At 39.1% G+C, this 72,089-nt stretch overlaps 1 protein-coding gene across 1 annotated transcript; it reads left to right on the top strand.

Annotated features, from left to right (window-relative positions):
• The first annotated feature begins 11,397 nt into the window (after positions 1-11,397).
• Positions 11,398-69,840, top strand: LOC136866922 (zinc finger protein 568-like). The gene is made up of 5 exons (XM_067144015.2): positions 11,398-11,493; positions 17,027-17,155; positions 20,603-20,698; positions 61,854-61,936; positions 68,580-69,840. Exons 1-5 carry the CDS (start codon positions 11,482-11,484, stop codon positions 69,484-69,486), a joined length of 1,227 nt encoding a protein of 408 aa, XP_067000116.2. The 5' UTR covers positions 11,398-11,481; the 3' UTR covers positions 69,487-69,840.
• Positions 69,841-72,089: the final 2,249 nt, after the last annotated feature.

The raw sequence follows: 72,089 nt of genomic DNA, 5'->3' as shown, positions 1-72,089 counted from the left end.
ACTTTAAATTCAAACGAACTAAAAGACATTCAGCAAGGGATTAAATATTATATTTAATTTATCAAACTTTCCATGGCAAGTGTGTGTTAATTTTTGTGGTTTAAAGTTAGAAAGACTATAGGCCAGCACCATCAATGATGAACTGATTATATCCAAGGTGCTATTTTAGTGTTTGCATTGAAATTAGAAAGACTGTAGGTTGTTCATGTTCTATGGAAGAGTAATAATTATTTTTTATATATTCAAGCAAACAGACGTCAAGAAGATCATAACATAAATCTTTTATTTTGGCAAATATTAACTACAAATTTGATTTTCAATTAAGATTGCAGGGTGATATACCTGCGGATATTGTTAATAAATTTTACAAAAAAAGAATTACCATCTATTATACGCCCTGCGATACTATCCGTCTCTGTACCTGCTCCAAAATTCACCGAACACTACCTGAGTCCCTTCCCATGCTCAAACCCCACAATCATTTCCCGGTACAGAGAGGACAGACATTTTAGATGGCGGCCAACGTACAAGGGTCGATTGGTGCCACGATAAACTCAGAACAACCTATTTGAGCACCATAGTCATGATAAATATTACACCGTACGATACGAGGTACAATAAATTTCAATTCGAGTACAGTGTTCCACTGGAGCTACTACGAACGCGAAGTGCTTGTTGTATCTTACATTTGACTTCATCAAATATTCTGGCAGCATGGATAATTTATTTGCAGCAATCGAAGCTCTTAGGCTTAGCATTAACGCTCAGAATGCAAAAATTGACCGTATTAACACGCAAATGATAGAATCCAATAACCAACTGCAGTCACAATTAGAGGCGCAGATAGTAGACTCTAATTTCAGTTTAACCCCTCAGCGCCGACCTCTATACGTGGTATAGACCCCCTTTTCTTCCGTAGCCGCCGACCTCTATACGTGGTATAGACCCATACATGGTTTCGCATTTACGGCTATAGCGCGAAGAGTTTTGGTGTTATGGATATGCAAATTGTTTTGTTTCCAAGAAGACATTTTCGGGTTTATCAGTGTTCTAAATAAGTATTGAAAATCGTTAAAGTGTAGCTGCTTTTGCAAGGATAAGTATATGTCAATTATGTCTGAGCACCAATCCCTGCTTTTTTAATAGTCCGTTTGCTTCATTCTTTCCCACAGAATAAAATAAAGAAATGATGATCTGAGAAGTTTGTCTTTTCGTGTGATGTTCTTTGTTCTAATTTTGTATTAAGAGTGCGGTTTATTTATTATATTTGTCTTTATTTCTCAGCTTGTAGTCTTTTCGTAACTCTCTACGAGTACTCTGTATAGGCATCAGTTAGTGCTGCTTTCTGTCATACGACACGAGAAGCAGTTGTGCATGGTATATATCTCGTTTGAAAGACGATGTATCGACCTTTTAATCTGAAATATGTATCGAGTTGTTTTGATTCGTCATAAATGTTATTCCCCTCATTCAGTTTCGTCCTGCCGCTTTCGGTCCCACTGCAGCTTCATCAGCTTGTGTGACGCACCGCGCTCAATGGCTAGCTCCTGCTGAGTGTAGCGTGCTTGAAATATTGTATAATTCAAATGAAAGTTTAGTCGGAAGTAGTAGTGGCAGTATTAGCAGTAGTGATAATGAAATAGATGATGTAGCAGTGGTAAATGATGAGAGTGACGATGAGGAGGAATCAGTACTTGGAAATTTCGTGTAGGAGGCTATAGATACGCATACAGGTCAAAGGGAAGCTTTCAACAGTGAATTATGATTCCTAGATTTTCCAATAATATTTAGACAAGTCACAGGGACAAACATTGAGCAGTTATCTTATCAATTTCAGCTGATGGAAGGTTTGTTTACGTAGTACAAAATACGCTTCTCGGGCGGGAAACGAAATATTCAAGGCCGGCGCGCATCAGATAATACAGTTCCAAGGTTGCAGGAAATACGTTTTATCAGGAAATTAGCACCCAAGAGTGAGAAATCCAAACCTCAGAGACGTTGTATCGCGTGTTCAAAACACGGTGAAAAGAAGACATCGTTGTACTGCTGCCAGGAGTGTGCCTTGGGTGTCTGTCTCGAAGAGTGCTTCGAACTCTATCACACGGAACTAAATTACTAAGGAAATGTGAAACAATTATGTAATTATCTTCATGTAGATAGTTCTACCATAAGGAATTCCAAATTTCGTGAATATCGGGCCACTCTTATACTAGTAGTAACGCTTTAAGTGAATCAATGTATTTCAGTCGCGTGTAGTTGAAATCTCATCCGGCCGAGGGATAGGAAGCTCTTTAAACGGCTGCGACGCTGAGGGGTTAACACTCAAGTAAAGTCACTTAATACCCAACTAGCTGACTCAAATACTCAAATGCAGGCACAAAATACTTAGTTGCAGGCGCAGTTAACTGAGTCAAACAGCAAGGTAGAAGATTTAACTTCTAAGAACGACAGGACCGTGGAAACTAACTTTGCCCAGGCCGATAAGGTAATCAATAAAAGGCTCAATGAATTCAGTGCCCTTATAGAGCAACGAATCCGTGAAGCTGGGACTCGCCTCGAAAAGAAACTAACGGACTCCAGCGCTCAAGTTGAAGCCATATTAAGAACATGCGGGACTAGTTCGCTGAAAACTTAGAGTCTGTCAAGGAACAGTTCAAGACAGAGGTTATCGAGTCTTTAGATAAAGATCTTAGAAATGTTCTTCCTCCTGTAAGGACGTGCAAGTTATAAAAGCTGATTTGAAAAACGAAATAAAAGACTTAGACGCCTCAATTAATTCCAAAAATTGAGAATTTATCTGAAGAGACCAGGAGGAAGATCTCCAATAAGCATTCCAGAATAACCACAGATAGCGCAGTGGAAAGCATGCTAGAAAATATTAGAAAATTAAAAGAGAAAGGGAGGAGAAATAAGGGACATGACGAGAAACCAAGATAAAATTTGGAAATAAATATAATAGAAGAGTTAAATCAAGCTCTTACAATATTACATGAATAGAAGTCTGTACAAATACGGAATTTTCCCAACTCCTTTTTTTCAATCCGCACGTTCAAATTCCTTTGGTAGACCCCCTCTATTTCCCTATGAACCACGTATTCAGTCATCAGCATATTTATGCCACTGCTCCCCAACTAGATGCAATTGAGGCCTTGAAACCTGAATGCACTGCTCCCAGTTAGAATATGCAAAGAAAATAGCTCCAAATGCAACATAGAAGCATTTACAATAAGGACATTATCAGTTTGTCATACCTCATCTTGAACCAAGTAGTTCTGCCCGAAAATGGAGAGTCCAGGCCACATGTCGCTAAGGACGGAGATGACGTTAAAGGTTCTTCCCTCCACACAGGCCAAAGTTCATCTCCACACATTCAGAGGAAGGCCGTGCATTTATAGTGTGGAATAATGAGAAATATGTCTGGAAGATTCCAGAGGTTAGTGGAGCATGCGTGACAAAGCAGGCGATGTCACATGACGTCAGGCGGCGAAAAGGAAGTTAGTTTATCGTAGATCGTAAAGGTGGATAGAGCAGAGTTCGTGCAAGGTATGATGTGTGCAAATTCACATAAGTATGTAAGTTCCAGTTGAAGAGAAAATGCGGTTTATATCATGATGAGGGCAAGTCCATATTAATAGTAGAAAAAGGTTATGTGCGTGGCGACGTTCATAACAGTAGTTGCCGGTGAAGTGAGGAGTCCGTTACACCAGGAAGGCATAGGACCTGGCACATATAAATTATAAATTTTATTTTCTAGCATACAATTACGTCCGATGCATGAACAGCTGTGTGCGAGAATGTTCTCGTACCTAGTGCGCTACACGAGGGAGAACGCAAGTCAAGCAAGGTCAAGTGACGTCACCGCCGCCTGTAGCTTCCTTCCCCTACAGACGTTTCTCGGTTCTTTTTATGAACTTTTAATGCCTGGACCGATTAACACGACACCAACGCTGAATTGTAGCTAATGTTCTGGAAGTAAAATCCTGAAAATTTGAAGTCAATCCGTCCAGTAGTTTCCGAAATATGATAATTTAAAATTTGGGAGGAATACTCGCCCCTTCATCACCAGATTTTGAGCGCTGCTCGCCAGACCAGTATAAATAGGCCACTGTTTACTGTCTCAAACCAAGTTCATTTTAATAGCCATTTCATCAAAAATTAAAATTCCTAAAATTGGTTCTGAACTATGGTATCCCTAAATTTTTGGATTTTTTTTTCAAAACTCTCTTCTGTAAATCCTGGACTGCCATCAACAGATGTTGCCCAATGTAGAAGAGTTCAATGATGCGGTAGTTTAAATAACTTCCTGAGGTAACAGTTTGCCTGAGCTGAGTAAAAGTTCACAGTCAAAACAAACTTCCTCACAGACTAAGGATGCTGACGCACAGTTGGATTGGCCTGAAGTCTGATCAGGTCATGGATCACCTCTTGGAAGCAGCTACCCAAAACATTCAGACCTGAAGGATCAAGCCTTTTGTTAAGACGTTTGATGTTTTCTTGCTGATTTAAAACTTCTTTCGTGTGCCTCTTTGCTTCCTGTGCCATGACTGTATATTTCTCTTTCAGCTGTTTTAATTTGCTGTCAGTCTGCACCAATTGCTGCTTTAAATTATTATGTCTGGCACAGAAGCAGTAGTTGTGGTCATCGCTCTGGTAATCTGAAAGATAAAAGTATTTTTAGAACAATGTCATCCATCACACTAAAATTTTATATTGCATAATAAATAGGAGTAGCAAGTGATGAAGAATGTGAATAATGTGTAACTATTTAACAGTCCGTACTTTATATATCGATGGATGAAGCTGTTCGCATGAACTGGCTTCAGTGGTGGGGTCATATGAGGCGAATGGAGTAGGATAGGTTACCTAGGAGAATAATGGACTCTGTTATGGAAGGTAACAGAAGTAGAGGGAAACCAAGACGACGATGGTTAGACTCAGTTTCTAACGATTTAAAGATAAGAGGTATAGAACTAAATGAGCCACAGCACTAGTTGCAAATAGAGGATTGTGGTGACGTTTAGTAAATTCACATAGGCTTGCAGACTGAACACTGAAAGGCATAACAGTCTTCAATGATAATATATGTATGTATGTACCCCATGTATGTATGTATGTATGTATGTATGTATGTATGTATGTATGTATGCATGCATGTATGTATGTATGTATGTATGTATGTATGTATGTATGTATGTACTTTATGTACTTATATCATTTAGCAGGAGGTTCCTCATCGATCACCTCAGGAGACTTTTCGTGGTCACGTTTCCTTGCAGGAGGACACTCCGTTTTTTGTCTGTAAATGAGGAGGAGAATTAAATAGGGTTGGGAGGGCATTTGCAAGTAATCGCTGTTGGTCATTTGTTCGTACATGTACTTATCTTGAAAATGTACAGAGCATAAGCGACTGTATTGAGTGGGATACCATACCACACTGTTGAGATAATTACATGTTTTTTAAAGGAAACGTGAAACATAATCCGACAAATAATTACTGTGGCTATCAATACTTTTGTGTGTAATAATTAAATTGGGTTTATTTACAAAACAGAAATCACAAAAGTGATCTCGGCTATCATTCAGTAATACTTACTTAAAATGCGATGTAGCCTTAGTTTTATTACTCCGATTAGTACAACCGTACCCTGAGCATACAACTAGCATTCTTGAAAGTGATAATCTTTCTTTTCACTCTTAAAAACTTATGAAAACCTACTAAATTAAATTGCCATGCACTTTCTCCCTGTGACCTCAACATATGTTCTCGCCAAAATCTTTTCTTTTGACACCCGTTAACAGGGCTGCCCTTCATCAACTTACTTCAGCAGGGAGGCAATGATGTCAGACATATAGCCCTTCTATGTTATTCTAGCTTCATTCATTCGCCTACACAGTATTGCACCGATAAATATCTCTGCTACCCTAAACGTTTCTATTACGCAGCAATCAGATCCCACAAATACGTTCAAAATAACCTCCTTCCCCTTATCCCGCTTCTGCATATCAATTTTCTTCAAAATCTGCCTTGATACTCCACACTGGATCCCTTTCCCCCACGTGCCTACCAGAGCCTCAAGCCCACCCTCGTCTCCTTCCTCCTATCCACTACCCTTAATTCCTCTTTCCTCTTTCTCTTATTACTTTATTCAAGAACTGAAAAATTTCAAAGAAAAGCAGCTCGATTTGTGCTGTGCGATTTCCGACAAAAGAGTAGCGTTACAAAAATGTTGCAAAGTTTGGGCTGGGAGGACTTGGGAGAAAGGAGACGAGCTGCTCTACTAAGTGGTATGTTCCGAGCTGTCAATAGAGAGATGGCGTGGGAGGACATCAGTAGACGAATAAGTTTGGACGGTGTCTTTAAAAGTAGGAAAGATCACAATATGAAGATAAAGTTGGAATTCTAGAGGACAAATTGGGGCAAATATTAGTTTATAGGAAGGGGAGTTAAGGATTGGAATAACTTACCAAGGGAGATGTTCAATAAATTTCCAGTTTCTTTGCAATCACTTAAGAAAAGGTTATTAAAAACCACAGTAGGGAATCTGCCACCTGGGTGAATGCCCTAAATGCAGATCAGTAGTGACTGATTGATTGATTGACCGCTTTTCAACGTAACACTTCCCAGATTTCATGGGGCATGCATTATTTTGGATTTGTTAACCCCTGTCACTCTATTGGCCAACAACCCAGGCACTGAGAAGATATTTAGGGTTCACCTTTCTGAGGTGAAACCAGTATAAATTCCTTGTTTTATAACATAGGCCACTAAACCTTGGCAGTAAGCAAAGGTTATATTCTTTACAGTAACGGTCCTGAACTTTAAAACTAAGTAGATAAAGAGCTTTTGAAGTATGGAGGCCCTCTGTCCCGACCATAAGGGAAGCATATTGTGTAAGTACTTAAATTTGTACAACTTTCTGCTCTAATGAGGTTACCTTTTGTCCATGGCCTGTTGGACATTACCTAGGCCCCATCCCCAAAACACATACTCGTCCTCAATGCCGCCCGTCTCATCTCAAACTACAGAATAAAACAAATAACTCTGTATCTCTCTGTCGCCAATAAATGAGTGTTTTAGTGCCGTCTCAGCCATCGGCGGTGGCTCTTAACCCTTTATAGGGCAAAAGACCGGGGGTATTAAAAAAATAAATTTTATGGTTAATTTGTACTTGAAATATATGTATGACAAGGGATGTACAACTAGTTTATAGATTTACACCTTATTTCATAAAATATGGGGTGGGAAATTATTATCCCACTGATCGTTCCAGATAGGTAATGTTTGTGGGTGGGCAGTGGGATAATAATTTCCCACTTACAAATATTTATGATAATGCGCTCATTACGTATTAATTACTTTATTGACATGAACATAATACAATAACACAGCATACTGCGTGGCCTATGGAATAAATTGATTATGAAATCTCTCAAATTTAATTTAGTTAGGATGTAGAAAACTTTGAAAGCACTGTCTGTGATTTTTAAAATGTTCAAAGCATGATTTACATAACGCAGCATTACATTTCATGTTACTGCGTTTCTCCTTCTGCTCAGTACTACATTGTGCACAGCGACGATGTGTTTTTATCAGCTCAGGCTGCCGATATCTGATAATCTCACCGTATTTTCGATCGTTGCTTGCCCAACAGATCTGTTTGTCCATCTTCCACGCCCGTTCGCTGGGGAATAACCAGGGCGTTTCTTGCTCGAAAATGACCGTATCAGTTCATTTACTAGTTGTGACCTAAGCTTCAGGTGTGACGTACCTTTTGTTTTATCTCTTTCATTTCCACTTTGTACACTATGTATGAACTGACAATCAAACCGTCCAGGAAGTAATAAAAAATTTCAAGTCGCCATCTTCTAGACTTCTTGACCTGCCAAAAAAGAAATAACATGAACCTATAAGATACTATGTATAGGATTTCCAAACATAATAGGTTGTGTGGGTTGACCATTGTTTTTGCTTACCATAGTACTGGACATGGTCTTCACCATCAGAGTCCCCACCTTCCTCCGAGTCCAGAGCTTGTTCTTCGGATATTTCATCCAGCCAGACTTCAATCTTTGCTTCCATATTCAGAGCAGTAGTAATCAACCTACATAATTCCAGCATAATACTGTATTAATTATTATTATTATTATTATTATTATTATTATTATTATTATTATTATTATTATTATTATTATTATTATTATTATTATTATTATTATTATTATTATTATTATTACCAAGCTACTATTAGATGAAACAAGCTTTACCAATGTTCATGATTTGAAGCCACTTATTAGGAAGACTATATAGCACAAATACAGTCAAAACCAAAATTAGGCCTAGATCTTACATAAAACCCAAGTACTGACTAGGTGCAAGTGACTATAACATCTTTGTCTATCGTCATAAGAGGAAACTTAAAACAGTTTTAGAATACAGAATTGTAGTAAGTTTGAAAAAATATATAAATAATTTTGAAATAGCATCTTACTAAGTTGCAGAGAAACTATGAAATTACCATTGATTCTGTTATTAGTATTCTGAATGACACAACGGATGGATCATTATCATATCTGTGCCACAAACAGATTTTCTCCTTGAATAAATCATGATAAACTGCATTTCCGAAGTATATACTAACCTTTGGTAATCTTCTGTCTTCAGTATTCCACACCTTCTTCCTACAAACACCGTTTCACTGCAGCTCGACACAATGAGATTGCCACTGCACGCGCGCTAGGAACCACTGGGATATATACTTCCCACCTAGTGATCTAGGTGGTAGTAGCAATCAGGTTATTAAGTTTGAAATGAAACTGTGCAGCCCTCTTACACTAGCAAGTTGAACTGCATGTTCTGAAACAGCCGGGAAGATAATCTCCCTAAAACCATTACGTATATACGAGGTGCGAAGATAATATCCCAAAGACCTATAAAGAGTTAACATCTACCGAGCAATGCCGGCGTGAGGTAAGGGCCCACTCTTCTCTGGTCCAGTCTCCTTCTGACCGGCGCGCCGGAGCTCAATCCTTTCCGGCAAGGGCTGAGGTGCGGGAGCAGCATCACTATATCTGGTCTATGGCGACCATCACCATGGCTATCCCTCTCAAAGTAGTGGGAGAGGTGTATCTGAGTGAACTTGGGGGTCCGGGAGACCCCTCCTGGGTATCGGCAGCGGCGGCCGCTCTTGCCGTCAAACTTGAACTAGGCATCACGGACTTAGACAACTTCTGGAAGACTTCAAGACTGATTTTCAAAATAATTTCTCTAATATGTACTTTCAGCAAGAAATTTTCTATCTGTGAATTTCCAAAATAAAAATTTGGTTAAGCAAATTTCTACAGTGACATCCCAGGGAAGGACATTTTTTAGGGGGAGGGGGAAGGTCAGTACCTGGAGGTACACCTCAACCCCGTGCATTTAAAGGAAGCGCCTTGAAGAGCGCTATCTAACCCACAAAGTTTGCTACAACTATTTCAAGAAGTTTGAACTTTTCCCCATAGATGTCTCTATTAAAAACTGATGCCATGCACTCTGGTGTAAAGTTGAACGACTAAAAATTTAAAGACATTTTGTATTTACGGTTTCCTAAACTGAATTGATTATTCTTTGTTTTTGATCCTTCAAAGTTTGCAACACTTCTAACTCATCCCGCCAGCTTTGGAGTGTGGCCAGTCAGAAATCTTGTGCATATACTTTTCAGCCAATTATATTTTTCTGGTACCTATTTTATCTATCAGTAAAGAGAGAGGCTTGTCTGGTTTTAGCCCAGAACCCTCCAGAAACTTCCTCTCGGGTATAAAACTGACGCATTTTCGAGCTAACTTGTCTTACTGAACACCAAGCTTTCTGAGTGTGTGTTTACTGAGGAGGCGGGTGCCTCACTCGTCCGCAAGCAGTACATCAGCTTAAGGTATGTCCACCATTGTTCTATAATCTAGTTAGAGTCCTTGCAAGCTAAGTCGAGGGGAAAGTTTCCAATGTTTAATAATGTAACTGTAAAATTCCGAAGATGTAAATATTTCTTCTTATGTAAAAATTCAAAAAGTCTATAGCATTTAACTAAAAGCCGACGATAGAGAGTGCGTTACCCTCTCGAATTCCCCTCAGTTTAATCTTGAGGTGACTACGATTTTTTAACTGTTTTCGCTATTGTAATTTGTAACTTAACTTGTCCATCTAGCCACCTCAGTAGTTTGGTATTAGCCTCTGTATCGTCGGGCCACAAGCCCAAGTAGGGTTTTAAACTTTGATTTCAAGGAGCGGAGTTTCCGCCTCCATACATTTTTGATTTATGTGCCAGTAACAGAACCGGTTGTTTTTCACAAAGGCCCGGTAGAATGGGTACTCGATACTCCTGTATTATTTATTCCTTATAAACTTAAAAGACAAATAAAACGGTCTTGTAAATTGTAGGTTGTGCCTAGAAGGCCTGAAGGTGTAAGTCTTATTGAGCAAAGATGCTCTGGTCACAAATATAAAAGTTAAAGATTATAAAAGTTTGGAACGCAGTTGCCTCGGAAAAATTCTAGAGTAAAGACGCTCTACCTATTAATATAGTAGATGTGTATGTAAAAAAGGAATGGTGTCTCTGGAGGGCTGTATCTTGTAACATTGAGAGCTAAAGGTGCTCTTGAAAATGATGTATTTTGAATATCCAGTAACAGAAATTAGGAGGTTTGTCTCCTTAATTATTGGGTGAATGAAACCCTAGCGCTCGAGTAACATTGTTAAGTTTAGAGCTTTAAGCTCTGCTTGTTAAGAGACTATTTGCTGATGTTTTTTGTCTTTCTACCTTGTATCTAAGCTAAGAAGCTAGTTTTGTATCTGATATCTTGTCCTGTCGGCAAACGAGTTGTTTTGTTAAAATCTGAGAATAAATGAAAAGAAATATAGCCTTAATGTTTAAAGTTATAATTTAATATTTTGACTGTTGTAGATAGACTAATTCATGCCCACACCTTAATTTTACCTCTCTGTTCCACGCAAAAACGGCAATACTACTACTACTACTACTACTACTACTACTAATACTTAATTTCTGTTACGGTACACGAATAATTGGATCGTAGATTTCAGTCAGTTGATCACTCCTGCTATGGCTGTCCACATACGCTACGCCGTATGGATCCGCTGTCGTATTGTTTCTCCCCCTGGAGCAACAACAGATATGTCGTATTTGTGCAATCCCGTCTGTTTATACCCAGAGAGTTCCCTTCTCTATCTTATACCGTATCTACTTTGGGCCAGACATTGCGGGACATTACACCAAATAGCCTACAGTAGAGACAATACGTGACACTCAGCGAGATATCGAGGGACAGCTATTAGAGCTCTCTCTAGCGGGTAGACCTGAGAACTACTGATTCTGTGATAAGAGCATGTGTATTTGTGTGTGAAGTTTTTGCTGTCATTTATGCGTTTTCAGTGAGTTGACATAATTAAATAGTAGCGTGTGTCATTCCTTGATATCTCCTCTCAACATGAGGGGAAAGGTATGTGCTGTGTTTGATTGTAGTAGCTATGAAGTAGAGAAGAATGCGCGGTCTTTCTTTCGCTACCCTCGTGACACGAAAATACGTGTAATATTGTGTTTGCATATATATTCTTCCAGTGACAAAGATATTTTTATAGTACTTCATAATTTTCTGATATGCTCGACCCATATTTAACTGGCTTAAAATGTAATACGCATATTTTATTGTATAGTGCAGCAGTTAACCTTCAATACCGATGTGTTGTTGTAGGTGTGATCTGTGGGTTTTGAAATATCACGGAAGTGATTTGGATGAGGTGTACAAGAAATAAGGGACGTTACGCTTATATAAGAATTATACTATCCGTTCAGATCATTTCCAGGCCAGCGACTTTCCTACATTCAGCCTGTCCTACTGAATGATAGAAATCAAATTTGTTCTTCAAGCGTTTGTCTTAAGTGATTAAACTACATTAGAATATCCGGCTTTGTTTCGAAGTGTCAGGTATGTCGTTATGTAAGTTGCGTGTTAGCCAGAGCTTACTCCGTAAATAGTGTTACAGATTTTCTTCAGTAAGGAATTATGATTTCTATCATTTTACAGTGTGTCATAGCCTCTAACATATTGTCGGTAATATTCAAGTATCAATAATTTACTTTTGCCGAACTTATAAATCTCAATTGAGAGCCATAATAAGTTAATACTCTTTCTCAATTTCAGCATTCTTTTTTATAGGCCTATTCAGTACTTTTAATTTTCTTAAATTTTAGTTATAGATGGTAGTTTCAGAAGGAAGTTACGAGATATAGTCCATCATTTTAATTATTGTGTTGATATGTTATTTACAATTGTGTGCGAATTAAAAGTGACGCTGTGAAAGTTGAGTTTTTCCTTACGCTGTAGGCTGCAGGAGATGGTATTAGGATTCGAAATCGTGAGAGTTGTTCCGTTTAGGATATCTGAATACAGTATGTAGAATTTTTCGTATATAAGTGTTCTTATGGATATTCTTCTGTATCACATTATTACACCACAACAGCTATATCCTTTACGGTATTTAGTCCTCATGTTTTACTTAAGAGTAGGCCGCCTGTCTTTCGTAACATATATCCTGATAATTATTAGTGTGTGAAAGATCTTCTTCAAGGGCGAGTAGCGGTGAGTTTGCATGGGTTCGAATTCCACGATCGGCAGCCCTGCAAATCGTTACCGTGGTTTCCCCATTTTCTCATTAATCCTAGCCCTTTCCCTTTGATTTGTTAGCGCTATATTAAACTATTAGCAAGAAAGGAAGAAAAATCTTCAGGAATAAATTGTTGCTCTTGAAATTGCAAAAGGTAGTTAGGTACTTGAAAATAAAACCAGAAATATATTAATAGAATAAGCAGTGATCGCCGGAACGAGTAAACGTGACACACTTTGGTAGTGTCCCCTACATTGAAATATACAAAATACAATTGACCATAGTTTCCTGAATAGATATGTTTTTACGTAGAAATCTCTTACCTTGCAATGAGTAAGAATCGACGCAATTGGCCACAGGAACAAAGCTCGTATTACATGTGTGAGAAACTGTAGTAGTCATTGTTAGTGCAATATGTTTAGTTTTACAGTAGAATATAACAAAGTGACTAACAAACGCTGCTATTGGCTGGAATGAATTCAGTGAGGCACCACTCACAGTATTCAGCACAGACAAGTACCACACAGCCTGGGGAACAATAAAAACTGCTAAACATTTAAACCAACTGTTTGACATGGTACTCCCTTCAAGGGGCGCTCTGGTAAGCACCCTTCGGTTGTGTCATTAGTCATGACATGCACAGACAAATGAAGGAAGGACACTGAAGTAAAGGTTGGTGGCATTGTTTGACGAAATCAGCTCATGGCAGTGTTGTTTACATTTTTGTCCTCAGTTCAACAGATTCTCCTTCTTTCCAGTCTTCTGGTTTGAGTTGTGAATCAAGGACCTTCTCAGTTTTCTATCTCTCCACCACTCACTTCCTTCCTCCAATATTTTTTATTTTACTCCTATCTTCTCTGTACTCTCCTTTACCATATCCATCCACCTCTTTTTTGGCATTCCCTATGTCTTTCTCCTATCAGTTTCTCTGCAAATACTCTCTTTGGAACTCTCTCCTCTTGCCTTCTCATCATGTAGCCTATCCATATCCTTTCAGCTTACTGGTCTCTATCTTGTCTTGTAGTTTAGGGAATCCAATTCTTTTCCTGATTTCTATGTTCTGATTTTATCCCTTTGTGTCTTTCCTATTATTCCTCTAAGGAATTTCTCCTTGGCCTCTTGGATTCTGTTTGCATCATGTTTTTTTGTTGTCCATGTGCCCGCTGCATATGTCAAAATTGGCGTGTAATACATAGGGTGCAAAATTTTCTTGTATTGCTGTGGGATGTCCCAGTTCCAGGCTATACTTCTCACACATTGGTAAAATCCATTAGCTTGCTCAATTCTCTTTCCACTTCCTTAATTTAATTTCCCATATTCTGCAATTATTATCCCCGAATGATGAAGCTTTCCACAATTTCAAATTTTCTTCCATTTACTTCAATATTCCCACCTCCTTTCTCTATTACCTCTCATCACCACTACTATCATACATTTCTACACACTTATTCTCATACCATATTCCTCTATCTGCTGATTCCCTGCAGTATCTTGTTCTTGTACTTCTATTTTATCTTCTTCCTATATTACTATATCATCTGCAACGAGTAAGACCTTTGCCTCCTTGGTTCTCATTTTGTGTTGTATGCTCTTGTTGTCTTCATTCACGATTGTAATGAAGAGTGGAGGGAATAATATACCTACATCCTTGTTCATGTCCTGTTTCTGCATTGAACCAGTTTCTTATTTCTATCATATTCTTGATGCTACCTACTCACTTTTCGTTTATGGCTTTTATAATTGGTTCTTCTCCTCTCCCTGCCTTCTTGTTTATCAATGCGTCCATGACCACCTTTTCTCCATCATGTTCTTTAGATTCAATGGATTGAAAAACTTAAAAATTATATTTATATTGATTGTGGAGTACGGCACTACATGGAAGTAAAACATTGATAATAACCGGTGCCGAGAGAAACAGAGTTGGAACCTTTGAAATGCCATGTTATCGGAAGTTGTTGAAGATCAGATGAATAGAACATGTCTAAAAAAATGAGATACCGTAGTGAATCAGGTTGATGGGAGGAGAACAGTTTATGAGAATACGATCCTAAGAAGGAAGAGTTTTATAGAACAAATCTCAAGGCACTGTGAACTTGTTCAGTTAGTTTTGAAGTGATGGGTAGAGGACAAAAATGGTAGGAAGATTCCAAGATATGGGCCCGTGTGATCAGAGTGATATGCAAATGGAATAGCCACTGAATTTCAAGATTTTTTTCATTTCGATCACGATCAATGTACGGTGGATTTTAAAACGTGAAAGTCATCTTGCTCTGGGTTCATTTCCATATAAAACTGTGTCTTATATACAGCAGAACCTAATAATTCGAAATTTGTTAATTCAAAATCCCGCCTAATTCGAAAAAGCTCTCGTTCCCGGAAACATTGGTACGGTTTCGCTTGTATTTAAATTGTTTAATTCGAAATACGCATACCTCTAACTCGTAATTCGAAGAACAGTGTCGCTCCCATTACCAAAATTCTGACTTTTAATTAAGAAAGCCTTTACATTTAAAAACGTAATATTTTACAGAGTAATTTACGTTCAAAATATACCCGTTTCATGACACAACGTGACTTCCGGAACGTGCAGGGGTACCTTTCCGCACTTTCACTCACTTCGATGTGTCTACAGTTTGTTTCATGTTTGCGAAGATCGAGTGAAATCGTAATTCTTTTGTATTCAGTGCTTTAAAGATTGCCGCAGTATCACGTAGCAGGCAGTGTGCGGAGAAGCAGGATCCGCGAACACTGGCGATGCCCACAAGTTGGCGGAAAATCGTGGCTCATATAATCAATTCGTACGCACCGAACAGTTTGTCAATGCCGATGAAAGTGGACTTTTTATGCAGAGCCCAAGCCGAATTATCGTTTTAAAGGAGAGAAGTGCCAGCCAGGAAATTGTAAAAGGGTGGGGGTCATTGTACTGTGTTGCAGTGAACACGGAAGTGAGGAACTTGCTCCCCTCTTCATGGGAAATTTCGGTAAGGCAACATGTTTTAAGGGCGTCAGGCACTTTCTGTGTAAGTTGAAAGCATCTAAAAAAAATGGAAACTGTACAGTAATCCAAACATATAATAATTTGTGCAGGGGAGTCAGGATAATTTGTCCTCGTTTCCGAAAACTGCTTTTTCTGTCATTCCATGGGGTTTTGCTTGCCAGTGATTGGTCGAAGTGATTTCAATAATGTGAATGCACCTTGTTGGATACATTTCGGAAATAGTTTTTTGCTTGGTATTTGAAACGTTTACACACTCGTTTAAACTACATGCATAAATGGGTCTTGGAATACTTTGAGACGCGGCACGGGTTGGCATTTCTGAATTACAGGAGAAGGGCTATGGTGGGAAACTGTACAAGGATAGTCACTGTACTGTGTTGTAATGCAGACGGAAGCAAGGGACTTTCTCCCCTCGTTATATCAATGTTCGATAAGTCACGATGTTTTAAAGTCATCGTTTACTTTCCGTTCAAGTACAGGGTACCTAAAATACATCAGTAAAGTAATCCAGTGAATAAAGGACTTCACAGGGTGGCCAACATAGATTTCTCCTCGTGTTTGAATTTTACTTTTTTTCTTTCATTGCGTGAGGTTATGTTTGTCAGTGAGTTATTAAAGTGCATTATTTGAATACTGTAAATGCACTTTGGTTACATTTTGGAACTGTGAATCAAGGTTAATTTCATGCAGTAACGTGTCTTAGAATATTTTTTGACGCGGCAAGGTTTTACATTTCTGAATTACGAGTTGATGCTTCATTCAAAATCACGTAGTTCGAAGACGGTTTTTTACGTCCTAAAGACTTCAAATTGACGAGGTTTTACTGTAGGTACCGGTATGAATATGATATAAAGTGTCATGTAAAACTGGGGGTTAGGCATCCGGGAGATAGTAGGTTCGAATCCCACTACCGGCAGCCCTGAAGATGGTTTTCCGTGGTTTCCCATTTTCACACCAGGCAAATGCTGGGGCTGTACCTTAATTAAGGCCACGGCCGCTTCCTTCCAACTTCTAGGCCTTTCCTATCCCATCGTCGCCAAAAGTCCTACCTGTGTCGGTGCGACGTAAAGCCCCTAGCAAAAAAAATGTCTATGATCTCAGTATCGACAGATACGTTAAGTGCTCACTGTATTAGAAGTCATGTAAAACTGGAGGTCTTTAGCTATGATCATGGTATCAATCATTGAAAACTTGACGTCTCATAGGTATGACCATGATGTCAGCAGTCATCTAAAATTTTGGGTCCTTTCTGTATTATCATAATATTGACAGTCATGTAAAATTACAAGATCGTTGCTTAGTCTGTTGACAAATAATCTAAGTACCAATGACAGCAATAAGGCAATATACTTTTCTGTCCTGTGTTTCAGGTCATTGGAAGTAATCAACAACCCTGGTACCTTCTAACTACTATACTTCAGTTGCAGTGTGAAATGGACCTGGAAGTAAAGATCAAAGAGGAACCAGCCTGGCTTGAAGAAACAACAAGTGCATCAATTGTAAGTCTCATTCCAGATGACTTTATAGAGATCAGAATTTAACCCGTAGTAGGTAGCTGAATAAGTTTGGCAGGGCAATATTTACTATGTGCTTACCCAATATTATTTTCAGCAGTCACAGTTTGCTGCATGGGTATCTGTTTTGTTTCTTTCTCTGGGAATATGCTACAGTGTGCTAAATAAAGCTGCCAACTCTTAGGAACTAAGACAATGGTATTGATGTACATCTATGGGTCGAGCTAGTGACAAGAACATTGTTCATCGGACAAGGAAAGGGGTTCTGGTGGCATAAGCCCCCAGATTAGGGCCGCTGAGTGGACAATTGGCCTGGAGCATTTACTAGGGAGACAGCAGTACATTCTATGTTTTATAGTGGCAAAAAGCTGAATTAATGTTGTGGTCTTGATAGTGAAGGATCCTCGACTTCGTCCTGCTTGTGACGAAGTTGTGATAGGCAATGTGTCAAGATCGAGGCTTCAGGGCATTTCATGTGTTAAGTACCCCCTGACTGACTGTCTGTTGTTAGTTGATACCTCTATTGGTTATTGAAATGGATTTCTGGAGGGTGTGTGGTTATGAATTTATTCTGCATGGTTTGGTAATGGAGTCTTTGTGGGATTGACAACATTTTCTATTGTATGTCAGTGCTAGTATTTGCAGAAGTAATGGAAAATGGTGGGTACTAGATTGAATTAGGTTATGGCCAGTAGGTCTGTGGCTCTCATAGTGAACATATTTTTCCTCAAAAAGAAATTTCAGGTAAGATTTGCATTATTCAAACTTCTTTACTATGTTACTAATGTTGGGTGACCACATAATAGGCGGTTTACTGTGAGTATAGCTCATCTAAATCAAAGACCCTGATGAAGGCGGAGATGCAGTGGAATATTTTGGAGAAGAACAAGATATTTTAATTTTTCCTGTCTCTTGCTACTCTAATCGCAGTCCATTGCAATCCTCTGAGTATGTGGCTTTCAGTTCAGTAGCTGATAGCTCTGAGGGTAAACTGATGACATGCTAATTTCATGTGGGCGAGTGTGTTTTGGGTTCGGTCTAGAGTTATTTGAAGAAGCTGAATTATCCCAGCACATGTTTGAAGTTATACCAGCATGAAAGTTCATTCCTGCACATCATTATGGCACCTCAGAACCTTCAAAAAATTTGAAAGTTGGAAGAGAGATGTTCAATGAATAACTCTGACTTGACAATAATAATCTATTGTAAACACTGTGATTTGCTAATTTATAGATGAGATATTGCCCATGAATTGCTTAAAGCTAAAATTCTGCAATTGATGCACAGTATTCTCAGAATAAATATGTGTTTGTGGAGTTCTAAGTTATAGTCACTTCAGAAGAGAATGGTGTCTGAACATATCCAAGATGTGATCATACTGCTGTTCAAGATCTCTACCTTTGATATTTCTTTTTGTGTTCTGTGTCAAATTTGAACCTGACATATGAGTGCACTTCTGATCAAGAACTCTAGGTTTGATATTTCTTATAATGCTTCTGTATCAAACTTGTACTGATATCAAAATTATGTAAATGAAACATGTACCAATATCGGAAAATATTAGTGAGTGTGTTAAGGTTGGGGTTGGATTAGTCTGTACTTGTTATGGTCAGTGTCAAAATTACTTTGGTTACTCTGATTATAAAAGAGGATGGTTGGCCCATTGTACTTTTTAAAAACTGTAATAACTGGGCGAGTTGGTCATGCGGTTAGGGGCGCGCAGCTGTGAGCTCACATCCGGGAGATAGTGGGTTTGAATCCCACTGTCGGCAGCTCTGAAGGTAGTTTTCTGTGGTTTCCCATTTTCACACCAGGCAAATGCTGGGGCTGTACCTTAATTAAGGCGACAGCTGTTTCATTCCCATTCCATGATTGCCATAAGACCTAGCTGTGGCAGTGCGACGAAAAGCAAATAGCAGAAAAAGAAAACAAATCCTCCAACACTAACACACCCCCTTTAGCCCCACATGTTAAAAATTAGTACTCCTATCATAATCAGTATAGAAGAAGATAAATCACAAATCTTTCATCAGTGTCTTTGAGACTGGATACACGAGTCTGCTAAACATAATGTCAACACAGGTGTGAATACTCTGGGTTGTCCTGTCATCCACAATCTGCTAAAGATATGTGTGCTAAGGAAAGAGCAGATTTGCCTATGGCTTACGAGGGATGAACTAGCTCAAATCTGAAATTTCTCTCAAAATAAGTGTTTTTCTCAGACTTTTATTTCATTTAGAAAGGCAGAATAGAGATTAGCTCTTTTTATTCCTCAAACACAGGTCAGTGTCTATGTTGCATAGAGAACCATATCTAAGGGCTCTAGAATACACGATTTCTGAGAAAAGTTTCTTTAATATGCCCTTAGATGGCTCTGAAACTTCGAGGACTTAAGGCACATTAGAAATGACCTTTCATTCCTCTTTGTCGTTATTTCCCATTCTGTTTTGTGCATCTTTTTTCATCCTTTCTTTAGTTTGGCTACTGTTCTCTTTCTTCTATATTGAATGGGTTCAGTATATTCTAGAATTCTATACTTTACTTCACTTTTATTATTAAATGAACTTATATTAGAATGTATGCTATTGATCACAGTCTCTTCCCTACCTCTTTAGTGCCGATGAGGTTTTATGAATCGAAGTGAGAAATTTACTGTAGATATACACTCCAACACTGCTGATTCTCCACTAATGGTGATTGTATCCCCACTATTCTTGACAGAACACTATATAACATCTTTGTAGTGGTAAAACTTTTAATTTGTTCTTGCATTTGGTTTGGACTACATCACATATTTTCCTCTTATCTGACTGTGATAATCCTGCTTGTTTAATGTTCATTTTTTATTTTTGCACTTGGAAGCATTGAAATATGCTGTTTGAAACAGAACTGTCTCAGTGTATTATATAGCCCCTGTGAGCTTGGCAAAACCAGAGTAGAGAATGTGATTCATATATTTCAAGGTATTTAATCAGTCTAAACAAACTCTATGCTGAGAATAATAAAAGATCTGGAACAGTTTTAACACTTGGATGTGGTTCAAACAACCTCTAAAATTTGACTGATATGATTTGATATAGAAAACAGTTCATACTATTTAGCATTTATGTCTATGGCTGCTTTCCTCCAAATTCTGTGTGAGATGGCCCCAATTCCATCCCTGATAAGATATCATCTGATATGGCTAGAAAATGTTTCTCATTTTATGTTTGTTTCTCAGTCTCATCCTTTCCCTGACATAAGGAGTGAGCAAGGATAGCAACACCATTCTCAGTACAGCCTTTCGTTTTAACAATCCTCACTTGGTAGAAATCTTTCTAAACATTAGTGAAATTTTGTAAGTAACTGTATTACTGGCAGGTATTACTCTGTTGGTGACTATATTTGTAGATGTGTGTTATGTGCATACCTAATTTATGTTATATTCCACAGGAAAATATTGAACATGTGTCGGAAGTGACAGCTCTGAAAGAAGAAGCCAAATCAGAGTTAACAGAGCCAAGGCCAATGCAGGAAAACTCTCGTGAGGTAATGTACATAATTCTTTAAGCCATCATCGCATCATTAAAATAGTTAGAAACAAGGCTCAACAGCTATCAGTGGTTGACCCTTCATTTCAATGCACATCATTGATAGTCCTACTGAAAATATATTTTTTTATCAGATTGACTGTTTACTTACCTAATTTTCACTTTTCCTTCAAGTTGTTCCACAATCTTGCATTATGTATTGTGTAGCAGTTGTGAATGCTACAAATACTTCTACGGTATATCTTTTAGGAGCTGGTATCATTCCTACTAATAGTTTTGATTTCGTAAATTTTTACTGTTACTGGAGTTTTTACTAGTTGCTTCCAAATGAAACACCTTTGTAATCTTATTTATTATATTAATTATTTGCAAACATACCCGTGCTTCGCTGTGCTTTCTGTATTGTACACAGATATTGAATTAAATTACTGTACATGCAGTGAATAAGATTTTTAAAATTGCATGTCTCTTAGCATTATCCAGAAACAGCAGGGTGAGGTTCGCATACTTTGTTTCAAATGTTAAGTGCGAGTAGTGGAGTTGCGATAATAACGGCAGGCTCACTTGCCTACTGCCATTCACAGTCGAGTAGGTAAATTCTCAGTATAATGGGAGGCCTCATTACCTACTTCCCAGTCACAATCGATTTGGGGAATTTTCGTTACAATGGCAGTTGCCCTTTCCTACTTCCACGCAGATTACAGCTGAGGAGTTTTTATTATAATAGCAGGTGCCTTTCCTACATCCAATTAGTATTGAGTTGTGCTGTTATCATTATAATGACAGGCCCCTTTTCTTAATGACATTCACACCTAAATGGTGAGTTTCCATTGTAATTGCAAGGCCACTATGCCTAATACCAATCAAATTTTAGATGGATAAATTTGTTTATAATGGCAGGCACACTTGCCTACTCCCAAACACAGTTGTTTGAACAAAACTGCATGCTCCCTTGACTTCTGCCAGTCAAATCGAGAAGGGGATTATTCATTAATATGGTAGTTCCCACTTACTGATGCCAGTGACACAGCAGTTAGAGAAGGATCCCATTCCTACTGCCAATGAAAGTCAATGTGGAGAGTAATGATTATAATAGCAGAACCCCTGGCCCTGCTGCTGAGAGTCACAATCAGTTTGTAAAATATTAATCATAATGACAGACACACTCTTTCTACATCGCTACATATAGTCTTAGATGAACATACAGTAGTACCCCTATATAGCATTTCTTCCAGGGACCGGAATTTTCTAACCTGAAATAGGGGTTAACTTTAAATCGAGGTTTTAGTAGAAAGCAAACTTTTTCCAGAAATCCTTGCCTGTATTGACAAATTGCATCAACACTCATTATTTACACAATGACAACAATAAAACAAGGACATACCTACCCTACACACTATACTTTCTTTTATGATGGTGGCTACTGTGTGTGAGTCTGTGATATCCGTAGTGGATAACGGTGTAAGAGGCAATGAAAAATGTGGCAAATGCAGAAGTGTAGTAAAAAATGGGATTCTGTGTCAAAAGTGTGATGAATGGTACCATTTTCATATTGTAAATAGGACTGGTATCGAGGAAAGTGTCTGGCTATGTCCCGAGTGTAAACAAACCGATAGTGAGGCAGAAGAACAGGAAAGAGAGACTTACGAAATTATACTTAAGATTTCAGGCGTGCTACAAGAAGACTTATGTGCTCTGAAATTTGAAAATGAAAGCTTAAAGGACAGAATAAAGAAACTGGAAGATAAAGAAGAAATTGGAGAACAACGCCGTGGACGGAAGTGATGCGTAGCTATTTTATGCCTAATGTTATACATATGGGAGAAACTATGTAAATTACACCCTAAAACTGGGAAAAAACATTTTGCAGTGCCAAGATAGGTTTTATTCATTGGAACAAGTCCCAGAAGAAGACACATCAAGTTTTCCAAATAATTTTAAATCCAGTGGAACTGAGCTCGATAGCTGCAGTCACTTAATTGCAGCCAATGTCCAGTATTCAGGAGATAGTGGGTTCAAACCGCACTGTCGGCGGCCCTGAAGACGGTTCTCCATGGTTTCTCATTTTCACACCAGGCTGTACCTTAATTAAGGCCACAGATGCTTCCTTCCCACTCCTAGCTCCTTCCTGCCCCATCATCACCGTAAGACCTGCCTGTGTCAGTGCGACGTAAAGCAACTTGCAAAAAAAATCCAATGGAGGTAACCCACAGAAGAAGAAAACAAACAGAACGTCAAGATTGCCAAAAATGCATCTGTACGCAGACAGTCAAGTGCGGGGTATGGCAGAAGGCATCAAGGATGAGCTGCAGAATCCAGTAACTGAGGTTTTAGGACTAGTAAAACCAGGTACCAAAACAGGAGACGTCCTTTCAAGTTGTGATCCAGTGATAGAGAAGGACAATTATGTGGTGATTGTGAGTGGTAAATGACATTGCTGCAAATGAAGGTGAGGAACTAATTATGACCCTCAGTGGTAAGATTTCCAAACTACCTGACTCAAAAGTAATTGTAGTTAATCTTCCACTCAGGTATGAACTTTTAGAGGACTCAAGTGTGAACAAAGCTGTACCTGATGTAAATATAAAAATCAAGAGATAATGTAAAAGTTTTAGAAATGTCTATGTAGTAGATACATTCGGTCTTGGCAGGCAAATGTTCACTAGGCATGGGTTACATCTGAATGGTAATGGAAAGGCAACTCTCTGTAGACAAGTTGCTACATTTATCAACAGATATCTGGAAACTACACTCATGCTCATAAATTAAGGATAATTGCATACTGTGGTGCCACGCAACGTGGCACTACACAAAACTGGCGCTAATAGCATAGGCACATAGTGAACACAAAAGAAACATATCTGTAAGTCCATGGTATCTGCGATAAGTTGAGAAAACCATCCCAAAACACATGTGCTACAAAACGTAACTGTTTCCTGCACATGTACCCCGACATCAATATGGGATATTATCACCATGCACACGTTCAGAGGCCGCACAATGGGTTGGCATATTCTGTATCAGGTGGTCGAGCAACTGCTGGGGTATAGCCTCCCATTCTTGCACTAGTGCCTGTCTGAGCTCCTGAAGTGTCCTAGGGGTTTGAAGACATGCAGCGATACATCGATCAAGAGCATCCGAGACGTGCTCAATGGGGTTTTAGGTCTGGAGAACAGGCAGGCCACTCCATTTGCTGGATATCTTCTGTTTCACGGTACTTCTCCACGATGGCAGCTCTGTGGGGCCGTGCATTATCATCCATCAGGAGGAAGGTGGGACCCACTGCACCCCTGAAAAGGCGGACATACTGGTGCAAAATGATGTCCCGATACACCTGACCTGTTACAGTTCCTCTGTCAAGACATGCAGGGGTGTATGTGCACCAATCAAAATCCCACCCCACCCCACACCACTGAAACATGCTAATTTAGCATGGTTTCTAATGTGATTATACCGATGTCTCCAAGAGTAGATATCTGGCTTTTCCTATAGTTATTGTATTTCAACCTTCTGTCGACAGAGGGCAGCTCCCTCTGTCGCGAGCGTGAAGGATCTTTTCTCGGCGAGACCTTTTTAATATCTTCTCCTTGAAGTAATGTTGGGCTGTTTATGCTGGGGAAAGAAGAGATGTGTCACACACACACAGGAGCGGCGTTTTTGCTTTTCTTATGGTGGTTTTATAAGTTTAAATCTATGGAAAACTGCTGCATCATTTGCATGCTTCGATGAATGATATTGACGGTAATGTAACGTTTTAAATTTATTTGATGTATTATCTTTCTTTTTATTATGGCCAACCGAAGTCCATCTCGGTACTCGAAGCGAGAATGGCATATGTATGAGTTGTGTAAGTGATTGTGGTGCGTCAAAATCTGGTCTCTGATTACTGTATTCTAAATGAATTTCTCGATGAAACATTTTGCCATTATTTGGAGGTATGGTCTGTGTGTCGGCCAGGTCTATTCTAGCCGTACACAGTATGTAGGTGATGGATCTACGCGTGACAGTGGGGTCACAAACGTCCTACTGTCATTTGCCCTAGGTGGGATATATATCTACTACTGACGTGAGACTACCAGGGGTAGTGTTTGATCCTTTTCCAAAATCTGTACAGATATTCAAGAAGAGAATAAACAACAACAGAGATAATAAATTAAATGTTAGAAGGCATTCGACCAGTGCAGGATATTGTAAATAATAAATGTGTGTAATTAAATTAATTCCATCCCCTGGTCTAAGGAGTTTGGACAGCCCAAGTAGGGGTGAAGTACAGTGGGGACTTCGAGGGCCCTGGGACCGCTACGGTAGCTGTGAAGGCCCTTCAGGAACTCTGAAAAGTGGTGGCCAAAGGGGCTCTGGTTAAGACGCAGCAGGTCGTTATGCTACTTAGGTTCCAAAATGGGTAAAATATAAATAGGTAAGTAAATTCAGTGTTAATTTTAATCTTATACCAGTTGTATAGTATTATTAGAAGTAATTTCACATACCGTACTGTATATGAGTTGACTATGTTTGTAAGATATTATAAGTAGAATTTTGTAAACAATATAAATTTATTAAGGATTATGTATGTGTTTAATAGAAAAACATATTAGCGTAAATTGTATAATATTGTATTCTAGGAAAATTTTCTTCGTCTCCTGTTAATTTAAAATTTAGTGCTTGACAATAATGTATTTTAGTGTACCATTTGCCACCGAGGTAGACACCTCATTTGCAAATAAAGAGATTTTGATTTTTTTTATTTGATTTGATGAAATGTTGAACTGCACTCCACGAGTTGCCTTGATTTTATTTACTCGCACCAATCTGCCGGAATTATTTGCCTTAGGGGGCAAAGGGATCGCGTGATTGAATGAATGTGTAGATGAATGAGCTGAGTGCCAAGATGACGTATCGGTCTGCTGAATTTATGCCTATTTGTTCCCTATCGTGCCTCTTTTCTCCTGGGTGCAAAGTCCTTATTTTGTATGGTGTGCATCCTTGTTGTTTACGACCTGGAGCTCGCCATGTTGGTTTATTTATTTCATGGCCGTGTGCAGGTCCATGTTTTTCTGTTATTGTTTTGCTTTGCGTTCATTGCTCCATGGAGCATTGTCTTTGCCCCTCGTGGATTATTTCCTTGGTCCGGCAGTTTTCTGATTTAATCACTTTATTATTTTATCTGCTCCTTGGTGTGTGGGAATCGATATGAGAGGGGTATTGTTAAAAAAAAAGTGTGGATATTGAAAATGACTCCCACGCTTGGAATTGCGTTTCTATTCCTCGCTGAAGGAAAGATTGAATAAAGATTGAGTTAATGATATTCAGCTCGCAGTTTTTAGTAGCGAGGTCAGTGGTGGAATAAATGCTATCATCTCAAGAGTAACTGTGCTCTATGCATGTAAGAAAAGATGAGGTCACGAGACCTTGGTACGATTATCTTTTGGGCTGACGCCGAATATGTATGTATTACCTTGTTATTATTACCGGTTATTTCATCTAATTAATCCCTTTGATTTACGTTACATTACAATAAAATCTCATCTATCATTTATAACGATTTTTACTCGTAGTAGTGTTAGTTGTTAGCTTTAATTGTTTGAGGAGAATAACGTTTTCAGCTCAGGGCTATGTATTTCGCCCTTCCTGATCGGGGATCCACGGCAAATTTATTTCCCTACGATGGTCGTGATTCACTATGTGTGTCCTTTAGTTAGGGAGGGTGTGGCTCAGAAATGGTAGCAGAGCGTGGTTTCGCTGCAAGAAAGTGCTGGAATTGTGGTAAAGCGGGGCATATTTCTAAAAATTGTTGGTCAAAATCGCGACTGAAGTGTTTGAAATGTAGCCTCGTTGGTGTCACTGCGCGTGTATGTCCTAGATGTAGTTCCGGGCAGGGAAACTGAACGCGCGCCGGCGAAATGGCCCTTCGTTGGCGCAAAATGTCGGTGTTAACAAAAGGATCTGGGGCCTTCCTTCATCAACACCCTGGGCCAAAGTTTGTATGGGGTCCCGCACGCTATACGCCCTACTGGATACCGGTTCCAGTGTTTCCTTCTTGAATCTGAGCCTTGTGTCTTCCATGCATTTAAAGTATCTCTCGGATTGCGGGAAGATAGATAAGTTTATGTCTGCTGAAGGCCGTCAAGTGTGTCCGGTGGGCCGCGTCGTATGCCACATCAAAATTCATAATCTTTCGTGGAATTGGAAATTTTATGTTGTTACAGATCTGTCTGTGCCGATCATTTTAGGGACTGACTTTATGCAAGCGACGGGTCTATCCATTGATTTCATTACTCGAAGTTTCGCCTTCCGTTTCCGGTCTGACGTAAATTATCCTTTCGAAACCCCCTTTCTGCGTAATATTGTGTGCCCTCTTTCTACTTTTGTGACTCCAAGTGCGTCCTGTGACCTAACCGACGGGCAGAATTTAATGCTAAACAGTTTAATGGAGGAATTTTCTGATGTTTTGGCGCCTGAGTTGGGTTGTGCGAAAAACTTTTCTTATTTGATTGAGCTCAAAGATAAAACCCCTGTTAGGTCCCCTCCTTTCGGATGTTCGCCTCCGAAGTTGTCCGCCATGAGACAATGTGTAGACGAACTTTTAGAAAAGAAGGGCATCAGTCCATCCAAGTCACCTTATGGTAGCCCCGCCTTCCTAATCCCTAAAAAATCGGGAGTTTTCGTTTCATTGTTGATTACCGCAAGGTAAATAGGAACATTGTGTTTGACAGCTTCCCATTGCCCACCATCGAAAGCGCCTTTCAGCATTTTCATGGTGCTAGGTTTTTCACTGTCTTCGACTTTAACTCGGCGTATTACCAGATTCCTTTGGACCCAAAAAGTCGCCCTTGTACAGCCTTTGTCACCCCTTTTGGTCTCTTTCATTTCAATAAAGTACCCATGGGCATCTCGATCGGGGGACAAGCGCTTAGCCGGGTCATGGATTCGATCTTTGGCGATCTAAAGTTCTCCTATGTATTTAATTTTCTGGATGATCTCCTCATATACTCTGCAAGCTTTGACGAACACCTGGCTCACCTACGTGAGGTACTTAGTCGTCTGCGCAAACACGGGTACACTATCAACCCCAAAAAAATCTCTCTCTGTTCCAAACGATTGAATTTCTTGGGGCATGTCATCTCGGATTCCGGTATAGCTGTAAACCCTGAGAGGGTTAAATGTATTAAAGAGTTTCCTCAGCCCAAGAACGTCCGCGGCGTAAGAAGGTTCTTGGGTATGGTGGGTTTTTACAGTCGGTTCATCGAGAATTGTTCTCAAATTTCGGCCCCTTTGAATCTTCTAAAAAGGAAGAATTTTTGTTTCGTCTGGGGTGAAGCCCAAATCCTTGCCTTCAGTCAGCTGAAAGATGCTCTTTGTCGAGCCCCTGTTCTCCGCAGCCCCGATTTCTCCCGCGATTTCGTGCTCCAATGCGATTCCAGTGAAATTGCGATTTCCGCCGTGCTAAACCAAACCGATGAGGACGGAAAACTAGTCCCGATCGCATATTTTAGCAAGCTACTACACGGGGCCGAGTTACGTTACTCCATTTACGAAAACGAATGTTTGGCCGTTGTGTTGGGTGTAGAAAAATTTAGAACTTACCTCGAATACCGTCACTTCTTTGTCCACACTGATAATCAGGCCCTGTCGTGGATGAGTGCCAACGTCAAACGACTTGGAAGGACAGCCAGGTGGATTCTTCGACTGTCTGCGTGTAAGTTCACCATTGTACATGTTCGCGGAAAGGAAAATGTCGTGGCTGACTGTCTGTCACGTATGTTTGACGGAATAAACATGAGTGAAGCCGAGTACCCGGAGAAATACCGGAGATCTGATAGAGTTTGATGTGTTAATATTTTGCAGAAATATCCTTGGTCATTTTCTGATATTTCAGAGCACCAGAATACTGATGACGAGTTTCAAAAACTGATGAAAGGTGTCGCCGATGGGTCACTTCATGATAAATCATTTTGTATTAAACGTGGATTGTTAGTTCGTCGTTGTGGTAAAAGGGGAAAGGACAAAATTTACATTCCTGATAACATAAGACGCATGGTACTACATTATTACCATGACTCTTATTTAGGGGCGCATTTAGGTCAGTACAAGACATTACATCGCGTTTCTCGTGATTTCTACTGGCCAAATATGAAAAAAGAAGTGCTCGACTACGTGAAAAGCTGCGACGTGTGTCAACGGTCTAAACCTGCCAAATCATCTCAAGTTGGGTTGCATTCCGCTGATGTGGCAACGTACCCCGGAGAAAGGTTATTCGTAGATTATTTCGGCCCTCTCGTCAAGTCCCGTAAAGGCAACGTTGGTATCCTATCTGTCATTGATGGTTTCTCAAAATTCGTCTGGTTGTTCCCAGTGCGCAAAATCAATTCTAATAACGCCGTTCACATCTTGTCTCATCACATCTTTGCAATTTATGGCCCCCCCAAAAAGTTGGTAACTGACAATGCATCCACTTTCAGCGGTAGTAACTTTCGTCAATTGTGTTTGAGTGGGGAGTGAACCAGATATTTCTCAGCCCTCACTACCCTAAACCGTCTCATGTAGAGAGGTTTCATCGTAATCTTAAGGCCTGCCTAACCGCGTTCCATAGCGCTGATCAGCGCAGTTGGGACGAAAACTTAAATTTCTTTGTTCTAGCTTTCAACAGTGCTCAACATGAGTCGCATCGGCACACACCGGCGGAGTTGTTCTTGGGCAGGAATGTTGCTGACCCATTACAATTAAAATGGAATTTTGGACATTTGTCCGAACCGTTAAGGACCAAGAGCGTCGAAGAAAAATGGAAGGAAGCGGTCGAGCAACTGATCAAAGCCAGAGATCGTGTAGCCAAAAGGTTCAACAAGGGGAGGAAAGAAGTGACCCTAAAGGTTGGAGACTTAGTAATGATTAAAAGGTTCCCGACAAGCTCGGCAGCAGACCAAATTGGAGCGAAACTCTGCCTAAAATGGTCTTGTCCCAACCGTATTGTTAAATTCTTGGGACCTGTTACCGTGTTGTTGGAGGATGAAATAAATAAGAGGGAATCCAGAGCTCACGTGAGTTTGTTGAAGCCCTACCATTCACGGGGCCAGAAATAATTGATCTAGTAGCTATTGGTACCTGGTGGTAACATGATTTGATTAATTTATCACTCTTAGAATCGTTGTTCTAAAGTCTTTTTCTTTTCAGGAAAAAAGGGAAGAGAGGGAAAGTAAAGAAGAGTCAAAGGATATTTCAGTATCGAAGGACAAGGATAATATAAAATAAACAACAGACCTATTGATAGGACACGAACATTGCATTACTACTGTTATCCTTTACCTGCCTGCAACCGATTCGTGAAAGTGTCGTATTAATGATAGGAAAAAGACTGATTAAATTCAACGCCTTTCCTTCCTTTTAAAGTACTGAACTTTAAGCAATGTGTATTCCGCCAATCTATGCTCTCTTGTGGCTGTTGGTGATAATCAATGTTATTTATTGTTACTCTGATTAATTAGGTTAGTAATTAGGTGAGTTAATTTTAGTTATACAGTGCGCACTATATACATATGTAATCATATTTAACGTTGGGACCTCACTTTAAAATGTGCCTCCTTAACTGATCATCAAGGTCGGACATATTTTAAAGGCAGAGCGGTGTGATGATGAAACATGCTAATTTAGCATGGTTTCTAATGTGATTATACCGATGTCTCCAAGAGTAGATATCTGGCTGTTTCTATAGTTATTGTATTTCAACCTTCTGTCGACAGAGGGCAGCTCCCTCTGTCGCGAGCGTGAAGGATCTTTTCTCGGCGAGACCTTTTTAATATCTTCTCCTTGAAGTAATGTTGGGCTGTTTATGCTGGGGAAAGAAGAGATGTGTCACACACACACAGGAGCGGCGTTTTTGCTTTTCTTATGGTGGTTTTATAAGTTTAAATCTATGGAAAACTGCTGCATCATTTGCATGTTTCGATGAATGATATTGACGGTAATGTAACGTTTTAAATTTATTTGATGTATTATCTTTCTTTTTATTATGGCCGACCGAAGTCCATCTCGGTACTCGAAGCGAGAATGGCATATGTATGAGTTGTGTAAGTGATTGTGGTGCGTCAAAATCTGGTCTCTGATTACTGTATTCTAAATGAATTTCTCGATGAAACATTTTGCCATTATTTGGAGGTATGGTCTGTGTGTCGGCCAGAAGGTCTATTCTAGCCGTACGCAGTATGTAGGTGATGGATCTACGCGTGACCGTGGGGTCACAAACGTCCTACTGTCATTTGCCTAGGTGGGCTATATATCTACTACTGACGTGAGACCTTATTGATGAAATGTTGAACTGCACTCCACGAGTTGCCTTGATTTTATTTACTCGCACCAATCTGCCGGAATTATTTGCCTTTGGGGGCAAAAGGATCGCGTGATTGAATGAATGTGTAGATGAATGAGCTGAGTGCCAAGATGACGTATCGGTCTGTTGAATTTATGCCTATTTGTTCCCTATCGTGCCTCTTTTCTCCTGGGTGCGAAGTCCTTATTTTGTATGGTGTGCATCCTTGTTGTTTACGACCTGGAGCTCGCCATGTTGGTTTATTTATTTCATGGCCGTGTGCAGGTCCATGTTTTTCTGTTATTGTTTTGCTTTGCGTTCATTGCTCCATGGAGCATTGTCTTTGCCCCTCGTGGATTATTTCCTTGGTCCGGCAGTTTTCTGATTTAATCACTTTATTATTTTATCTGCTCCTTGGTGTGTGGGAATCGAAATGAGAGGTGTATTGTTAAAAAAAAGTGTGGATATTGAAAATGACTCCCACGCTTGGAACTGCGTTTCTATTCCTCGCCGAAGGAAAGATTGAATAAAGATTGAGTTAATGATATTCAGCTCGCAGTTTTTAGTAGCGAGGTCAGTGGTGGAATAAATGCTATCATCTCAAGAGTAACTGTGCCCTATGCATGTAAGAAAAGATGAGGTCACGAGACCTTGTACGATTATCTTTTGGGCTGACGCCGAATATGTATGTATTACCTTGTTATTATTACCGGTTATTTCATCTAATTAATCTCTTTGATTTACGTTACATTACAATAAAATCTCATCTATCATTTATAACGATTTTTACTCGTAGTAGTGTTAGTTGTTAGCTTTAATTGTTTGAGGAGAATAACGTTTTCAGCTCAGGGCTATGTATTTCGCCCTTCCTGATCGGGGATCCACGGCAAATTTATTTCCCTACGATGGTCGTGATTCACTATGTGTGTCCTTTAGTTAGGGAGGGTGTGGCTCACCACCAAACCACTACCTCCATACAGGTCCCTTTCAAGGACATTATGGGGTTGGTATATGGTTCCTGGTTCACGCCAGATGAGAGTCCGGCAAGAATCAGTGTTCAGGCTATACCTGGATTTGTCTGTGAATATAACCTGGGACCACTGTTCCAATGACCATGTACTGTGTTCTTGACACCAGGCTTTACAGGCTCTGTAATATGGCCTCTTTATTCGCTGTCATGCCCTCTATGTTTACTGACAGGATTGTTAGCTTTGGTCTTGAAAAGGACCCTTTGAAATATTTATTAATCATACTGAGTTTGCAATAGTGCTACTGGAGTAAGAGAATCAGCCGTCTAGGATTAGTCCTAGTCCATTGCCCAGGAGACACCCGGATGTATGACAATATCACAGGTAAATACACCCTTCTGGGAGGTTTCTCTCGTGTCCGCCACATGTGGTGTTATATTGTCTGATCACAGTGGTCTCTGGCTAAACTTATAAATTGATTTGGAAAAGCAACATGACAATAGGCAATTTAAATATTTCAGGAGAAAATAACATTTTAAAGCTAAGAAATGAATTAAGTCACATCGGTTTTGAAAACATTGTACAAAACTGTAATAATGTCTCAGAAGCAACTAGAAATTTTATACAGTTACTAGGTTATTGTGTGGAAGAGTGCTGTCCTAGAACTACAAAGGCAATTAACGGATCAGGTAAACTCAAAGGGAAGCATATCGCATACTTTCAAGGAGGTATAGCACGGTAGTATTTGCACGACCATGGGTAGTATAAACACAGATATTTCCAATAGAATGTCGTAGCAACACGTGGAAAATACTAGGGCCCACCAAGGTCAGGTGGATTGAGAATAAATAATTTACTACTAAGTAAAATAAGTTAATACTGACTAAAATAAAACAACAGACTTGAGTTAAACAGGAACTGTAATAACAGGAAAGAAAAGGTTGACAGAAATCAAATAATAAGTCCTGCATATAAGATACAGGGAAGATTAAATTAAATTAGGAAGCCTAGGACATCAAGTTAGATTCATATTAAAATCAAAAGAAACTGCTCTCACTATTCAAATCCTAGGATAAATCTGAAATATATTTCAGGGTAAATTAGGAAACGTAGTACTTAATGAAAGTTCCAACCCTAAGATCTTGGTTTGATTACACTATAGTAGTAGAGTAGAAAAATGCTTTTCTATGACTACTTCAGAAGTCCATCAACATAAATCAGAAAAGCCTAGTTACAGATCCCCAAAATGCACAAGGAGCAGATCAGGCGCGCGTAATTAAAATAAAATGTAGAGGAGAAATTAGAAATAAAAGCCACCATGAAAAATAATTATTTAGTTTAAGAATGTTAATACATTAGAACACCAAGAACCGCAGAAATACGAAGCACGAACTGCAACTCGCATACTCCACCAGAACAAAAAACAATCCACAGATGTCATATGTCCACCAGCAACAGTCATAACAGACATCAAATATCAAAATATAATAATTACATTCACCAACCATGGGTTGTGAATGTAACCAAGCTAACCAGTCACATGACCAAGAAAATGGCTACCCTTACAAGCTAGAACCAATCATTTAAAAACAATTTTTCTACTCGTACATTCTCCATTTTCTCACAATGCTTCATATAGTAAGATATTAAAGATTTTCCAGACAAGATTAATGCATAATACCCCTTTTTAAAATTAAGACGTACTCTCGAAGGTACAGTAGAAGTATGGAGACGAACTTGTCACAATATCATTGAATACATTAATTTTTGTTTTAAAAGATCATCTCTAGAGTGGTTAACAACCCAAAATCATTCTATGAATAATTACATAAAAGCCCCACGAAAGTTAATAACCTATTCACAATAAAAATAACCAGAAATTCAGTCTCTTTGCTTAATCGAATTTTTCACTAACAGTGATAATTGAATTTTACTTAGTACAATTTAGGTGTAGATATACCCGATGACACGGAACAGTTCGCTGATAATTACTGTTATCACATCCATATACTTCCAGGATCAAGACGAAGAGTGTAGTTACTTACAGTTTCCCAAGTTGACAAATAAAATACATCAAAACCGACTGGTGACTATCACCACACGGCGATAGAATTACCCCGGATCAAAAGGGTACATTTTCCTCCTTTTCCCTCTGCCAATACGTAATTTAAGGATCCGACAGCAAGAGCAAGATTTTTCTTCTTCTATCCTCCATTCAGGAAAAAAACAGATGACGACCCAAAATATAGTCGTTGTGTACAGAAACAATGCAGTACAAGTTAAGTTGGGTACATGCTACAAGAGGGCAGCACAATACATGTCTTGAAGCTCACTGGAGGCTACTGCCTGCGGGAGGCACCAGTACTACTAGCACTTTGCAGGATGATAATAATAATAATAATAATAATAATAATAATAATCGTATGGCCTCAGCTACCATGTGCAGACATTTCAATTTGACGCCATCTTGCTGTCTGCTCGTCAATTTCGACGTTCCGTTTTACTCTAGGCCACCACTAGATGGCAGACCGAGTAAACTGAAACTCTCTTGGGCGTCTATGGCTGAGATTTGTAATGAATTTTGTCGGGTAAACACCAAATGTGTCACCAGAGATCTTTTACATGCCGACATCGTATGACATGGAGTGTCGAATTGACTTTTTTCCGCCCTTCAAAAATCCGACTACGTCTACCCTTAAACTGTCCAATTTCCGTCAGAAGCATAAAGGGAAATGGTACACTCCTCGCCTCGCAACTATCAGGAAATTACAATTACAATAAAGCAAAGCAAGGAAAACAAACAGATAAAGAAAATTATACCCTCATTAAGAAAATCTACCATAATTCAACTGGCAAAACAACAAACTAATTATTATTTTATTAACAACTCAAAAAGTAAATGTAAGGCCTTGTCCATCATAAATGATGAAATTGGGAGTGCAAAGAGGGAGAATTCTGTGCCAATAGAACCGAATGTACTTAATGAATACTTTACAAACAGTGCCAAACATATGAATATCAGTAACACCTCTGGAGACAATGAAACTTCATGCAACAATCTACTAGAGAATAGAGTAACTCCTGAAAATAACGGACCACCCTTTGAATGGCAAGTTAAAAACCCTAAGAAAATCTGCAAAATTGTCTCAGAACTAAATTCTTCAAACTGTGAAGGCTACTATGGCATAAGTCATTTTATTTTAAAACAAATTATTGACATAATAATAATTCCTCTAACTTGCCTCATCAATTGGATACTGGCTGAGGGGACTTTACCAGACTGTTTAAAAATTGCAGTTTGTGTTTAAGAATGGTCTGCTACTTAGGTTCCAGAATGGGTAAAGGAAAACAGAAAAAGTAAATAAATGCAATGTAAATTTTAATCTTATACCAGTTGTACAGTATCATTTGAAGTAATTCCTCATAAAGTATATCAGTTGACTATATTTGTAAGTAGTACAGGAGATATTATTAGTAGAATTTTGTAAACAATATAAATTTACTAAGGATGAGCTGTGTGTTTAATAGAAAAAATTGTTAGCGTAAATTGTATAATATTGTATTATAGGAAAATTTTGTTCTCTTGTTAATTTAATATTTAGTGCTTGACAATAATGTATTTTAGTGTACCATTTGCCACCGAGGTAGGCACCTCATTTGCAAATAAAGAGATTTTGATTTGATTTGATTTTGATGGAGATGTTATGAATCCAGGCAGTTATCGACCCATTTCAATTGATATAGATGTTGATTCCCATAGGGAATCTGAAATATTTGTCCCGAATGAGTAAATTTATTATATTATTATTACCATTTCAATTGTTCCAATCATATCTAAGATAATAGAATATTGTATAAAGGAACAGCTATCTGTATATTAAAAATATAATTTACTAAATGCTGCGCAGTTTGGGTTCAGAACAAATAAATCCACCATAATAATAATAATAATAATAATAATAAGAAGAAGAATCGTATGGCCTCAGCTACCGTGTGCAGACATTTCGATTTGACGCCATCTGGCTGTCTGCTCGTCAATTTCGACGTTCCGTTTTACTCTAGGTCCACTAGATGGCAGACCGAGTAAACCGGATCTCTGTTGGGCGTCTATGGCTGAGATTAAAGCCTTAGAAGCTGTTGTGACTGAAGTCATTGGAGGCTTTGAGTCTCACCACATTACAAGTGCTACACTGTTAGACTTCAGCAAAGCTTTTGATTCAGTACCATACAATATATTAGTAAGTAAGCTTAGCTACTGTGACGTGTAAGATTCAGAGTTAATATTAATTACATCCTACCTCAATGACAGGTATCAAATTGTACTTGTAGAAAATCAATGGTCTGGGGCTCTGAAATTAAAAACAGGGGTGGTTTGGGGTTCAGTTATAGGAACTTTCGTCCTCCTTGTGTATATAAATGATATTGTTAATACTTTACCATGTAGGTTAGTGCAGATTATATTACTATCATAACAAGCAATAGTGCTTTAAAAATATGTTGAGGAAGAAAGGATAGAAATGCTACACAAATCATCCTCTTGGTTGCAGGCAAATAAACTTATCCAAAATAATAACAAGCCAGAAGTGATCTACTTCCATTTAATTAATTCAGGTCTGGGTAATAATGATCAAAATTCTGTCAAATTATTGGGATTGTATCTGGATTCTAAATTAACCTGAAACACACAAAAGTTATGTACAAAACTGGCTAGAGTGAAATTTTTGCTTCGCAGACTCGAAGGATCAGTTAGTAGTAGTCAGATGATGAGTGCGTACTATGCCTTTCATTCACACTTATCGTATGGTACCACGTTATGGGTAACTCAACAGAGGCTCAAGATATTTTCAAGTGGCAAAAGAAGGCAATAAGATGTCTTAAAGGTAAGGCCACAAGGGAGTCTTGTAGATCTATGTTCCAAGACCTTGCAATTATGACTCTTCCCTCATTATACTTTTATCATAGTATACTCAATACTAAAGAAAATCTCATCGACCTAACAACTCGCAGAAATGTACATTCATATGGCACAATATACAGGAACGATTTAGATTTACCACATGTTAGGCTGAGGAAAAAACAAGAAAACTATAGGTATAATGGCATTAAATTATTCAACAAACTACCTGCCCAAGTAAAGGATATGCCCCTATGTAACTTCAAAAGAACCCTTAAAAATTGGTCGACATCCAATAGCTCCTACTCAGTATCTGAATTTGAAGAAAAAATAACTTTGTTTCAAGGGGGGTAATAAAGGCCAACGCCATCCTAACACGTTGGTAAATTCTCTTGGACGAATAGTTTTATGTTTAATTTAACTTTTTTATATAGTTGTATTTATTTCCTGTGCTTAATGAGATACTTGTAATAGTTTGTAATTATGCACCTATGACTCTCCATTGCAACTGCCAGTTGCCTAATGGCAATACAATTATTCTATTCCATACTACTGTAATTACAACTATTTCTGTAGCACTAATGCAGTAGTCAAAGGTCGTAGATTCCCAGCACACTAAAAAATTATAACACCCCCAACATATTTACACAATGACAACAATATACTGAGCTACCATCTTTGATGGTAGTCTGCTTTTTAGCACTGTTGGATTCTACGTTCAAAATGTCCATTTCCAATTGGTTTAGTCCGTCTATAACAGAGCTGTCAACTAACGCGCTCATTTGCGTTTCTCTCCACTTCCCGAAGCATGTCCACTTTATGTTCTTTTCGCTCCCATAGTCAGCTTCATTAAAACAACAAACTAGAGCAAAGTGACATAGAGCTGGGGAATCCACGCGATACACAACACACGAACTGCTTCAAATGTACACACTCGGACAGAGCTCAGCCGCGTACTGCGTGCATGCAAGCAAAGCATCGCGAGTGTTTGAACATTGTGTAATCGTTTGTCTTCGGCTGTGGTCGGCTAAGCTCGAGCTAGCTCGTGAGTGTAGCGAGGAATCGATACGCAAGATGATCGATCACGTTATATAAACACTGGGGTCGAGAGTATGAATATTGATAACGGAGAAACTAATGCGGCCCAAATTTGCCCGTAACAACGGATGATCACTAAGAGGGTTCTTATTGTAACCGAAGGATATAAAAAGCATTAATATAGGAATTTTCGAAGGGCATAATATATTACCATCACTTTTACTGTACTGCAGCGGCCACGGTCGAATGTGTATCAGAGTCTGAAATTTCACTTTAACGCTACTCGTCTGCGCTCTGAATTCCTCATATTCCTTGAATTACCCATAGCCAGCTTATGCCGTCTTTTTCATATGTTCCGTAACCATAATGAATAAAATTAAATACTTGCGAATTTTAAAACTTCCTAACACTGAATGCGCGTTTTTCCGTAATGTTAATTACATTGTTCTTATGGCATCATTTTCGGGACTTGAAATTTCTTCCGTTAAATGCGGGTTTACATTCAATCCAGGCCACGTAAAATCGGAGTTATACTGTATATAGATCGACTGCATGTTTACAATATTGCAAACCTTAATATTCAGATTAACTTCTGCTAAATGATACATCATATCGATAAATGGATTGTAAGCGGTCTAAATGGCTGGTCATAAGATATTTTCTCCTGCCTCATCTTTTTATGGGTAAAATCGAGTTAGAAACGTTAAATAGGCTGAAATTTGGATAAGGTTATCTCACAGTGCATTACCTTTGGGTACTAATGTGAGAGCTACAAACATAGAATTTGACTCGCGTGTGGATACTGGGTGGGCCAATATTCTTGTTGAATTAGATGATTCTATCTTTGGTATAAGTCATTCGTTCTACGAACTACTGCGTGTACAAAGAGCAAAATATAGGTATATTCGAGAAATAGGACAAATGTAACATATAAGGAACAGAGATACGACGAAACATCATAGGACTAAAGTAGTAGATTACTCGAAATTGAACAGAGAATTTGCCATACCTTTTGTGGTAGGACTTACCGTCTAGCCGCGAATTGCCTCGAAAGGATAGTCTGCACCGTCATTAAAATTGCCTCCATATTTCGATATTCTTCTGGGATACAAAGTGAAATATTTAAAGATCTTGGAAGTTCCCCATCAGTTACAGACTAAAATGTATAATTTTGCCTAATTTCAATTTTCTAGCTCGTCTAGCAGATTGTGCCGCAATCTTAATTTTGTGTGAGGGGAAAAATTTAGGACTTTCGGGAAACTATTGCTAAAATATTTGCAGATAGTTATTACTATTCCTGAAACGGATAACTGTACGAAAATTTCGCCAAAATAGTCAATATAAAAAGAGACAGTCGGTACTATTTTATTTATATAGATAAGGAATCTGCTCTACATACACTCAAAATCTTTAGTATTTCTTGGCCAGAAATATTCATTTCAGGCAAGAAATCAGTACAGCCATCAGAGCTACCCAGTACCTGCTTACACGCTCTCTCTCATTGGTCACATGCACACACCTGAAGAGTGAGGGGAGGTGAAGAAAACGAAGTACGAGGATATCTAGCCTGAACGAAACACACGCGGAGGAGAAGTTACTTGCTTCCCCGTTTGCCCACATGTCCCACTGGCTCGACAACGGATGGTGAGGGGAATGACGTGAAGAACCACACGGCACCCTCAAGGCAACAGACATAATGAGTGTCAAATTGTCCAGTTTCTTTGTAATTCTTGTCTGGCTGAAATGTTAGCGGTCTCGACTATGACTTCATTATCAAATGGCATCGCGCTCAGCCACTGTAAGAATGAATGACCTTATATTCGTCAATATAGGCCCTGTTGAATATTAATACCACTACTCCTAATAATAATAATTGTTATCCTCAGAAACTAAAGTAAAAATAACCTGGCATTAAATAATTATGATTATTAGAGACGCAAGGGTGTTTGGAAAACCATTCCTATGAAGTTATTGTCAGCTCTGATCAAACAATTAAATGATATATATTGGGGTGGGATTATTTCATGGACACTTCATCGCAATTAAATTACAGTTAATTAATTGTCTTCCTGGATTAGGAAAAGCTAGTATCGCCAGAATGTTTAATCATAGAAAATCTTAATCAGTTCCCAAATAACTGGAGTTAGGAGTGAGCTCTGAGTGCGCAACCTCCTGGAATACGAACACATGTGACGTTGCCTTGGATACTTCTTCATCCTCAGGGTTGGCCAAAATCTTCGCCTAAATGTTACCTGTTTCCTTTTCCACCCTGAAAACTTGGGATCGTGTATGTACAACGCCTTTTGTGTACTCTGCTGGACTTAGCCTGTAAAACCAATCGTTCATGATATTTCCCTTGTTAATCCTGTCGAAAAATGCACACGAAAAAAATATTTTAGGAATGAATATCCATGAAAGTTGGCCGATGTCCAGTGAGGCTGCTCTTGTATGTATTGAGGGAGATTAAAATGACTGGTTTGGTTCCCTATAAACCCCAGTCCTTTCCGAAAATTTGAAATGGTATGGAGCTTAAAACCTATCTTTGGACAGGTGGATGGTAAATATAAAGTATGGTTGAAATATCTTCAAGAGTTTTCAAGTTATAAGAAATGCGCTTTACACGCACCCGCCCTTGAGTTAAGTCCGGTGGGACTTGTACCGAAAAATGGTCCGTTAATGATATCTCCCTTATTAATCCTCATATCAAAATAATGCTCATGAGAAAAAGGTTTAGAAATTGATTTCCATTAAGGCAGGTAGATTTCCATTAAGTTTGGTTGAGTATATTTTTTGGGGTGCAAAATCACGGTTTTGGTTTCATATAAATCCCCAGTAAAATCAAGGATATAGAAACAATACTGCCCTAAAACCTACCGAAGGAAGGGTGGAATCTAAATATGAAGTTTGGTAGAAATATATCCAGTAGTTTTCAAGATATAGACAAACAGAGACCAAAAATAAAAATATGCAGATGGTCATTATTACACCTAAAATGGATAAAAGTACGGAAATTTTGCCAAAATAGTCATTGTACAGACACACAATAATTACAATTTTATTTATATAGATAATGAATCTGCTCCACATACAACAGCTTTTGGGTTATGTCCGCTGGACTTAGCCTGCAAAACCGACTGTTCATGATATCTCCCTTACTAATCCTAATGTCGAAGAAATGCCCATGAGAAAAAAGTTTTTGAAATTGATTGCCGTCAAGATTTGTTGATTTAGAGTCAGGTTGGTCTTGTATATATTGTGTGAGAGTGAAATCACTGTTTCAGTTCCTTATGAACCCCCAGTCCTTCCGGGAATTTGAAATGGTATGGACCTTAAAACATACCTTTGGACAGGTGATAAGAAATACGCTTTATACGCACCCGATCTTGAGTTAAGTCCGGTGGGACTTACACCAAGAAACCGTCCGTTAATAACCCTTATTACTCATCGTATTGAAATGATGCACGTGATAAAAAGAGTTTAGAAATTGATTTCCATTAAGGCAGGTAGATTTCCATTAAGTTGGTTGAGTATATCTTGTGAGAGTGCAAAATCACGGTTTCGTATAAACCTGCAGTCAGGTATTTAGAAATAATGTTGGCGCTGAAACCAACCCAAGGATATGTGAATTCTAGATATGAAGTTTGGTATAAATCCATCCAGTAGTTTCCAAGTTATAGATAAACAAACAGTCAATAAAGATACAAAATATGCAGTTTGGTATAAATCCATCCAGTAGTTTCCAAGTTATAGATAAACAAACAGTCAATAAAGATACAAAATATGCAGTTTGGTATAAATCCATCCAGTAGTTTCCAAGTTATAGATAAACAAACAGTCAATAAAGATACAAAATATGCAGCTGGTCATTATTACCCCTGAAATAGGTAACTGTGGGGGAATTTTGCCTAAATAGTCAATGTACAGGCATACGATCGTTACGATTTTATTTATATAGATTGATTGCTAGGTAGTACAATTATTTGTAGATACATGTTGCATATTTTGAGCTATAAATAAGCTATATATAAAGGTATAAATAAAGCTACAAATAAGTTATAAGCTATAAATAAATAATACAAGTTGCAAGTGACATGCTTACTTACTGTGAGCGTTCACTTATATACTACACACGTGATAGCCATCTCGTGGCTTCTTCCTAATGAAGTCTGTGCTGTTACTAGTCTATTGCAACTTATAATGTTACTTAAACTTGCAATGAATAAATAAACCCTCCAAGACTGATCTTGTATTTCTGGTTCATACTTCCTAACGGATAGAGTTTGTGAACAGGCCCTGCATGATCACAGTTACTCACCTGAATCCGTCACTAACAGAATACACATTGATAGCTGCCATCGCCCACTGCATAGCGTGTGACTATGTTGCTGTGGGGAATTTAATTGCTCGTTTATTGAGATATTAATTTTGACCACCTCTTCCAGAAGTTCTGGGTTAGCTGTTGAATGTATAACTATCCGGGTGATGGGCGAGGAAGTGTAACCATGATCAGTTTCCTTCGACTCCTGAGACTACTTTCATCCTGGCACTCAGCTCTCTGAGAGATAATTTTTGGATCCCATCAGCGAGGGGGACAGTGAAGCACCCTCAGTGTTCAACCGAATCGGGATAGAGGGCGATTTTCCTTCTCAGTGGCGAGAGGGCATAGTTATTCCAGTCCTCAAGCCTGACAAAGATCCTAAGTATGCAGGAAGTTACAGACAGTTTTGTCTTACAAACTGGCTTTGGAAGCTATTTGAGAGGATGGTAAATCGCCGACTTGTGTGGTGTCTGGAGAAACAAGGACTCTTGTTCGAGTACCAATGTGCTTTTCGAGCCGCTCGCTCGACCACTGACCACTTGGTACGCCTGGAGAGCTCTATCCAGGATGCATTTCTCCGCAAACAGCACTTGATAGCTGTTTTCTTTGAATTAGAAAAGGCCTATGACACCACCTGGCGATATGGTATCCTTTCAGTCCTGCATCAATGGAGATTCCGAGGTCACTTGCCGGTATTTATTTCGAATTCCTTGTCCCTCCGTCTATTCATTGTCCGAGTGGGGAGGACATATTCGCAATACCACGTTCAGGAAAATGGAGTCCCACAGGGATCGGTTCTTAGTGTCACTCTGTTGGCGATTACCATAAACGGTACTGTTGCTGCTGCTGGTTCAGCAGTCATACCGTCGCTATATGTGGACGATTTTGCTCTGCACTATAGCTCGCGTAATATGGCAGTCGCAGAGCGACAATTACAGCAAGCTATTAGGAGAGTGGAGCAGTGGACCTTCGAACATGGCTTTCGGTTTTCCACCACAAAGACCTGTGTTGTCCACTTTTGTCGGCAACGTTCCCTTCACCCTCCTCCTGAACTTTATTTAGGAAATGTAGCTATTCCTGTAGTTGACACCGATATTTTGGGCTCGTTTTGGATAGCAAATTATCGCGGTAGCCACATGTGCGGCAGTTAAAAGTGCAATGCACTAAGAAGCTGAATATCATCAAGTTTCTTAGCAGCACTAATTGGGGGGCTGACCGCACGGTGCTCCTACGATTCTATGAGGCACATATTTTAACACGGCTAGACTACGGAAGTGCAGCATATGGCTTAGCAAGACCAAGCGTCTTTGCAAAGCTGAACAGCATCCACCATACCGAGGTTAGATTGGCGACGGAAGCTTTCGTACAAGCCCCGTTGCTAGCATGCTCGTTGAATCTGATGTTCTGCCTTTACAGCTGAGACGCCTTCAAATGCTTCTATCGTATGCTGCAAATTTGCGACAGATGCCACTTCATCCAAGCTATCCTTGCGTATTCAACAAAGGAAACCGTCAGCTGTACGCTGTTTGCCCTCGAGCAACGCGGCCGGTTGGGATAGGCTTGAATAGCAGTCACAGATTGTTTCACGAACCTTGGGTTCCTTGCCTTGTCAGACAACCAAGTGGGGTACCTCCCTGGGTAGTACGATGACCTGAAATACTCCTGAAACTGCACACTGGCCCGAAGGAAAACACGGACCCTTCGATTTATCGGAGGCTCTTCCTGTCCGTTGTTGGCCGGTATCCGGTTCAGTCGTCGTTTACACGGATTGCTCGAGAACAGACACGGAAGTGGATTGTGCGTTCTTTGTCGACAGTGATGGTTTCTTTTTGCTCTCCCGAAAACTTGTAGTGTGTACACAACAGAGCTTTATGCCATCTGTGAAGCTCTGCGATACGCATTGTCCGGTGAGCGCCGGCACTTTCTTCTTTGTACTGACTCCTTCAGCTCGCTACAGTCTATTGATACCTGTTTCCCTCGGCACCCTCTGGTGCAGCGGGTCCAGGACTTGCTGGCCGGGTGTTCGGATGCCGGCACCAGAATTACATTTATGTGGCTCCCAAGCCACATGGGTGTAGAGGGCAATGAATTAGCAGATAAGACTGCCAATGAGGGAGTTACACTGCCCCCGTTGCCTTACAAGGTTCCAGCAAGTGATATTCGCACTCAGCTGAGACATCTAGTTATGTCCCATTGGGAGATGAAGTTGCAGGCCATTCCACTTCCAGAGAAGCTGAGAGCGATAAAAGGAACAACGAAGGTATGGAGGCCTTCGGGTTTCGCGGAGGGAAGCAGTGGTATTATGCCGTCTTCGGATCGGCCACGGTATCCTGACTCACTCCCATTTATTGAAAGGAGAACCCCTCCGGTGTGTACTTGCGGCGATCATCTTCCCGCAGTACACATCCTTACGGAGTGTGTGGACCTGGTAGATCTGCGCCGTGGTCTTAACCTCACGAGTACAATCTCCATTACCCTGCGAGATGACGAGCAGTCAGCAGACCTCGTCATCCGCTGTACGAGGATAGTGGTTTTCTATTGTGTGTAATGATGTCCTTTGTCCTAGTGTATTTGTGTTAATGCGCTTTTGTCCCATTCACCTCATTTTAGTTTATGTTGCGTAATTCAATGTGTTATTTTAACGTCTAATGCAAATTATATATATATATATATATATATATATATATATATATATATATATATATATATATATATACTTCCAGGCAAAGCCTTATTCCTTTATTTCCTGTATTTTTCTTATTTTATTAAAAAATAAGGCATTGCGAATTAGATCCACTGATTGTTTTAATCTCATAGTCATTTTTCTTCATCACCATTTTTTAAACTAGTCAGTGGATAAATTTTAAATTTTAACTATCATCTATCATGTCGTCCATCTCGTTCCATTAGGGGCCGATGACCTTTGATGTTAGGCCGCTTAAAACAACAAGCATCATCATCATCATCATCATCATCATCATTATCATCATCATTTTTGAAAGCCACACCTTTGTCATGTTGACCAATTCCGTTGATTTAAATAATACTTTGCTTCAGTTCCATTATTATTAGCTAACTGATTTATGCATTTTATCATTTTTGTCTCCAGTTAGTCTTAAATATCCTTGAAGCCTTCTTGATATATCTCATGTCCATGTAAGCGAGACCTCCCTTCTTTTAGAGATGGTTATGTAGTTGTACATCCCGTTAAAAGTCATTCACCACTACTAATACACCGCTTATTTTAAAGTATTAAGTCTGAATATCGTTAGGAACGTTGTAGTTTTTATATGAATATTTTCATTTTCTTCAAGTGATTCCTATGTTTTCCTCAGAGTACTGTAATGCACTGCTTGGTGTTATGTGACATCTGGATTTGTTCCAAGGCCATGCAACACCTGATACTGTTCCAAGATTCTTTGCAATATATATAATGTGTGGGAGTTGGTACCACTGCTACTTGCGATATATTGCAGAATTGCCCATTTCAAACAGCAGCTTGTTGTTACGACAGTAGTGTGAACTTTGTACAAATTGTTCTTTCAGACTTTGCCGTTACAAATAGGGATGTACTGAAGCACTACCGATAGATGTCTCACGTGTAGTACCCGGTATGCGCTTGTCGATCGTCATTTGTTTGTATGTGTTTTTAATGGAAATTACCTAGTTGAATGCTGAAGTTAAAGATTTAATATATCGTTACAACAACATAGACGACAAGAAAATTGTGATGCCTGACTATTGCTATGTCCCATTGTCCCAAAATTAATGTCGACTGTATTCATACCATCAATTTCCTAAGCAAGATGCTTTCCGTAAAAAGTGGTTGCATGCGATTCCTAGGCAGGACCTACGAAATAAAAATATGACTCCTAATATCAAAGCCTGCTCGAAATATTTTACAGTTGAAGATTATGTCATTACTGAAACTGGTAAGTAAGCTAATTAGTACTAATTAAGAAATTATTTTATAATAAGGTAGTACATTCTTAAAAGTTAATATGGCCTATTTCAATAATTTTAGGCGAAATACGAAGACTTAAGGAGAACGCTGTACTTTCGATATTTTCATGGTGTGGCACCGGTACCTTGGAAATAACTCCGAGAGCAAGAAGATATACAAGTAGGAAAACAGCCATAACACCGTGTGCGGTACGGTACCCTGAATCACATAGTGACCTATAATTTGACACTGGAGCACCATCAATTTCAGACTTCCTGAACAGGAAATAACTCATTACTTCCAAATTTGAAATTTTATACGGGTATTTTTCTTATGGTCCGAAACAAGATCCTGAAACTCGTGCGCTCCACGGAAATGAAGTTCAGTCGTACTGGATGTAGCCCCAGGTACTGCTGTCACACCAATGTCGTGCCTTATGCCCGCCTATCTCCGGCAAAGGAAAGAAAAAAACCGTATTAGGAATGTTTTCAAAATGCTATTTGTACTTTAAGAATTCATTCTTAACAAAAACGCTAAAAGAAGGAGTTGCTGCATTTATTCCTTACTGGTACCTTTCAATCAACTCTTGCATTTTTCCGGATACTTTTACGCCCCTTTTCTTTAATTCTGCTTCCAAATCCGCAATCGTCATTGCACCTACACCATTTCCCGTCTTGTTGAAAACATTAGCAGAATATGGTAACTCCATTTTAATGCATTTAAAACAAAAGTTTCGTTTCGATGATCGCAAATGTAGGAATACTCCATATAAGTCTCATGTAAAACAATCGAGCAGCGGAAAGCGCATACCGGGTATTACCATTACGCTGCCTAGCGGACAAGTTTTGCATGGTGCATCCCTATTGTGGGAGTTATCTATGCTATGTAAAATTTCCTATTCTAATCGGTACATACGAAGATGTCCCTATCCATGTGGTCATCTGGCAAGGGACTGCTTGGGTGGGACCAGACCGGATGCAATGGAAACTGCAAGTATTATCACAGATGACAGTAATCCTGCAAGTACTTAAAAGTAATGACTTTTAATTTTATCCTGGAGTATCAAAGACATCAATTGTATTAAAACTTGGTAAAATGCTCAATGGAGACATCAAGATCTCACCTAACTCCTGTAATTTTACACAGTTGTCCACTGCATGACAAAATGAAAGATTCTGAACACTATTTGTGTTGTTTGCTCTACTAAAATGTTATCTTAATAACCTGCATGTTTATATATTGCCTCCAAACTACTCTGCACTGATTTGGTGAACACAGGGATTCTACAGGTGGACCATTTGTGTTGGCACTTTCAGGCATTTTTAGACGTGGCGGGAATTGTAATACGTCTGGCAAATGACACGAAGTACAACAGGAGAATACATTTATGTTAAAACAAAACTGTTCAAAAATCACAAGAATTTCAAAAATTAAGTCTTCTTGATGTTGTTCATATTGAATCGAAAATCAACACTTACAGTATAAGTTTACTCAGTGACCTTGGATGGTATGGAACACTGAAAGAAGAAGATATTAGTAGATACTATTGACAAGTTCACCGGCCACCACCACACGGAATGTGCTGACTGAGAATGTATGCTTCAGCTCACATGACCTTACGTGGCGGGACATTTGAAAATAGGGCTTGGCGAATAGTGCAAGTTTAACTTAACAGGACCGGGCGAGTTGGTCATGTGGTTAGAGGCGCGCGGCTCTGAGCTCGCATCTGGGAGATTGTGGGTTCGAATCCTACTGTGGGCAGACCTGAAGATGGTTTTCCGTGGTTTCCCATTTTCACACCAGGCAAATGCTGAGGCTGTACCTTAATTGGCCACGGTCGCTTCCTTCCAACTCCTAGGCCTTTCCTATCCCATCATCGCCATAAGACCTATCTGTGTTGGTGTGACGTAAAACCACTAGAAAAAAGATAACCTTACAGGCACAGATTCAACTCAAGGCCTAACCTCACAGGCCCTGGATTCAACCGTAGGCTTAACCTTACTAGAGCGTTAGCTTTACAGTTTGATACCCACGAATGCTAGCTTAACCTAACTGCCAATATGAATACGGACAAGAGTGCAAGCTTAACCTAACAGGCACACATTCGACTCGAGGCCTAACTTCACACACCCTGGATTCAACTCTAGGCTTAACCTTACAAGGGCGTTTGCTTTACAGCCTCAAGTTTGATGCCCAAGGGTGTTAGCTTAACCCAACTGCCAATGTGATAAGGGACAAGATTACTAGCTTAAGCTAACAGGCACAGATTTGATGGCCAGCTTAACTTGACAAGGGCGTTACAGATTCGAGTTTTCAATTCCATCCCAGGCTTACCTAACTAGACATGATGAGACATGGTCCAGGGGCATTTGGATCTAATCTTGGAACAAGATGGTGGCTACACACACTGTTTTGATAGGACTAGGAAAATTATGTAAGGCTTAATACATATGCTTTATTCATAGAACCATAAAGATGATAGGCGACCCTAGGTCAAGGAGATGAGAAACATCAAAAGGGCCAAAGGACTAAAGGGCAAAAGGGTTAAATGGCTAAAGGACTAAAGGGAAAAGGCTAAAGGGCAGAGGGGATAAAGGGACTGAGCTATGGTCTGGGGCTAGGAGCTGAACTTGGAAGAAGATGGTGGTATGGGACTACGGAGATGATGAAAGGTTTAATACATGTGCATTATTCATAAGGGACATACCTTTATAAATCTACTTCAAGGCCTTGAAGCTGAGCAGCTGCAGAGTCACAGACACTAGCTTGTGAGCTAATGAGTAACAGCTGTTGGTTTTTAGTGTTTGGAAGTCTGAAGTTTTTTTATTGTAACATCTTGAGCTGATAGATTTGACCTGCAGGGAATTATAATAGCTTACAATACTCTCGATATCACTTAAAGGATAAAACTTTGTGTTCAGAACAGAGAAAAATATTCGCGCTACACATGACTGTGAATGGAACCCAGGGCTCTTCCCTTTATCACTGCTGAGTATCGTGCTAAGGAAATGACTGCGCATTGAAAGCATACACCTAATGTTTGAGCTGCGAGAAATTAAAAATCCCACCCCGACAGGGAATCGAACTCGGCATTCTTTCCCTTGGACTATCATAGGAACTAAGTGACTGTGCATTAAATTAAAAATCAACCAACCTTCGAGCTGCAATAAATTAAATAAATCGCCGACCCGACTAGGAATCGAACCGGTGGGTCCTTTAATTGGAAGGAAACATGCATTCTAACTAAATGACTGTACATTAAGTGCTTGTCTGCGTAAATGAAACACTTCAAGTTCGACTTCCTTTCGAGGCGGGGACAGTAATAATATTCACTTTTCGTCTTTCACTCCAACGTTTGGAAACGTTCGCAAATAATTATAATTTTGATGATCTAGGCTGCTTTCATGCTGAGTACTGAACATACATGCACACTAAGAAGGAAAAGGGCAGCTTTTTAACCATCTGAGCTACTCAGCTTGGCAATTAATTGGCTAAGTTGCTAAGTGCTGAATTTGCAACCCCCGCTTCAAACAGCTTTCGAAGATGCTGACGTGCCGGAATTTAGTCCTGCTAGTATTTTAGCGTTCCAGTAAATCTACCGACACGTGGCTGACGTATCTGAACACCTTCAAATACCATCGGTCTGAGCCAGAATCGAACCTGCGAGGTTGGGGTTAGAAGGCTAGCGGCTGTGCCGAAAACACACAAAAACCTCCTATGTGCAAAATAAGAACTTTCTCAGGAGAGACAAAAACTATTTCATATAATAATACTTACCTTCATGATTATCGAAGTAATCTAGATCCCTTCCGCACCTGTCTTTTTATAACCCTGTACTGTTTAACTGCAGTAATATCAATTATTTGAGAACATATTTTATTTTTGTTCATTACGTTGACACATAGGAGGTTATGGTTTCCACGAAATTACACATAGGAAAATTTGCTTTAAGAATGAAGCTTTTATTATATTGAAGTTTAACTCAAACTTATGAATCATTACAGTTTATTCAGCTGAATTTTATTACATCAATGCTTCCTAATTGTATTTTATTAAATTTATACTGTGCAAATTGATCACTGTCCTCTTCTGGGAACTTTTCACTTGTCCGGCTTCACAGAGAGATTATCATAGAAAGAGTGGTGGTCATGCTCAATTAGCTGCTTCAGTTCTTGCAAATGAGTGAACTTAGATATTGTGATTGGCAATTGTGCAGTGTACAAACTGCGTGGTTCACCAATCGGAGAATTCATTCTCCTCCTCTGTGGAAGTTATTCCCACCCTGCTGTGTGTTCCAGTTTGTAATTTATTCTTCCATCAGGTAAGTACTGCAGTTGGCGGATATCTGTCACTACAGGGTCGCCAGATTTTCTTCCAGGCCGTAACGATGGGAGGTTTGATTTATGCTCAAAATCCTTAAAGAAACTGAAGTCGACACTTTTCACATTGTACGGTTTCGTAGGTCTGGCTTGCCTCATTCTTGCTATATAATCCATGGGTGAATTGGTGGAGAGAAGTAGCGCTCTAGAGTGGCATGAACACTATCACATTCCATCATAGTGTGCCCCTTTTCCAGATACAGTTGTTCCACGGTGATGTTCCTAGATATAGTGGCATTACTTAAGGCGCTGGCTAAAACCTTGTTCCTATTCTGATAATTACAGCCGTCAGAAATTAAGGTAACCTTGTTGGTTGGAGGTGGAAAATGTTCAATAAAATTAACTATGCATGATGTAAATTTATTTGCACTTACACCACCATTGCCCTCGTGCCATACATAAAGTGTAACATCACCGTTTCTTAGATCATAAATTGTGAAATTGTGTACTTGAAATTTCTGTCTGTAGTATGTCTTGGATGCTAGCAACATAGGGCACAAAAGAACACTTTGAAGATCTATTGTTACCACAGCATGAGAATCAGTACTGGCCCCCTTAGCTTTATTCTTCGCTTCCCGAGCATCGCCTTTCCTTAGGTGTTTTTGATATTCTTCTTCTTCTACTTGACCAACTTTATATGCACAGCAAATATCGCACTGGTCTTTTTTTAGGCAGATGAATATAAATTTTGTCTTCTTCCAACGTATCGATGAAAAGAGTTCTACAGCTCGGAGATTTATTGTTTTCGTCACACCATTCCTTGTAGACTGAAAACATGTAATTTTGATCGAAAAGTTGCCTCAACGTATACATTTTTCGTGGACTTTCGACAATAATGGCTGGAAACTTTAGGTAAAACTCCAAGCCACTCACGGATTGTCTTCTTGTCTTCAATTTTCTTTTTCTTATTGATGGACATAGGTACATCCTGCTTTTCTAGGACACGTTTCTTCAATGGACTGCCTTGGGCAACGGTGTCTGAATTATCTGCTCCCTTACCAATGGAAGTTGAAATATGTTCGATGTCGTGTACATGTGTCATATCTTGTAACTGTCCTCACCAATTCCCAAAGTGTTTATGAAAAATGTTCGGCAAACACGCACACTTTCTCCGTCAGGTTTAGTTAAATGTATATCATGTCCTACGTTCTTTCTTTTGATGTCGCCTGCGGTTTCTTTGCGCCTCCTGAGAACATTCCTAGTGGTGACAAGCCCTCTGATGTATTCCTTCTTTTCAGCCCAGGATGGAATCTGACAGAAATCTTTGAACAATTGACATCGGTGCTCCTCGTCTTCTGTGTCTTCTTTATAAGTTTTTATGTTTGCTTCTGTTACCTAATTTTCTTGCCTGTTTTGTGATTATTTTAGCCTTTTGCTGTAAGCCTAAGTAAGGCTTGCCAAAGAATCTATTTGAACGGGATTTTTCTTTTGCTGTACGGTTGAGTCTCTTCTCTGCGCTTACATTACCAACAGACATTTCTAAATGGTCCAGCGCCTCACTCACAGTAAAAGGCTACCTATTATAGGACAGGCGATTTCCATTATCAGTCGTCGTCGCTATGGATGTAGAAGGTTCTTCTAGATGAAAGGGAAATGAGGATTATTTTGTCGATAAATTTTAGAGGCCACATGGCTATTTGTTTGCCACTAATGTAACATTCATGCCGAACATCGTTTCTATGATATCCATGTGTTTCAAGTTGGTAGTGTAATTCATACGTACCTGCTGCAGAACTTGTAACGTCGTCCAACATTTCTTATATGGTAGGGGTGTCGTAATTTCCATGGTGATTTGTCTCTGTTATGGGTTTCACAGATGCACCTGCGGTATATTAAAGAAAATAAAACGATCATACTACTGTCATCTTACAATCCATAGTAGTTGTTATTTAAATGTGCATACAGTTGCGATAGCCCTTGTGTTGTTGGTATTTTAAGATATTCATTACTGTTTATTAATTGAATTACCTTTGGCCTGATCATCTTTTGTAGCTATCTCCAATGCCGTTTGTAGAATCTTCTTTCCACGGCTGAACATTTCTCTTCACATTAAAGTTCCTGCAGCAGTAATAGTAGAAGCGGCAGAAAAAGACCTGAGGTCTCCTTGTTCAGTCTGGCGGCATACAGAATAAACAAACCCTGTAGAGTTGGCATTGTCGAGCAGAACTCGGGAAGGTATAACACTAACGTGTTCGACTCAACACATAGGAGATATTTCCTGGTAGCGTGAACAGTGTGGACTGAGGCATAATACTGCTATATGTCCTTCAAGCACATAGGAGATTTTACCCATCAATAAAAATGCTAAGCCTCATAGGGGGTACAATATTTTGTGGAATTTAACCCATTTAATATTTTCTTACACATTGTAGGTTTTGCCACTTCGTAGGGGCAGCCATTCTGAATCTCTTGGTGCTAAAATCTCATTTTCACAAATTCTGATACATAGGAGGTTTGTTCCCGGCAACGATATATTGTCCCCTTCAAAAGTGGTAAAAATCATTTAAGGGAGAATATTTTATTTCTACTGTGAATTGGAACATTATTTCGTGAACCAGGAAGGGAGTTTTAGCACGTTGAGTCGACTAGAACCAGTTACCAGGTGCGTGGAAATCCCAGCTGAGAGCGAGCGAGAGGAAACAAGCAGATACCGCTAGCCAGACGACCTTCAAATCAGCCGTGAACACCACGTGATCAGGCGAAATATGTGTCTAACACTCGATCAATACTAGCAAAGTTATATGACGTGTGACTATGGCAGCCAATCAGGTGATACATTTCGTGTGAAGTTAATGAAGTGACCAATCGTGTATAATGAAAAGACGCACCCCTGTCTTAAGACGGTGAATTATGGATTTTCCTAAGGAAACTTTACCCTGGATTTCTACCTCTGAACGCGACGAGTGGGGTTTTATTCTGACTTCAACTACAGACGTGAAAAGACGCACTTTGCTCACTGGAGAACTTCGTCTTATTTAGAGCTTCCAACATGTTACAGATAGCAGTTCAGACATTCACAGATTCTATTTACAATTAACTGAAGATATCAAAAGATAAGTTGCTTTTCCATCTCGTCAAACAGCGGTGTGTGTTTTGGACTTGTCTCAGACTTAATTTTCAGTTTCATCTTTCGCAAGAACTTCTACAGAGGAGATTATTGGTTCGAGTGCAAGTCAAGATGCCTGTCTTCCTACAATATGAATGGTGTGGTTTCCAGCGTGTCAGCGTGTCCTCAATGAACGAGTAGAATGTGAAGCAGTTCAGACGGGCGAGACCAGGATCGATGGTGCGTAACGCGGTAATGCACTAGGTCATCAGCCCGAGTTCTACGATCGACAGTCACCACCAAGTAATATTTAAACATTGTTATTCTTTCTTTCTATTTGTAAAATGTAAAGTGTAATGATATAGCCTCTACTTATTTGCTTAGAAGAATTTCTATTAGTTATAAATTTTCCATCTCTTCTTTCTTGGTGAAGGTAGTTTGGGATAATGAGTGTGCGTATTTTGAACCTATTAGCTTGTTTTTGAGTGAATGTCATCAAGAAATGTCTCAACTGTCCCGAGTTCATTGTGGCAGGAGAAATAAAAGTAATACGACCTCAACGTTAAACTAGGATCATTTGAATAATTTTATACTTGAATTGAGATCAGATGGGACAGTAATTTCGTGAATTCCATTATATCAGAGTTCATTCCTCGATTATACGACGTATAGTTGGATTCCGAGCGCGATAGAGTCATCTGAGATATTGTTGTGCAGTAGCTTCCGCATGTATGATCTCGCGCGGCCAGGAATAATAATAATAATAATAATAATAATAATAATAAATTAGCCTAATTATCGCGTAAAGGAACACCTAAGGTCATGAGCATAATAATTATTGTTATTGAATAAGATTGATGTGTGCTCATTTTGTATTAATTTAGGCCTGGGAAATGGCAGTATCTGACCGATACATCTATATATTTTTGCTGTGCTATTATAATTATTTGACTGGTAGATGGATATTATGGAATTTAGCGGATAAACTGTGCATCCATTATTAAGTCAATTTAAGAAGAAAATGTGTTACCTGACATGATTTCTTCGTTGTGGGCGCAGATTAATTGAGAGCCACAATTATGGTGGAAGGATAAAAATAAATATCGCAGCTCATGAACCGCGTACGCGTAATGTTAATTCTGACCTGTGTTTAGGCAATTTTGTCGATAATTTTCGGATGATTTCTGCTCGTAAATTTTCCCTGAACATCGTCGTATGACTGAATTCTTCAATAAAGTGATAATCATTGCTCTGTCACATATCAAGTTGATGAGAGGAATTTCCCACGATATTGTTATCATGAGAATATTTCCCCGACTTTGAATAAACTTGAAAATAATAGTCAAGGGCTAGCATTCGTATAAATATATATATAATATTTCCGTGTATCTTTGTGTAAATGTAGTGTGTGTGATTTGTCTGTGTTTTGCTCATTGTAATTTTACATTCCATATTTGTGATGATGCTCTTCGCTGTTTTCGTGGATTTTTGGCCAATTTTATGCTAACTTCAGTGGTTCACTATTTAACAGAATATAAACCTTTAATGAATTTTATTCGTTTTTAAGGAAGAATAGGGTCTTAACTAGCGAATACATATAAATAAATATAGGCCATATCAGTGGATTGAATTCACAAAATAGACTTCGTAAGCGTGACATAACCAATTATTATCAATCAATGGGTAAATGTAGGTTAACATGATGTCAAATTCCAAGTTATTGTGTGAAGTTCAACTACTGAATAATTATGAAAGGGAATTTATTAACTAGTTTAAAGGCTAAGGAAGACGATTCAACCATAATTTCATGGAAAACATTTTTATTTACTTTTTAGAAAGGAGTGAAAATGATCAGTTTCAAACTCGATTTAAATGAAGTCCTTGAGGAAGGAAATTTTATTTTCAAATAATTTAATTATTAATGGAAGAGATAATCTCAAATTAATTATTATTAGTCATTTAATTAATTTTTAACTAAAATCTAAATATTATATCTTTACAGACTCAGGCATTTGCTGTTCCATTTATCGATGGAGTGTCCATGTTAGTAACAACATAAAAGAAGACGAATCATACGAAACGTTCCTAGATTTTGTAAATTATTTGTAGAATTTGAGAAGAGCAGTAGTTGCAATAAATGTGTGAAACCTATTTAGCTTTCTTTCATTTGCCACTAGTTCATCATCTATCCCTGCACTTAAAAATTTTCCGCACAGCCGATAAGCGAACGATCTACGCCGAGCTGAGCCCGGCATGACGGGTGCAATATAAAATAAGTGTTTTGTCTGTACATTGCTCAGAATGTGAAAAGAATGTTATTTCTGAATAGGTCGTGTCCGCAGTAGCAAGAAAATGTCCTTTTTGCTTTTCCGTAATGCCTGTATGTATGTATGTATGTATGTATGTATGTATGTATGTATGTATGTATGTATGTATGTATGTATGTATGTATGTGTCTACACGCATCACGAGAAAACTGCTGAATAGAATTTAATGAAAATCGGTATGTAAAGTCGGGGCATGAGCCACTACAATCTAGACTAAAAATAATTTTACTCGCGCTGAGTGAAATGGTAGTTTAGGGGAAGGCCTAAAATTTAATTCTCAAATATTTATATTATTAGTGGTCCTATCGATAAATATTACATTACTAAGGTTATATAGAATTTCCGATCATTTATGTCTTGTACATTTTTACCGTACCGACTATGATAACAGGGGTATTCATGAATTTGTATTTTTGTTAAGTCCATATCAACGCCGAGCGACGAGAAAATGGTTAACATAATTTAATGAAAATCGGTATATAGAGTCGGGGAATAAGAAAATGCAGTCTAAGCTATAAACAATTTTATTCACGCTGGATGAAATTGTAGTTAAGGGAAGGAACCTAAAATTTAATTTTTAAATACCTATGTCATTGGTCCTATCGAAACGTACTACATAACACAAGTTAGAGAGAATACAATTTCCGATCATTTTTATTCAGTTTTATCGTACCGACTATGATAAGAGTGGTATTTCAGAGTCGGAAGAAAACTAAATGTGAAGGCCTACAATATCAAGAGCACATAACATTCATCAACAATAACATATTGACCATTGTTTGTTGTGATGTTCTTTGTCTCTTATGCTGCTATTCAACTCCGATAGATGGGATTACTGCTTCATACCGAATATAACAGCTGGACTGAATACTGGCGGGAAATAGCTGGGGAATTAGAAAACTTTATTCTTTAGCAATACATTTCTCTGGTTCATATATTTCCTGCACTGCTGGTATATAACACAAGTATTCCAGCTATTCGATCCCTGCTCTGACCCGCTGTTTTCAGTGAGCAGTGTGCACATTTAAGGCAGAGGCTCACTCAGTAGTAGTATTAGTAATGCCTGGTCTAGAATTAAAATTTAGGCTTATTCCGAATTTTAGCACCACATTCACTAAATAACTCAAAATTCAACTCTGGAAAGAGCCGTTTCTTAAGATAAGCTTCTTTCTCTTCACTTTTATTAAATTCTTCATTCATTTTATTCCAAATTAGCAGTGAGGAGGGAGTTTCTCCTCTGGCTTGGAGGAAGAAATTAGCCAGTAGAAATTTAAAACGCTGTGTAGTATGTAGTAATAAGGATGGTGTACCAATAAAAAGGCTCAATATTGTGTGCGCCAAGTGCCAGAAAGGTCTTTATGGTTTGTGTGTAGGACTGCATACGTGTTGAGAGGTGGAAGTTCGTGAAATGTAAATATGCACATACGACAAGTATGGGTAGTGATCCGGAGAAGATTATTCTTAAAACATTGATATTTTACAAGCCAGTAAACAATCCATCAGTGTGCACAGGAATACCAAATTTAGGTGAGTACAATCAAAGGACTGAGCCTCTGTGGCTCAGGTGGCAGTGCGCTGGCGTCTCACAGCTGGGTCCCGTGGTTCAAATTCCGGCCACTCCATGTGAGATTTGTGCTGGACAAAGTGAAGGCGGGACAGGTTTTCTCCGGGCACTCCGGTTTTCCCTGTCATAAATCATTCCATCAAGTCTCTCCAATAACATTTCATTTCATCTGTCATTCATTAATCATTGCCCCACGCAAGTGCGCCAGGTTTCGACAGCCGGCACAATTCCTATCCTCGCCGCTTCATTCATTCCATTCCTGACCCGGTCGAATGACTGGAAACAGGCTGTAGATTTTCATCATCATAGTACTAGGACGTACAGAGATCCGAATTTTATTTTTATTTTCGAAAATTGCATGAAAAGCTTTAATTTTGTACTGGGCACTATGAATTATTTTCCTGGTGTTATTATAATGAGCTTAGCTACAAGAAAATGTAAACTACAATAAAATATCTTGAAAGTGAGGATAGGATATGCTTTTCTCTTCGGTGCTACATAACAGGCATTTTCTCTCTGGCAATCTTGGCAAACACAACAGTAAGGGAGCCGGCATTAAGAGGGTTAAAATGCATGAAAATTCTCTCTTTTCTGTCAGGACGTGTACATCAGGCTTATCTAACCGTCTGAAAACGACTAGAATTGCTGCTGGGTTTGGTAAAATTTCTGGGCATATACTAAAGTCAGTTGGTTGAGGCATAGAACCTAATCTGTAGTGCTTAAGTGACTAGTGTTTTTATGAAGCAGCTGTACCAACTGAATGAAGAATTGGTGTAGTAGCACGCTGTGTATAAAGAAAATGTGATAAACATAATGTCAGTAATTACACACTAGTCATCTTGACTGCTGTTGCACGCAAGCTCTTGGAATTCCTTCTTTCTGATATTATTATACACGTTTCCAAATTACTACCGGGTTCGATGGAAGGGAGTTCAGGTTTAGGAAACATTATTCCACTGAAGCTCATTTTGTAGATTCCACCAGGATACAGCAGATATTTTAGATTCAGGAGGTCAAATGTGTCACAATTGACATTTCTAAGGTTTTTGATAGGTTGGATCTTGGGAGACTACTGACAGAAATTAGTGCAATTGGGCTAGATAATACAGTGGCCAAATGGGTGGCTATATTTCTAGAAAATAAAACTCAGAGCGTTAGAGTAGGGGGAACTTTATTTGATCCTGCATTGATTATGGGATTGGGTCCCACATGGCAGTGTAATGAGACCTTTGTTTTCTTATAGCCTATGTATAAACTGGAATCAGAGGTAAGGATGTTTGTAATAAGTTTCAGTATTGCGAGCGACTGCAAACCGACCTTGACAATGTGAGCAGTGGTATGATGGTAAACTGGATGATATGGCAGGTCGTGTGTTTCACAGATAGAAAGAGTCTTCTCTGTTTTAATTATTGTGTTGATGGTGTGAAAGTTCCTCTATTAGTACCTGCGTATTCATAAGAAGGACAAATCTTTATTGTGGTAAGACACAATCATGATTGAAAATAAAGTTTACAGATCTCTTAATATGATTATGAGGTTACTTAGTGATTGTAAAGGAGAGGGCAAAGGCCACAACTAGAGTATGGGACCGTCACCAGGATTACTTGATTAGATAACACGAGGGTGATTTCTAACAAATTAGTTGTGTTACAGAGATGTTGCAAAGTTTGGGCTGGGAAGACTTGGAGAAAGGAGAAGAGCTGTTCGACTAAGCAGTATATTCTGAGATGTCATTGGAGAGGTGGCTTGGAATGACATTAGTTGATGAATAAATTTAAGTCATCTTCTTAAAATATAAGAAAGGTCACAACATGAAGATAGGTTGAAATTCAAGGGGAAAATTTTTGGCTAATGTTCATTTATACAAAGAGGGCTTAGTGATTGAAATAATTTACCAAGGTAGTTGTATCATGAATTCCACAATGTTTTTCTACTAAACATCTGATAAACAATTTTCTACTTGGGTGACAGCCCTAAATGATGATTAGTGGATGTTGATTGATTGATTGATTTTTCTTGATGGTTTACTGTGATGTTTAGAGAAGTTTGATGGTTATTTCTATGGTTATGATTGAAGGCTTGTCCGCTTGTTAGGAATGTGGTAGGAGTAATGTGGGGTTATTTGGTATTACAGTGAGGTGTTTTGGGAAAATAAGAATACAGGAACATGGGAATGAACAAAGAGGCAATAAGTCATGTATAGAAAGATGGGTCATAAACTTCATTGTTACGTTCCGTATTGAGTTGAGACTATGCTTAAAGTAAATACAAAATTTTAATATTCCACCTACTCAATACTAAAAAATCATGTGATGTTTTTACAAAAACTTTACATGACATTAATGACATTAATCTACAATGACATTAATGTCATTGTAATGTTTTTGTAAAAACATCACATGATTTTTTAGTATTGAGTAGGTGGAATATTAAAATTTTGTATTTACTTTAAGCATAGAAAGATGGGACCGGGAAATGTGAAAATGAGAGGATAAAGAAAATAGCTAGTCAGTATGAAAATAGAGATCAACACAAACAGAAGGAGAAGGGAGCAATTGTATTGGGTAAAGATTTGGAGATAGTATTTGTCCTCTCATGTTCCTCCTTTTCTATTGCTACCTTGTCTACTGCTATCCTATTGCGTGTTCATTTTCATGTTTGTATCTCTCTTATCTCTGGCGGTGGCAAAAGCGGCTCTGGTTAAGACGCAGCAGGTCGTTATGCTTATTAGGTTAGAAAATGGATAAATAAGATGATAAATAAATGTAATGTAAATTTTAATCTTTTAGCATTTGTATAGTATTATTTGAAGTCATTCCACATACTGAATATGTTTGTAAGTACAGAATGTATTATGAGTAGAATTTTGGAAATAATATACATTTATTAAGCAGTTGCTGATGTACACGTGCTTCGCTACGGAATTCTTAGATAGACTGTCGTTGTGGTATATCCAGCTGAAGTCAACATAGGACGTCAGTAGGAATGTAGCGATAAAAATGTTGACATACAAAATATTCGATGAAATGAAAAACGGCACAGTTTCTCACTTTTATGAACAGTACTACGCTGCCGACCTAACAGTCCAACGTTCCAGTGCTGGAATGACCAGGCTGCAGACAGCCGCGAACACTGCTCTGCAAACACTGCGTTAAATGTGCACCCTGCTCATTCAATTCAGTGCGTCAGAGTAGAGATTTTAGCTGGAATGCTATGATGAACCAGTGTGTTACGTACCAGTAGTATCAGAAAATGTGTTAAACAGAGGAATGGCATGGTAAATAAGAGAGAGATCTAGCTTACCAGCCACTTCCTGCCAATACTGAGGCAGGCTGTTATACTCCGTACGCAGCAGTGTACCCATCTATCGGAGGTGAGTGACAGCAGAAGACAGAAAGCACATCACAACAAACAATGGTCAATGTAGTGTTATTGTTGATCATTTTTATGGACTTTCTATATTGTAGGCTTTATTTAGTTTTCTTCCTACTCTGTGATATTAGGGTCTCTTATTCCTTATTCCCTGACTTAACATAGCGATTTTCCTTAAAATGTCTTTACCCATTTTCTCGTGACTCGGCGTTGATTTAGCAACAAAAGTCCAAATACATGAATATCTCTGTTATCACAGCCGGCATGACAAAAATGTATAAGGCATAAATGATGGGATATTTAATACTAAATAACTTTAGTTATGTAGTATTTATCGATAGGAGCACTAATATCTGAGAATTACATTTTAAGCTTTCCTCTAAACTACCATTTCATTCAGTGTGAATACAGTTATTTATGGCCTAGATTGTAGCGACTTACTCCCCGACTTAACATACTGCTTTTTATTAAATTATCTTCAGCCCTTTTCTCGTGATGAGCGTACAGACAGACAGACAGACAGACAGACAGACAGACAGACAGACAGAAATTGTGAAAAATTAAAAAGTACATTTCCTTGTTACTGTGGACGCAACTATCACTGAAATACAATTCTTTATAAATTCTGAGCAATGTACACACACAAAACTCGTATTTTATATTTATTAAGTACGAGCTGTGTCATTGTTGGTGTAAATGATATAATACTATGTTTTAGGAAAATGTTTCTTCTCTTTTTAATTTAAAATTTAGTGCTTGATATTGTAATTTTGTATACCATTTGCCACCGAGGTAGACACCTCTTTTACAAATAAAGTGATTTGATTCGATTTGATTTGATTTGATTCTTCCTTTCCTTTCTTATATTTTTAAATTTAGAGATAAATTAATTATACTCATATTGTGCCAATATGACATGTATTTTCTCAGCTGTTTCTTGCTTAGGTCTATATATTTTTATACCCTTACTTCTTTATTCTACTTTTCTTATTTCTTACTTACAGCCTTCCGAAGACATTAAGGACGAAATATTCATAGAACAACATACCGTCGTTCAGCTGGTACCGTACATCAAAGAAGAAACAAAGTATGTGCATCACAAATAGCATATGTTTTACCTATTCACAGTTGTGTTCAGTAGTGGATGTTTTATCTCTGAGAACTGGCCGTTTTCATCAGTTTAATCCTTTCTTTTAAAGGTTACATTAAAACAATAAAATCTTAAAATTCTCTTGGTTAAATTTTTCTAAAATATTCACGAATTTTAAGTTCATATTTAGTGTCCCTTCATGTAGTTTTATTGAATATATATCTACAAGAAATCTCTGGTAGAGCTAGATATTTCAAAAATGTATTTGTTTACAATATTTTAAGCAAATCAGAAAAATATAATCTTTCTTTCAATGCCACTGCATCATTTGTTAATCACATTTTTATCATCTGAAATGACAACTGCAACTTTTACCTCCAGATATTCTCAGTACTTTTGTACGTTTGCACCAACAGAAAGAGACAGATTATAAACTAAGTCTACAAATTCAAAATTGTTATTTTTTAAGTGCATTGCAAAGAATATAATTATTTTGAACTAACATAATTTAGCTTCATTAATCAGTATATTGATGGCTCAGTTCAAATACAATAACTCAGAGAATATCATTTTGAATTATATATTTGATTACATTTCCTTTTTAATGATCTTAGCAGTTCTAATGTGGGTTAAGTCAAATTCCTACATCTGTGAATACCAAAGCTGGTAATGTGTTGTTTAAATGAAACGTTCAGTTCAGTAGTGCTACATCTTACATATCATACTTTTCAATGAAACTTCTACGACATGACACCTTTCTCCAGAATGTCTTCGAAGGAAAGCCTCTAGGGAAGAAGTCGAGAGAAAGGCCACGTCTCTCATACCTTAGGAACATAATCAGTCAACTGGGTTTTGCTTCCTATGTCACGATGAAAAAAACTGCTGAAGACCGTGGGATGTGACTGCAGCGACAAGGCTTAGCCTTTAGATAATGAATGGATGTAGCTCTAAGCGTAAAAAGATATCGTGGAATTGAATTTATGTTTGTTCCATTGTTCTGGTCACACTTGCTGATTGTTGCCATTTCCCACTTTTCATTTTACTGCTCATTGTCAGTCAGTTGCTTGTACTTTGCTGTTTGCAAACACATACATACAATTGGGCAGCTACAAGAGAAGATTTAAATTTGTGCAAGTTGCCTAAGGAATTTCCAGAATTCGTCAATAAGGGAATTTAGTATCTCGTAAAAGTAGGTAAATAATAATGTTATGATATATTTTTATTTAAAAATTGTTATTTTTGTCAGTGATGTAACAGAGTAGCGCAAGTGTATGTACTGTTTTCAAAGGCTTTAATGCTGTAGTATTTTTTTGAACAGTAGGTGTGCTATTGGACTACTTGCTAGTTAACTTTTTGCTGTCGGATCTTCGTTGGTTACTGTGTGAAACGGTCTTTGAAAATCCCTGGGAAATGACTGTATAAGCTCGGATTTGTGCTCTTAGCCGCGCCCTTGTATCGGCAGGTTCCGCAATGGCTAGTCATAGCTTAAGGTTTGACTTCAAACCAGATAATTCTGAAAGGTTTATTTGATTTTGTGTGTGATTATATTCTTCTCTTTTGTTGTGTTGCATTGACTTGTTCCTACTGTACATTCACAACTAGTGGCAAGAAATATTCATTTCAGTCTTCAAAACTGCCCAGCGCACTCTCTCATTAGTCGGATTCGAACCATGCACACAACTGAAGAACGCCCAAATACGTCAAATCTTCGAGGTTCAAATTCTGCTGTTTCTTTGTAATTCTTGTGTAACAGGACACGGTAGGCTACGTTGGAGAACAAGCTTACAATATTGCCAGCAATAAAAATGTTGGTTATGAATACTTTTCGCACACCAAATTATTTCACCATGCGTATTTATATTTTTGGATGGAGTTTAATTTAGCTTTCTTCCTAAACATATCTAGTGCAGAGGCACTCTAGAACCAGCAAAGCGACAAGCCTTTTGTGTGTATTATTTTTCCTTGGTATAGAAGGCGGAGGACAGTCCATTTTCTACGTAGCTTAGTCCGATGTATATCACAGGTTTTGTATGCTTCCGAAGGATTCACTTGACCGGATCTTACTCTATCTACTGCTTCCCACTGTTTTATATCTCACCTCTGGCGCTGTGTTATCCTGACTCTCATTTCAGCAGTCTACAAATATCATGCAGCAACTTAAATTACTTTTCTTTAAATGTCAAAGATTTGCCATGTCGATTTCCTACTGAATTACATAGAAACAGGTTATGAAGATTCATAAAATTTTTGAATTGCTGAGTTGTGGAAAGACGCATATTCCTGAGCTTACCAATTAGTGATGAGGTTAACTTCCAGCATTCGTTGCGGTTGAGAACGACAGGACAGATAACAGTTCGGTAGATCTCAGATTTTAGATGTTCCTTCATCCGACGGTCGCAAATGCGCCAGTTGTCATTCTCCACTTCAGCCAGGCTTTGTATATCCTTAAGTTGACTTCATCAGGGATTGTAGAGCTCGTGCTATATCTTCACCGTCAACATGCATGGTTTCAACTTCGCGGCGGTGCAATGTCATGTATTCTGTTTCTTTGTTGAGACGCGGAACATATTGCGCCAGTCGATTGTTTCGACCTTGTGTTTGACGCTGGAGGTCAAGCTTATTCTCTGTACTCAAAACAACATCATTAGCGTAGAGAAGTGTCCATGGTATTGGCTTGTGCAGGTCTGATATAATGATGTCCACGCAAGAATGAACAGCAGTGGTGATAAGGCAGGGCCATGATGGACTCCTACAATCATGCGGAAGTCATCAGACGCTCCTGCGGCAGCTTGAACATAACTCCTTGGTTCTACCTAGAGCAGTTGTACCCTCTCAACATGGTGCTCTGCAATGCCATGTTCTTGTAGCGCTGCCAGATAAGGTCATGAGGAACGCAATGGAAGACCTTCTCCAGGTACAGAAAGTCGAGATGAAGCCTCTTTTTCTTTTCACAGTGTCAATTAACAGCCGTGCAGCGTGGATTGCTCCTGTTGTGCCATAATTTTTACACAAATCCAGCTTGGCTCGTTGTAAGTATGGCTAAATCGCTAATCCTTTTGTCGAGCATTTGTTCGAAAACGTTCCTCCCATGGCTCAAGTCTGATTGGGCAGTGATTAGAAAAAATGGGCAGGGATTCCGTTATTTTTGAATGGATAATCCGTCGCCATTCTGTTGGCTTCTGACATTCTTTGATGATCTTGTTGAAAAGCTTGTTTTAGCCACATAGCTTCGTCCCACAGTCGAATGAAACGAAAGTACGCCGGTAGACCATCCGGACTGATGGCTCCCTGATTTTATTTCCTTCAGCATAACCTGGATTTCTTTGACATCAATTTCCTTCATTGGACCTTCAAAATTCCAGCATTGAAATTTTGTCAAAATAGTTCCACTAGCGTTCTCGCGCCTCACGTCAGCCGAGTAGCAAATCGTTTGTTTCCACATTGATGCTGTAAAAACGTTGGATTTTTCCGTTTTGTGATGCCTCGATTTGACTAGCCGTTAAATATCCCGCTCGTCTTCGCTCTTGTCAACTTTCATATATAGACTTGCATACGATTTGCCTCTCTTATGGCAATAACCTCCTTCACTTTACTACTGGCTGCCTTGTGGGAATTCCAACTAGCAAGAAACTCGAGGTACAGCTGTTCCTCCAACCTTACTGCATCCTTAACATCGTCATTCCGAAGTCACGTGTCATTGTCGTTGTCGCCCTGACTTAGTTGTTCCAAGAATAGAGCATGCGGCATCTTTCAGTTTCGTCCAGCTCACTTCAAATATGCTGATTTGGGCCACTGTAAATTTTGCAACAACGTTGGCCTCCGTCTCACAGGCGCCAGCATTTGACCCTTTTTGGTCCATTTCCTGCGAAGCACTGGGCACTTGGTGACTTTATGCGCAGCTTGCAGATGACTGGTCGGATGTAGTCAGTGTGAGTTGGATGGGAGCCGCTGCAGGACGTGACTAGGTATGTTCGTGATGATTGGCCGTCGTCATTCTTCTGTCCGCCATGGGCCGTGTGGTGTTTCTTCCGTCCGACATGTCTATATAGTCAGTGGTCTTGTTGACAAGCAGTGCCCAGAAGGCATCATTGGTTTCCGTACCCAGTCCAGTTTGTGGAGCGTTGCACTGAAAAATTGGAATTTCCCTCTATCAACAACGTACACCAGTTACATCAAGCGATTGTCATACTTTTGCACTTCGGGGACTGAAATGTCAAATTTTGCTGATATAACAATGCCAACATCATTAGTTAGTTGCCCTTTGGGTTCCGTTGTACATCAGCTAGTAACTGCACCGTATTTCGCATGACTGGTCTTGACTACAACTTTTTTTTGCACCTCACAGGTGCCAATATGCCTTCTCTCATGTGCTTTAGCTAATTCGCTATATCGTCCAGACGTTGTTCAGTGATGCGATGCAGAATGGGGGTTTAGCCATCACAGCCCATGCACCTAGGTTCTGATTCCATGATACATAGTTCGATGATGATGCGATGGTGTTATGTTACAGCCGACTTGTAATGAAGCATTTTACAGCTTATGACAGCAGGTAGTTAAGCCGCTCCGGACATGCAAAACCGACGCCCTTTGCAGCCGCTCTTCTGGAGAAGGAACGCTACGCTCGTTTCTGCATTAACTTCCAGAAAGGTAGACTACCTCTTTGCCGACTGCTCCGTACCGAACGTCTCAGTCTCCGAGTCTCCGCCAACATTGCTAGTAAGGGCTTTGTGTGTGTTTCCTCCGCGAGAGCTATTATTTTTCGCTCAAGTCTGCCGGCAGGCCGGTGGGGAACCCGTATCCGTCACCTGGGACGCGCCACGTCTTACGGCAGTGTAGCTGGTTAATTGAGAATATTCATCAATACAAAATGAAGTACCATTTTACTGCAAAACTAATTGAGAACATGATAAATCTCTTGTCACTAAAATCACGTAATCACGTAAAGAGGAATTGCCACAGACTATTGCACCTTTTGTTTTGTGAGGTACACCACAAATCATATGAAATAAAAACCGGTGTCGTATTTTCTGCCCCCTGCTGTCTTGTGGTGGCAATATCAGTATCCTGTGTGGTGATCCAGTGGTGTAGCCTGTCGTATCTTGAATCAATGTCTCCATTTTATTTGTCCACTTATTTTATCTTAAGAGTGCTGTAACAACACGTGGTCGAGCCTCCCACTACTTTACTTGTGAGGATGTCATGCATTCAGTGCATACACCATGGAGTGGGAAGTACCACTTCCTTTAGAATGTATATTGGCCCATATGAATGACTTTTCACATGTGCCTGTTATTTTCACATGTGCCTGTTACAAGCAGATCTCACCTTTGATGAAGAAATTTATAATTCTCGCTCTTCTTTCCCAGACTATCTAGACTATCTAGAACCGCCCTGCTCTGGGGAGACAGTCACAGACTTGGGTGCTATCCCACGATGTTGTCATTCCACTAAAATAATCACTTTGTACCTGCAAGTTCTTGAAATTAATTGCATCGCATTCCACTACATGCCAGCAATATCCACTACGGTGCAATTCAGTGCCCTGTCATCTTGATTTTTGCTTCAAGCCTTGGTCTTCCTGTTCCTTTTAGCTGTAGTGTTAAAGGAACACTTGTATGAATATTCAAGGACGCGATAGCTTGCATTTTGGTTCTAATATTTCAGAATAACAAAACATTGTGATAAAACACTACAACCAAAGTTATATTATTTGTCGCCATCATAATGTCTATGACAACAGTATATCGAGATGAAATAAAAGCATCAGGGTTAGGGAAGGAGCGGTCACCTTATTGTTATCTTTATGCTTTTCGAGGATGTCATCAGGATTAGCAGTGTCGGTGTTGCATACGGCCTCTCTTAAAAGCAGCAATTGAGACGTAGACTAATGTAGTACATGGTAGTAAGTATGAACTTCCTAGTATAAACCTACCGTACTATATGTAAGTCGGCTGTATTTGATTGCATATTAAAACTATGTAATTAGGAATATCCATACTGTGACGTGATAGAATGCTGCAATGATATGTTTATAATGTACAAATTCAATATGTATGTTTGCACGATACTAAATACTATATATAAATGATTTTCCATGCTTCAGCAGATGTTGTTGATTATCGGCATATAATATTCTCAACTTTATTCATGTCTACAACACTGAGATACTCTCAAACAACCCCCAAAACGAGGGCTTTTACAAAAATTATTACTCATCTGCTACAATCCGTAGAGTGGTTGAACAACATCAAATATCGAAAGCATATACCGGCCTCGGTGTAGGAGATCAAACTCATCCGGATTTGAATAGATAAACATTTGCATTTCTTGCATTTCTTCTTTTAGGCTGTACCACTTCTTCTTACGCATTCTTTAAATGAGGTTGTCTGTGAGTTCGTACATTCCTGAATCGTCAGAGATTTATTGCGCTTGATATCGTAATTCGAGGGAAAAGACGCAAGACATCCTCCTAACAACTGAGAGCTACGCTCTGCATTTTACCTCAGATCATGTTTGCCCTCAGGAATGTGCATGGGATATCAGGGAGTCGAATGTTCACTAGCATTTCCTTTGTGTGAGAAATGTAGTGGAGTTGACTGGTGATATATTGGTAACTTCTTTTTTAATTTTTTCTTCGTAGATCGAGTCCCGAGGTGAGCTACGCAGATCATCAATCTCTGGATGGCGGGGTACCTTGTTTCAAGTGCAATGTGTGTGGTAAAGTCATCGCCAGGAAGTTGGGTCTCTTACAACTTCTGAAGATACATAAAGATGATCGTCCCTCCAAGTGCGATCACTGCGGAAATCTCATCGGCAGTGGAAACAGCCTGTCGGAACACGTCACGATCGATATCGAGCAGTCGTCCCACAATTGTGAAATTTCCTATAAAAGCTTTACAAAGGAGACTATGATGACAAGGCATATGCCGTCGCACGCACTCCGGAAGGACAATGAATGTTTGTTATGTACTAAGATTTTCAGGGATTCGAGGGACTTAAGCACACACATGCGGTCTCATACAGGCGAGAAGCCTTATTGGTGCAATGTCTGTGGCAAATCCTTCAGCCAGAAAGGCAGTCATACAGTTCACATGCGTAGCCATGCAGGCAAGAAGCCGTACTGTTGCAAACACTGTGAGAAGACCTTCACGAGAAATTACAGTCTAGCATTTCATTTGCGAACTCATACAGGCGAGAAGGCTTGCTGTTGCAGTCTATGTGGCAAATACTTTAGCAGAAAAGACAACCTAGCAGTTCACATGCGGACTCACACAGGCGAAAAGCCATTCTGCTGCAATGTCTGTGGCAAATCCTTCAGGCAAAAAGTCAGACTAACTTTCCACATGCGAATTCACACGGGCGAGAAGCCATACTGCTGCAATGTTTGTAGCACATCCTTCAGCATGAAGGCCAACCTACGGCGTCACATGACGACTCACACGGGCGAGAAGCAATCCGGTGCTTTTGGCGAATCCTTCAATCAGAAAGTCAGGCTAAAAGTTCACACCCCAACGCACACGGGTGTAAAGGCAAGCGCTACTCAGTAATGCTATAAATAACAGTGTTCAGAGAATAGTCTAACTTTGTCCGTTAAGCAGGGAACTCGGTACAAGCTTGATCACCCCCAGGTCGGGAGTGATTTCCCTGATTGAAAGATTTTTTAACTACTTGCTTAAAAACTATCTTAGATTTAAATGAATAGTATAATGACCAAGAGAAATACTTGTTTGGGTACGTTTATTTAATTCTTGAAAATTCCTACCATTTTAATTTGACAGTACTATGGGCAAGAGCGTACTAAACACTTTCACAATGTGATACCGAGTTTCTCTACTCCCCAAAAAAAAACTTCTGGTTTTCTTTTATAGTGTAACTTATTCCTAATTATTTTAGACTTTACTAATAATCTCTGCCTGGAAATAAATCTTTCTGTGCCTGTTCATTTTAGATTTGCAAGGTTTCCATGTACTTAAAAGATTTAAATTGGCATACATAATACTCACGAAATATTCTGTTATGTTCGTTAGCGCTCCTGAGGGATCTAGGTTATAGACGTACAATTCATAACAGTCACACATGGATTATATTACACTACAGTACAGGTAATAGTTACAGTATTTATGGCCTTCATCGTGTTTTTTTTACAGCTGTTCATTATGATACACAGAGAATCAGATCGTATTTCATACCCTGTTTCGGCTTCACAAAATTTGTGCGATTCCATTCCGAAACGCGATCGTTTTCTTGGTATGTAAACTTTCCCTTCTAGCCACCCTTTCCATAAGAAGATATTCTCGTCAACTGATACTTTGCCATCACCGATGTAAGCTTCTGAAAATTTTGCTATGGGTTCATCAAATACTGGCTTTACCTTGTCAGTTTTGGGAGAAATTCGTCCAGGAGTTCCTTTACATGCAATTAAATCTACCGACACGAGACTGATGTACTCAACCACCTTCAAATACCACCGGATACCGTGATCGAACCTGTCAACCGTCTGATCCACAGCCTGGCGAGGAAAAATATATTCTGCATCATCAGCTGATGGGAAATAGGTGGTCAACAAGCAGTTGCGAGAAGTATAATGTCCTAATTTAGTTTTTTCTGCACAATCCCCTGCGGCAACAGTATGCCCATAAGAATATTTATGTCGTCCTCATTTGTCACCTGGTCTTGATTTCTACTAGTTGGGTTTTTCCTGCTAAACTGAGTTGTACGTGCTATTTTATGCCGGGCTTCTTTGTCTGTTCAGCCATGTTCTGGCATATTTCGTCATTTAAAAATTTCAAATTTTTCGCTCGATTTTCTTTTTCCTAAAAACTGTCCCGTTATATCATGATAGAATTTGGATCAAAGCAGGACCTTACTTTGTCGAACTTTGGTCCAGGCTGTCGAAGAAGTTACACTGGTTGGACTTTTATCAGTATTTTCCTCACCACTGTCACAGTCATGGCTCCTACTGGAACAAGAATTGACAAGGTGTTATCTCTTTCCCGAATCCTAAATATTCGCATTAGCTGGGCCTGTACTCTGTACATTCGAGCCTGCAGTACTTCTTCAAGGTAAATTCCTGTCACTTACTAATTTCCCTCCGGAAAAACTTCGGTAAGATCCCTCTCCTCCCCACTAATTTTCAACAGTTCGTTTATCATGACTCGTAGATCGTCCTCCACTAACGCTGGGGACTGGTGATTAGTTTTAGCGGGAAAAGTTTAAGAAAAGGAATTGAATAGAACCTTGGTCTCTGCAGTTTGCTAGAAAGTCAAAATTGTGCTTGCACTATGGAACACATGCGTGCGATAATAAATGTGTAACTCGCAGTAATCACACACTCCAGCCGTGAAGAAAGAACTCGAGGTCGCTGTTTTAAAGTGTCATCAGAAAGGTCTGTTGAGAATCATGATCATCAGAAATACCTTCTACAGCAAGAGGTTTTCTAGCAAGGGGTGATTAAGCGATGAGTTAGAGCTGCAGCGTTAGGCTATTGGGCTTTAGGTAGTATTGGCCCGAACGTAAGTTACGATCTCCGTGATAGAACTCGTGGATCACACATTGGAATTGGGAGAACATAGTTGAAAAACATCACATCACAAGGCAGACTCGTCCAGAATACGCTGCTGACAAAGAAATAAACCTCTCCAGGCAGCCAACTGAGAAAAATAAATTAAAATCGGCGGAAAAACCCGCGTTCCCAGCCGAGCAAGCGACTTGTAGCCGCGTATATCGACGCATCGCCTACCGAAAGGGTTTACCACGCACTTGTGATCCGCACTGGTGAGATCCCGCACTGCTGCGCGATTTGGTGGGCACGAGCGTCTCGTAAAGCCGAAATGAAGCCGCACGAGATTTAATAATAATAATGATATTTTGCTTTACGTCCCACTAACTACAGGGTTAATCTAAATGATTTTCGGGTTTTCGTGAATTTTTTTAACATGGACAACATACCTTTTTATAGTTGCAGTAACGGTTAGACAAACTCTCAAAGTTTTGTTTTGCATCAACTGTAGTTACATAAGTAACCACCAGATGGCAGTAATACCAGTGTTTACCAAAATGGCGGTTAGCGATAAGGAGAAAGCTTTTTGTACTCTTGAATTTCATCGACACCGATCTATTATCAGAGTCCAGCACCATTTTCGGACAAAAT

The sequence above is a fragment of the Anabrus simplex genome, chromosome 3 (genome assembly GCF_040414725.1).
Source record: "Anabrus simplex isolate iqAnaSimp1 chromosome 3, ASM4041472v1, whole genome shotgun sequence".
Classification (NCBI taxonomy): domain Eukaryota; kingdom Metazoa; phylum Arthropoda; class Insecta; order Orthoptera; family Tettigoniidae; genus Anabrus; species Anabrus simplex.
This window is presented reverse-complemented; position numbering and strand designations above follow the sequence as displayed.

Coding starts and splice junctions, on each gene's coding strand:
- LOC136866922 (XM_067144015.2), top strand. Junction 17,156..20,602: donor AAACAACAAGTGCATCAATT/GTAAGTCTCATT, acceptor TATATTCCACAG/GAAAATATTGAACATGTGTC. Junction 61,937..68,579: donor TACATCAAAGAAGAAACAAA/GTATGTGCATCA, acceptor TTTTCTTCGTAG/ATCGAGTCCCGAGGTGAGCT.